At 51.7% G+C, this 55,855-nt stretch overlaps 1 protein-coding gene across 4 annotated transcripts; it reads left to right on the forward strand.

Annotated features, from left to right (window-relative positions):
* Window positions 1-5,841: 5,841 nt before the first annotated feature.
* Window positions 5,842-24,359, forward strand: CSF1 (colony stimulating factor 1). 4 transcript variants are annotated; one of them, XM_071219725.1, is made up of 10 exons: window positions 5,846-6,563; window positions 9,678-9,800; window positions 10,990-11,049; window positions 12,565-12,738; window positions 15,523-15,670; window positions 16,862-17,143; window positions 17,753-17,856; window positions 18,393-18,445; window positions 18,754-18,812; window positions 22,386-24,359. In XM_071219725.1, exons 1-9 carry the CDS (start codon window positions 6,525-6,527, stop codon window positions 18,797-18,799), a joined length of 1,029 nt encoding a protein of 342 aa, XP_071075826.1. In that variant the 5' UTR covers window positions 5,846-6,524; the 3' UTR covers window positions 18,800-18,812; window positions 22,386-24,359. The 4 variants fall into 4 exon arrangements, with proteins under 4 accessions (XP_053771558.1, XP_053771557.1, XP_053771559.1 ...); XM_053915583.2 differs by lacking the exon at window positions 22,386-24,359 and adding an exon at window positions 19,678-20,746 and having other exon boundaries at window positions 5,842-6,563; window positions 16,862-17,856; XM_053915582.2 differs by having other exon boundaries at window positions 5,844-6,563; window positions 16,862-17,856.
* Window positions 24,360-55,855: the final 31,496 nt, after the last annotated feature.

Genomic DNA, 55,855 nt, shown 5'->3' on the forward strand with positions numbered 1-55,855 from the left:
GGGGCATTCTGATTCCAAACCCAAAGTCCTTGACTAGGGATAGCCAACATTGGCAGGAGTCTTCCAGGGAACAGAGAGTTTCCCAGGAAATTTCTCATCTGATCCTGTCACTAATGTTGTGAAACCACCATAGTCCCCATATGACAGATGAGGAAACCGAGGCTCGGAGTGTTCCAGCAAGTTGCCAAAAGTCCCTGTCGGTAAATGGCATGACCAGGATTTGAGCTGACGCCAATCCCGGGTTCCTTCTGCTAGTTCTGCTCCCCCAGCTTCTAGCACGGAGCTGGGCACTGCAGTCTCATGGAAGGAACTGAATTCTGGGAACAGAATTCTCAACTAAGAGCCCCACTCCGCCCCAGACTCCTGTTCCTGGAAACAGGAGTCTCCAGGAAGGACCCTTCAGGCCTGAAGGCAGGCAGCTGCCCAACACCCCCTCCCACCCCCACCACCCCCCCGCCCTCAACCGGCAGGCCGCCCAGCATTACAGGAGCTGGAACTGGAATGTGAGTGGGCTCCCACTGGGAGGCTTTCTAACAAATGGCCTGGCCAGTTTGTTGTGGCAGTTATGTGGGCCAGTTGTGGTTGGGGGGAGGGACAGTGCATTGTGCATTCATTTCTGCCCGTCAGCATCTCCCGGGCTCTGCCCTGGTGTGAGCACAGGCCCCATCCATCCCTCCGGCTCCAGCATTAAGCCTGCCTACCCCACCCCTCCCACTCCTCTGACCCCCCACAGGATCCTGGGGAAGGCTCACAACAGGAAAACGGCTTTCTGTAGGTGGCATGAGCCTTGGCTGTGTGTCCCCCACCCTGCCCCCACTGTTCCCAGCCTGGGGCACTGTCCAGGAGGCACATTAGCACAGCCATGCCTGTCCAGAGCCTTCTTTGGGTTGAGCCTGGCAGACAGCAGGTACCACTCAGGTTCCTTAATAATGCTGGTGCCACTGCTTACAGAGCATGTGAGCCCGAGCGCCTAGAGGGTCCCAGGCACGGTTCTAAAGTATTTTACACAGAATAACTCAACTTTGTAGAAGCCCTGTGGGGAAGATGCCATTATTATCCCCATTTTACTGATGAGGAAGCTGAGGCACAGGAAGGTAAAGTAACTTCCCCAGAGTCACAGACCTAGTGGGAGGCAGAGCTGGGATGTCACCCCAGTCGTGTGGCTGAGGAGCTGACACTCTGCCTCCCCACAATCCACTATGGACTCTTCCTCTTCCCTGGGGAGATGTATCCTGCACCAGTCAACAGAAAGGAGGTTTGCCCCTTGGCTGCAGGGCTTGGGGCTGGGCCAGGCCCCTGGCTAGCGGCTTAGGGCGGCTGCAGAGGGGGCGCCCCTTGGGCCTCCGCTCCCCTCACATAGGACAACCCTGGGAAGGCTTCTCTTCCCATCCCGCCCAACCTGGCGCTCACATGAGGAAACCTTTTTTCTTGGCCTTCCCAGTTGGCAACCAAGTGAACCAACATAGAGAACGCAGGCCAGGAATAACCTTAAACCACGTGACATGGAAGAAAGGATCTGTCCCCCGCTGTATCTGGGGCCTGAACTCTTCCAACCCCGAGGCTCTTCCCTGTGCTCTGTGTGTGGCTCTCTTCAGTGACTTCCAGAAGCCGGGGCACTCCTGACGTTCCCCACCCCGTGTTGGACTGTGCCTGCCATGTCTGCCTCCCTGGTGGTCTGTGAGCAGGACGGTGTGTAATTCAACAGAGTGGGATGCACGCACTCAGTGCTTATTGCGTGTGTGACGAATGCCAACGGCACCGGCCCGTACTTCCTGTTTCCAGGTAATTCTCGGGTTCACATGCTCTGAAGTCACACCAGGCCGAAGATAGGAAGTAGGCCTGCTGAGATACCAGCAGACACAACATCCTGTTTGTGATTCTCTTTTTCCAATGAGGGTTGGAACAAACTTTCATTCTAGAAGGATCCTCAGCCGAGGGGTCGTGACTCTAGCGGTTGGGAAGGGCACTCGGGGAGCCAAGTTCACTGCGGATAAAGTACGTCTTAGTTTTTTGGTTCATTGATCAGTTCTGAGGGTTCATGGGAGCCACCTGAGAGAGCCTAGCCTGCCCCAGTCCCGGGACGGTGCCCAGCCTGAGAGTGGCAGAAAACTCTGGGCAGAGGACAGAGCTGGGCCTCGGAGACAGACAGCCACCCAGGCTCCCGGTGACATGGCTCTGAAGCCGGCACAGGTGTTTCTGCAGCTGTAGGGACAAGGGGGACAGCTGACTGGCTCACCTCCAGCTAGGGGAAGGGTGGTCTCCCCATCTACACTGGTGGTTTTTCCAAACACAAGGTCTTCACCACAGCCCTGGGAAGCCAGCTGGCTGGGAGCTACCGTTCCCATTTAATTAGTAAGAAAGCCAGTCCCAGGGTCCCTCCCTTACAGCCCCATCCCGCCCCTCCAGCCCTTACAAAGGGGAAAGACATGACTAAAAAGTGCAGCCAGCAGTGCCAAAGGCGGAGGTGGGCAGGTCGGGGGTGCGTGAGTCAGGGGTCCCGGCGCCCCTGGCCCTCTCTGCAGCCCCTGCACAGGAGCACTGGGACAGGAACGCTGCAGAGTGTCCTCTGCAGCCCCAGGCTTCTGCGGCTGCTGCCGCCCAAGGAGACATGGGCTGATTTTGTGGAAGAGAGAGAGAGACCAAGGGAAGGAGGGAGAGAGAGAGAAAAAGGGGGAAAAAATTAAAGAGAAAGAGGGAAGGGGGCGGGAGAGGGGGTGGGATTCGAGAGGACAAGAAAAGGAACAAGCCCTCTGTGACAGAACTCCCCTGGAGAAGATGTCAAGGGGAAATGGGCCGTCAAGTAATTTCAAGGAAATGACATCTCGACAACCAGCGGATGAGGCTTTCCTCCCACTTCCTGCTGTCCATCTCCATTTTCTCTCTTTTCAGTCCCTCTCTCCTCCCACCCCACCCCCTTTCATTCCTCCAAACCGGCAGGGCCCACTGGTACTCCCTTCTGTCCCGTTCCCCCCCCCCCCCCGCCCACCCCCGCCCCAGGTCAGCTGAGCGCTGCCTTCTGGATGTTGCTACATTAGGAATTCACCGAAACCCCAAATCTCAGATCGTTCCAAATCCCGCCATGCCTCCCCTGGGACCCAGATCCGGACATGACTCCACCGGTAGTCAGCAGAGAGAATGGCTGCTAATCTGACCAGGGAGAACCAGACTCGGTTCACGCCAGGCCTGACCCCGGCCTGTGCCAAGTCATGCATAACTCCGGGGCGGGGGGTGGGGTGGGGGAGGCTTCACCTGTCTGGGCCTCCATTCACCCACCCGAGGCGATGTGGGGAGGAAAAGCCTCTAGTTCCAACACTCCCTGCCCATGGACGGGCACACGCAGGCTTGCTCGGGTGTGAACAGCTACCGAGCCAAGTGCAGACGACACCGTCCTGCTGGCTTGGCCCTGAGATCAGCGGAGGCCTGCCTGCCCAAGGTCTCCCAGCTAGCTGGCCAGGGGCAAGGGTTAGGATCGTCTGCTCAGCACAGAAAATTTTGCCCAGGGGAGCCCCAGGAGGCACACCATCAGCCTTTCCAGCCTCGATGTCCCCTTGCTTGGCAGTAAAGCTGGCCTGAGGTCAAACAGATTCACAACATCTCCTTTGACAGTAATGGAGATGAGACAGCTGCTAGTCCCGTCGAGCAGTCAGAGCTGCCCAGGGCCCTGTCATCTCTGCAGCTCCAGTGGTCCACAGCCTCCAGTTCCAAAGCGTTCTTCCAGGACTGAGTGCTTCTTCCGTGCTGTCCGTTGCCCTGGAGACCCTCTATGTCATCTGTTTGACCTCCACCACTCTGGGAAAAGAAAACATATTGTTGCTGTCGTACAAATGAAGAAAGAGGGGTCCAGAAAGATGAAGGACTTTTTCTAAGGTAGCACAGCCAGTGAGCAGCAGAACTGGGACTCAAATCTGGCATCGGGACTCCAAATCCATGGCACCATGTTGTGTCACTGCTTAAGACCCATGTGAGTGGGCCCTGGCTGGTGTGGCTCAGTGGACTGAGCGTGGGCTGCGAAACAAAGGGTCGCCAGTTTGATTCCCAGTCGGGGCACACGCCTGGGTTGTGGGCCAGGTCCCCAGTGGGGGATGTTGGAGACGCAACCACACGTTGATGCTTCTCTCCCTCTCTTTCTCCTTCCCTCCCCTTCTCTAAAAATAAATAAATAAATTCTTTATAAAAAAAGATTCTCTTCTTATCTTAAAAAAAAAAGACCCATGTGAGTGGGCGGATAATAATAAGAAGAAAGACACTCATTACCTTTAGGTTCTGTGCTAAACAGTTCCCAGGCATCACCCCATTGGTTCCTGAGCTTTGGTGATAAAGATAAATTAACTTCTCCATTTCATAGATGAACAAGATAGTGGGGCTGAGAGACTCTTGCCCAAAGTCTCATAGCAAATGACAGAAATGTCAAGGTCAAACAGCTTGTGGAGTCAGGGTGGGGCCAGGGTTCAAACCTGGGTATGTAAAGAATTTCAGTTGAGGTGGAATGGGGACACGAGCCTTGTCCGAACAGGGGGATGGCTGTCTTCCAGAGGCACGCTGCCTGCCCCACACTGAGTCTGGGGCAGGGTTGGGTTGGTGAAGGAGGAAATAGGTAAAATTTAACTCCCTTCCAACAAGTGAAGAGGTTTATTTCCTCACGCAACGGTAATTCCTGTAGCCGCTTATCAGTCCTAAGAACTGTGGTGTCACATGTTATTTTAAATTGTTATCATACAGGGACCACTTGACAGCCATGCCTAGGGGAAGTAAACCCTCAACCTCCTTCCTCTGGCTGAGTTCTCTCTCTCTCCCTCTCTCTCTCTCTCTCTCTCCTATCTTCCTCAAGGCTCTGAGCACGTGTCGCTGTCCCATACTTCTCAGCTCTGACTGTTCCCAAGCCTGTGGAAACAGGGACCATGTCGGCAAGCCCACTACTATCATATCCCCAGGCCCAGCACAGTGCCTGCCACACGCAGAGCCACCACATGCTGCACATTTGTCAAAGGAATGATTCGGGAAGGATTCTCTGGTGGCCTCCTTCCCAAAATCACTATTAGCTGGGTGTCAACTGGGTGCTAGGTGCCGTTGATTGGGAGATAAGTGAACATGGACCAGCCTGGAGGAGGTCTCAGTCCAGAGTGGGGCCAGAATATATGTGTCAGGACCACTTTAAATACATTGTAGAGTAATGTGGAGGATGAATCCACCAGTGAATGACAATTTATCAGAGTCCCCCGGGGAGGAAGGAGCCAAGTTCAGTGGGAATACAGGAAAAGGAGCCATTCATCTGCCTTGGAAGTTAAAGAAAGCTTTGCTGGCAGAGGATGTGGTGTGATTTCAGCCTTAGAGGATGGGGAGTTTGCCCCGAAGGCAGGTGGGTTAGGGTTAGAGGGACCAGTGATGAGCAAGGGTGTGCAGGTGCAAAGTTCCTGCTTGAGGCTGGAGCAAGTGACTAGAGATGCCTCTTTGGGACCAGGCCACATATCATATATTCCAGGCAGGTGGGTGCGGGTGGCCTCACAATGGCATTGTAATTAATAGACTCATCCTGTTGGGCTCCATTTAGAGTCATTCTGTGCAGAGACAAAGTGTGATTGATCCTCTCAGTAAATGCATTTCCAAAAGCACCAAGGGAAATCTAGGGCCCAGGTGCCAATAGCCCCAGATTTTGGCCGTCAGGAGAGAGCAGGGTACCAGCCAGCACTTACATCACCCGCGGGTCAAGTGCCTGGAGTGTCTCCTGGCACACCGCAGAGCCTCCCAGCTCTCCCTGTTCCAGGACACAGTCCCTCCCTTCCTGGCCAGGGAGCTGGCCTCCCTGCCTGGACCCTGCCCCCAGAATTGGAAACAAGAAGCTGGGCGGGCTGCTTGGGGGCTCTAAATTGCCTGCAAACCTGCTGACTCAAGCTCCACCAGGTGCTGCGTCGTGCACAGCCGGGGAGGCCCCAGTCTCCAGTGTTTGCCCAGCTCTCAGACCATTTCCTGCTCAGATTTGGGAATTTTCAGGCCTAGAGGGAAAGTCCCTTGAGAGGAATGTTAGAAAGACAACACCGGATCCACTTGGAGAGCGCAGAAGGAAAGTCCGCAGCGAGAGCGAGGAAGGGCGCGAGGCGGTGGAGGACGCATTGCTTTGCCGAGTTGAGCACAGAAGACCAGGCGACTGGAAGACAAGCGGGGAAGCCCAGACCGAGGGTGGGGGCGGGGAGGCGGCTCAGTGGGCCTCTGGAGTGTGTGTGTTTCGAGCTTGTGTGTGTGTTTGTGCGCGCGCCCCCGCGCGCGCGCGTGTGTGCTTGGCGCCTGTCCAACGTAATTTCCCATAAACCACATGCCTAAGTCGCTTAAAAAGGCTGTGCCGAGGAGCTGGCGGAGCCGGCTGGGGAAAGTGAAAGTTTGCCTGTTGCTCTCCGCGCCGTAGCCGGCTCTCCCCACTCCCGCGACAGCGGCGCGGCCCTCGGTGGGGCTCAGACTCGGCTGCCGCTAGCTAGCGAGCAAGCGAGCGAGCGAGGGCGGCCGACGCGCCCGGCCGGGACCCAGCTGCCCGCATGACCGCACGGGGCGCCGCCGGGCGCTGCCCTACCACGGTAAGAGGCGGTCGCAGCGCAGGGCAGGGTTTGGTGCTCGGCGGCCACGCGGCCCCTCGGACTCGAATGCCCGCGCGCGCCGGCTGCAGAGGCTCTCCGGCGGGCTCCGGCTGCAGAGGCTCTCCGGCGGGCTCCTGTCGCCTTCCCATCTTTGCGTACAGACTGCCCCGAGGCACTGGGGGTGCTCGGGCTGAGACCCACTGCGGCTTTGCCGCTGTTGCCCGGGCTGCAGCGCTTGCCCGGGAAAGGGAAGGCGGCTCATCCTACTGCACGGAGGGGTACACTGAGCCACCCGCTAGGCGGAGAGAGGGGTTCGCAGCCACGGGCAGGGGCTCCGTGTCAACTAGGGCCCCTGCCTCTGCCTTCTGACGGACCACTGCTGAGGAACTGGCTGAGTGGCAGTGCGTTGAGTGTGGCGCCTTCTCCAGGGGGCACCTTCCTCATCCACCCCGCACATGCGTCCAGGTTCTTCTGGGGAGTGTGTGCTTCTGGATGGAGAAAGTTCAGGGGTCATCAGCTTACAGAATTGTGCCCAGGAACTGCTGGCAGAAGGAAGGAGCTGGGCAAGCCGCTACTTGTTCCAGCTCACAGACGGAGCTGATGGGGACTTGGGGGGCTGAATCAAGTCCGTTTTGGAGGGACCAGACCCCAGAGTTGCCTGGGGATAGCTCTGAATCTTGTTTGCAAACTCAGGTGCAGTTCGTTGGGGGAGACCCTGGGCTTGGGGGGGAGTAGAAGAAGGTGGGAGGCGGGTTTGGTATTGAGGAGCGGTGGACAGGGGCTGCTCAGGACTGAATGGGGACGGTCCTGCCCTCACCGCAGGCAGCAGCTGCCATAGCTCCTAGAAAGTGCAGGGTGTCACTGTTAAGGAAGAGTAAGTGGCCTCCCAGTGGGTTTGCTTCTGAGGAGCCCTGGAGGAGAATGGGAGGAGAAACCTGGGAGAAGAGAAGCAGAAAAATGTTTGGAAGGTCAGGGAAGGGGTTGCAGGTGGGGTGAGAGGGAGGGCCGAGCAGATCTACAGGGGAGGAAGAGCCCAACCACGAGGGGAGATAGGGCTGAGGGGAACCGGGGAGGGCGAGGTGACAGGCTGCAAGACTGAGACAAGGAGCAGGAGGTGAGACCATGGGGCAAGAGGAGGAAAGTAAAGGGGGCTGGCTTTAGATAGGGCAGCCTGCGGGTACACTTATGCCAAGGTCTCTCCAGGGATGGTCCATGGGGAAGATGGAACAGGATGGGAGGCCGTGAGGATGGACAGCTGGGAGGAGATGTCCCGCATCTCTCTGAGCCCTCCACAGAGGTTCCTTCCTGGCTGCCCTAGAGGCTGAGGCTGGTGGGAGGAGGAGGGAGAAGAGGCAGCCTAGCCAGATGCAAGCTAGAGCGTTAACCCTTGGGTGCCCGTCCAGATCTCCCTCTGAGGCAAAATTGGGCTCCCAGGAGCAGGGATGACCCCCTTTGGCCATCTTCAAAGTCAGCCCCCCATGTGGTGGCTGCACTCTCCTCACCCTGATGCCTGTAAAAGCACCCAAAACCAGGCATCCCCGGAGGTTAAGCATTGCCCTCCCCTTGAAGTGCCTGCAACAGGGATGTCTTCCTGAGCATCCCCTGGGCCTGCTCCTCTGTACCACTTACACTGGGGCCTTGCAGCCTCAGTGGCAGCCGGCCTGGGGTGACACACCTGCATGGCCCAGTTTTCTGAGGGTCTGGACAGTCACTCCTTCCCAGGGCTACCTCCTCACTGTCCGGCAGAGCCTGAGGCCACCCCTCCCTGCCCCCAACACCATGACTCTCCTCCCTCTTCCACACTTTCCCTCCCCCAAGTCAGGCTGGGACCCTCACTGCATCCCTGTGCGCAGTGGGACTGGGCGTGCCGTGCCTCTTCCCTTCAGGTCATCCCTTCCCTCCCTGCCATCAATTCCTCCCCATCTTTCCAGGCCTCTCTGAGGCCCCTCCTCCCTGCAGCCTCCCTGGTAGCCCAGCCAGGACCTCTCCTCCCTGGTAAGAGCTGGCAAACATTTGAGCTTTTAGTTATATGTAAATCAGCAGCTGTTTCCTAGCCTCCTTGTGTTTTTCCAATGTGCTGTTCACTTGCTGTATTTGTCTCATCATCTGGATTACTGGGGCAGAGCCCAGAGCCCAGGAAGGTGCCAGCCCTCACCCCACCCTGACAGCATTTCCCTGAATCTCAGGGCATCCTCAGCCAGGAGGCGACCTCCAGCTGGGGACAGAAAAGCCCACGGGTTTTTCTCTATCTCTGGCTGGAGAAGGGGAGACTTAGGGCCAGAGAGAGGGCTGAGGGGTGAGGAGGAGGAAGAGAGGAAGGAAGGGGACAGACAGGGTGTCAGGAGCCAGTGCCACCGCTCTGGGGGTCAGCAGCTACTGGGCCACTTGGGTGCTGATGAGGGGTGAGATCTCAAAAACCACCCTGGCCCTTGTTAACAGCTGGCTGGCTGGATGCACGGCCGGACAGTGCTCCAACAGGCAGGTACCAGCCCGATGGCCTAGCGCTGCTGCTGCCTCTGGTTAATTTTGACACACACATGCGCACGCCAAGGGCTCCGAAGGTCTCTAGCATGGGGTAGGTGCCCAGTGAAACTGAGTGTGGGCCCCTGGCTTTTTTGGTAGCAGAGCCAGACCTGTGTAGAAGCAGGTGGAAGGAAAGACTGAGCCCAAGGGAAATGTCTCTGGCTTCAAGTCTGGAAGCCAGTGCATGAACATGAACTTGAGAGGAATGGGCAGCTCACAGGATGCCTGGCTCAGTGTTTGATGTTGCAAGAACAGAAAAATGGGTAGAAGCAAGTCCTACACTTAAGGAGTTTCCTGTGCGACTGGAATTTGGACTGGTAGACCTGCCACCCAAGCCCTCATCACAGGCCCATGTGGAGTAAGATTTGTCCTGGGTTAATCAGGGAAGGTGTCTTGCTCAAGGTGACATTTGGGTTGTCATCGAGGGAGAGCAAGTTTGTGCCGAGGCTGTTAGGCAACCTGGAGAAAGCTGGATTTGGGGAATGGCGCATCCTGGGGTGAGGGGCAGAGCCGGTCACCCTGCAGGTGTGAGGGCGAGGGGGTTCCCGGGGAGAGGAAGCGCCAGGAGAAACGAGGCTGTCTCTCTCACAGATATGGCTGGTCCGCCAGCTACTGCTGGTCTGTCTCCTGGTGAGCAGCAGTATTACCGAGGGGCAGTCCAAGCACTGTAGCCAAATGATCGGCGATGGACACCTGCAGCTCCTACAGCAGCTGGTGAGTGTGTGGCCCCGCCCACCCTGCTTTCTCCCCTCTGAGGAAACTGAGGCAGGAGCCAAGGAGCAGGGACAAAGAGAGGGGTGGCAGGCAGAGAAGTAGGGCTGTGTGGGACGTGCATACACTGATGCTCCCCCTCACCGACCTTCGCGAGGTCAAGGCCTCTGACCACCAACCCTAAGCCCCCTCTGACTCCCCTGCAGGCAGGAGACAGGGTGGGCTGCCAGCTGGTTGCCTGGGGGAATGCTTGCCAGGACTCTGAAGCCCCTCAGTGGGCCAGCCCACTCTGTCTGCTGTGCCCAAATGCTGCCTCCAGCTCCTGGATACCCAAATGTGACACCCGCCCGGCAGCAGGCCCTCAGCCAGACTTGGAGCGGGGACTCGTGCCTACCTCCCAGCCCTCCGCCCTCACAGCCCTGGCTCTTGCCCCAGCCCTAGGGCTAGGATGGCTGCTCACCCTGGCCATGAAGGGGCCTGTGCCTCATTCTGACTGGGCCAGCAAAGTCTCCATCAGTTCCGAACGTGACTCAGCCAAGCAGAATCAGGTTGCTGTCATGGCTGCTGTCTTGCTCAGAGGGGAATTAACCATCTCCCTGGCCAGCTGGGCAGGGTGGAGCGCCACTGGTGAAGGCCAGCTCCAGGGCCCTGAGCTTGGAGCCTGTCTGCTGGGCCTCCTGCCTGACTTACACCCCCACCCCACATGTTTCCTGCTGCATGCAGATGCCACAGAAAGCTAAGGGGGACCAGAGCCCCTCCCTGAGGCTGCGAATCACAGAACCACTGCCCTGGGGGCCAACCAGGGCATTTATTTAACTCTAGCCCTTACAGATCCTGAGTCCTCAGAATTTGTCTAGCCTCTGCTTGAATTCCTGCCACGACAGGGGGCTCACTCTCTCTCTAGGAGGTTATGTCCTATATTCTCTATTAGATAGTTCTTCCCTAGAACAAGGTGGCATCTGTCAGATGCCATGGAGTGGGAAGTAGGAGGAAGAGACTTCCTGTCCCTCTGCAGCCCTCCCTTGGGCATGTGGGAAGCACAAGTCTTCCCCTGTTTGTCTTTCCAGGTGTGGTTGGGGGAAGGTGGGTGAGGATCAAACCCCGATCCACCCAGAAACTCTAGTCTCCATTGTGAGGCAAGCTCAGTCAAGCTGCGGACACCCTGCCACCCCTGGCCTGCTCTCTCTTACAGATTGACAGTCAGATGGAGACCTCGTGCAAAATCTCCTTTAAGTTTGTATATCAGAACATGGTGAGTTCGGGCTCTTTTCGAGGCCCAGCTGGGATGCTTTTGTCAGGGTGGGTACGTGTGGGAGCGTGACGGTTGGAGAAATCCTAGAGCTGGGCGCGGTGAGGTGTGAGGATCCCCGGGTGCTAAGCCTGGGGTGTCAGGGTCCAGGGCTGGGCAGGGTGAGGGGCTCGAGTGCCCGGCTGCTCCCTGGTCCTGACACACGTCAAGATCTTGCTGTGTTCCAGGCACATTCCTAATCAATCTTGATGGAACCACTGAGTGGTACAGTTGTCTTGTTTATTGTCCCCAGAGAGATCAAGGGAGTGCTGCTAGCAAGTGGTGGAAGTCTGATTTGAACTCAGGCAGGCTGTCTCTAGGGCCTGAGGCAAACCCATACTTCTGGGCCACATGCTTTGCTTAAGGATGTCACCTCCATCCAGCAGACAGTCCAGCCACCAGGGGGCTGGTCCAGTCCTTTCCCTCTTCCTCCTACCCCACCTCTAAGCAGACACCAAGTGCAGCTGGGGTGGCCTCCCCATCAGCTGTTTGGGCAATTTGAAGAGCTGCCCAAACACCCTCGCTGCTGCCAGTGCACCCCTGGTTCCGCCACCAAGGGGAGCTCTCAGAACCCTAAACTGCTACTTCCTCTTCCTTCCCCTCAACCTGTTAGGGCTCCCCCTGCCCCCCACCCCACCACCCCTTCAGAAGACAGCCTAGGTTGCTTAGCCTGGGGTTGATAAGCGCCAGTCTCCACCCCATAGCCCCACCTGCTACCCCCATTCCCGGCTCCTCCCTGCCCCTGGCCTTTGCACAGTTCTTCCTGGTGCCTGCAGTGCCTTTCCAGCGCCCCCCACCCCAGCCCTTACTCCAGGTTTGTTCATCTCTGTGCCTCATACGAAATCGCCGTGGTGCCAGAGCTTGTTCCCACACACGTGACCCATACACGCTCCTGTTAGATCTGGAGATCACCTCGCAGTCCAAAGAATACTCTCTCTATTTCCTTCCTCCGGTGCTAGGAGTACAGGCTCAAAGCAGAGTCTCTGTTGAGGTGACTGCCACCCTGCAGGGAGACAAAACCCTGAGGTTATCCCTGTGACCTCTGTGGCCTGCAGGGTAAGAAGGAAGCATGTGGAAAGGACTTTGTGTGGAAGCAAGCCAAAGAGAGGCAGAGAGAGAGAGAAGTTCCCCAGAGTCTACCCTCCCTAGGCTTCTTCCAGAAATCCAAAGCTCTCTCTAATCAGAGTCCACATATCCCTCCCTCTACTGGCCTGCCCTCCCCCTCCACACACACACACACACACACACACACACACACACACACACACACGGTGCCAGATCCCAAAGAGAGAGAAAGAAGGGCTAGCCAAGGGCAATGTCCTCCTTAGCCTCTCCCCCTGGGTCGGGGCCAGGGTCAGGTTTGAGGTCAGGGCCGGGCAGGCTGCAGCCCTCCTTCTGCTGGGGTAGGGGCATTGGGCACACAGCCGGGGGTCCTGGCCTCATCAGCTAGACCATCAACTCCAGGTTCTCCTTTTCCAGGAAGACCGAGTGTGTTACATTAGGAAGGCATTTCTCTTGGTGCGAGACATACTGGAGGACACCATAAGCTTCAAAGACAACACCTCCAATGCCAATGCCCTCTCGAACCTCCAGGAACTCTCCGTGAGGCTGAATGATTGCTTCCCCAAGATCAACGACAAAGAGCAGGACGAGGTAGGAGGAGCCTGGAGCCCTGTGTCTGGGCTCCCGGGTGGCTGTGGTGGTCCCCTCCCTGCCCACACGCCCAGAGTGCATGTGCTTCCTCAACCCGCCTCACACTGCTGGCTTGCTCTCTCCTTCCTGTCTTCATTCCCCTCACCTTTGCCAAGGACGTCTGGGGCTGCACGGGCAATGCTAGGCCTTGACCAGTGTCTCCCCGAGCAAGAGCTGCCTGGTTCCCAACTTCGCAGGGCTTGTCCTGAAAAGAGATTGGTGGCCACAAAACACACCATAGCATGAGCAAACAGAATCACAAACCACGAGGACCCTTCCTTCCTTCCACAAACAGTTAGCGAGCGCCAATTCTGTACCAGGCACTGGTCCAGACACCAGGAAACAAAATAGCGGCAAAAATCTCCACGTTCATGCAGCTTACATTGGGGGCTCTGGGGGCGGCTAGACGGTTAACAAAACAGGTCAAGTAGGGGGTGCGCCGGCAGTGGCAGGCAGTAGCTGCGCTGCAGAAGAGGATACCAGGGAGGGGAAGGTGGGAAGGAGGTGAGGGTGGGAGCCCTGAAGGAGCCCCATCTGGAAGGGAAAAGCAGGACTCTGATTTAAAAGGGGTGGGGAGGAAGGGACAGGGAAGGTTTCTGAGTAAGAAAATAATCGTTCGAAGCCCCATGATGGGCAAGTTGGGAAGCAGTGAGGCTGGTCAGAGCCCTGAGGTGAGCAGGAGCCGCTGGTTCAGGACCCAGAGGCTGGGCAGCAGGCAGCGTGGACGGGAAGGGTGGAGAGGAGAGGAGGCCAGAGCTGTATCCCCTGGGTCCTAACGATGTGATATTTGATGTAAAGAGTAAGGGGCAGCCCTGCTGAAGAGGTGGGTGGGCAGACGGGTGACCTGACCTAATTTGCGAATGTTCTGGCTGCTGTGCGGAGAAGCCTGGAGGCTGGGACACCAGCAGGAGGCCCTAGTCCCAGGCAGAGCCCGGAGGCCAGTGTCGTGGTGGCTGGTGCCGTCTCCCCGAGAACAGAAAGAGAGGAGCTGGAGAGGATACTGGAGGAGCTCAGGGACAGAGGTCGCCAGAGGGAGCGTGGGATTGGGGGAGGAAGCCTGTTTTAAGGAGGTATTAAATTGTGATTTTTCCAACGTTAATGTGCTTAAGAATCACTTGAGGAGTTTATTTAAAATGCAGATTCCCAGGGTGCACCCTTAGAGGGTCAGATTCACTGGATCTGTGAGGAGGTCCAGGGATCGGCATTTCATTGAGGTGCCCGCCCTGCGGGACACGTATGAATGCCCATGGCCCAGGAGGGCTGGAGCCGTGAAGTGGGAGGAGCTAGTCCCCAGCAGGCTTGGCTGGGGAGGCGTTCGGAGCTCCTGCGGGGGGGAAGACACAGCCTCTGTGGACACCCGTGGGCCCCTGGGGCCTTCTGTCTGACTGCCCCTGTTTTCCCCGTGAAGAAAGGCCAGGGAGCCAGCGTAGCTCTTCTCACAAACAGCCAGGGGGAGGCTGGCAGGGATTGTCATTTTGACTCCACAGAGGAGGAAATGGGCCCAAACTGGGTAGTCCATTTGGGCAGTGTCACCGAGCTGGTGAGTGAGAGGACAGAGCCTGGGTCTTCTCATCCCCACCCCCTTTCGTTGTCTGCTTGGTAAACACTGATGAAGGGCCTACTATGCACAGGCCACGGGCACACAGCGATGCCCACCGCTTCACAGCCCCGTGAAATTCTTACCTGTGCAGCTCAATTTAAGGGAAAGCTTAGTGTCTGGAAGTCATGGGCAAGGAGGCCATAGATGAGGCCACGGGCATGCCTGGCACTGTCTGGCGTGTGTGACATCCCAGGGCAGGCCCAGGACGGAGCCCTGAGGAATGCCAGCATTCAGAAGTCAAGTGCAGGAGAGGAGCCTGGTCCGGAGATGGAGGAGGGGCTGCCCAAGAGTTGGGAGGGAAGGGAGTGTGTGTGAGGTTTCTCAGAGCTCCGGTGGGTGTGGGGAGCCTGTGTCCCCCGAGTAGAAGAGAAGGGGAGGGAGCACTTTGGATCTCCTTCTAAGACACCAACGCAGAAGCAGCACAAACAGCCCCAGGGCCCGCTCCAGGCCCTTCTCCACACCACAGTTCCACCCACCCACCTCCCCAGTAACCCCTCACATGTGTTCTCTTTGCTCTGTGGCTAAGGCTAACCGTTCTTGGCATGGCCAACAAGGAGCTGCAGGACTGGCCCTCGCTGACCTCTCTCAGTTGCATCTCTTCGCCCCTCTCCTCCTGGAAAGCAGTACCGTAGCCACTCTAGCCTTTTTATACTCTTGACAGTTCAGGCTCTTTTCTGCCTCAGGACCTTTGCACAGTCTGTTCCCACTGCCTGGACAGCTCTCTCCAGCTCTGCCTCCATTCCCAGTTAACTTTGCTCATCTTGTAGTCCCTTCTTAGGGACATTCCCCCTGAGCCCTTTTTCTACACTCTCAGACCATTCAGTACTCCGCAGGACTCACCGTGCTCATAATGGGTTTAGCACCTGTGCCTTGCGGGACTCAATGTCCAGCTTGGCCAGGGACCACCTCTCTCGTGCATTGCATGGTTCCCAGGTAATTACCGTGTGCCTGACACATCTCTGTGAATAGATGGCATACCTCCTGGCCTCTGGACTGATCCTGCTGCAAACCAGGGGGGAGGGGAGAGAGAAAATCAAAGAGAAAAAGGAGGCAGATGTGCCAAAAGCCCAGGGAGTGTGACAGACAAGCTAGAGACACGGGATCAGTGGTCATCCTCACCCAGGGGGAACCTGCTCTCCTTCCAGGCCTGTGTCCAAAATTTCTCTGAGTCGCCCCTCCGGTTGCTGGAGAAGATCAAGAATGTCTTTAGTGAAATGAAGAATCTCCTTAAAGACAACCAGGACCCTTTCAGCAAGGATTGCAATGACAGCTTTGCTAAATGCCCCAGCGAAGGTAGGCGCCAAAGGGCCAGCAAGTGTGAGGCTGGGGGAGGGCGTGTGGACCAGGGCAGGGATTGGGGGGTGGGATGTGGGGCTGGAGGGACCCCAGGGAGGCAGCCTGGCTGCTACTCGTGCTCCTATGTGTGTAGATGTGCTTGTTTTGTGTACATATATGGCTTTGTGTACCTCTGGGTGGTCTTAAGCACATGTCTCTTCTGACATGTGCGTGCATGTACACCTACGTATGTCTGCATGTCAAGGCATCAAGAAGGACCGTGCTGGTGGCTGTGAAATCAGGGAGTGGAAAAGGGGGTCCTCTCGGAGAGCCCCGCAGGCATGGCAGCTTTCCCCACCGGCTCTGCAGGCTGGCCGAACGTGCGGGGGCTTCCGCGGAGAGCGCAGAGGCTCCGTGTGGAGTCAGGGCCCTGCTCCGGGACCCCTGCTGCGAACCACCAGGATACCCTGGCTCCAGAAGTCCTCAGGATATATTGAGTGTCCCCTCAAGGGACAGGCTGGATTTGAAGTCTGAACATCATCCAAACCCTCCTAGTCCTGGCGCCAGCTGCACACATATTCCCCACGTGTCCTCGTCTCTGCGTCCTGTGTCACGTGTGCCCTCCTCCACGCAACCTTGCTCCCCGAGGCAGGCACTGCGGTTCGGCCCTGCCACCTGCCAATGGCCAAGTCCAGTCTCCTTGTTTCCATCCCGAGGCCTCAAGCATTGCCACATTCCAGCCCCAGCCTGTCCCTGCCCATGGCCTTGCCGTGCATGCAACCACCTTGCTGCTTCTAGCCGGCGCAGTGTCTTTGGGGCTTGCGGGTGTCTTGTGTTAGTCCTTGAGGCTACTGCTCAACCTCCTGGCCAGCCGCGGCTCACCCTTGGCTTGGCGTCTGGCCGCTGGAACTCCAGGAAGGGCTGTGCTCTGGTCTTCGCTGACCCGAACCCTGTCTGTCCCTCTAAACCCTGCTCCTTCCTGTCTGCCTGAATGTCCTGCAGTTTGCACCCTCCCTGCCTGCTGCCAGTGACATGAGCATCGGCTCCTGTGCTCCGGTGCTGTCCTGTCCTAAGCCCCAGGGCTGAGTTGGGGGACGCGGGGCTTCCCAGACCCTCACCCCTCTCCAGTGCCTCTGGGAAAGCTGTGCTAGAAGCTGGTGACTCTATCTTCTCCCCGTCTTTCTCTCTCCCTCTCTGTGGTTCTTTCAGATATGGCGACCCAGCCTGATTGCAACTGCCTGTACCCCAAAGCCACCCCTAGCAGTGACCCGGCCTCTGTCTCCCCTCGGCAGCCCCTTGCCCCCTCCAGTGCCCCTTTGGATGGCTTCACCCGGGCTGAGGCTGAGGGGACAGAGGACAGTTCCCTCTTGCCCAGTGAGCAGCCCCCTCGCACAGTGGACCTGGGCAGTGCCAAGCAGCGACCACCCAGGAGCACCTGCCAGAGCTTTGAGTCACCAGAGACCTCAGGCATCGAGGGAGGCCCCACAGGAGGTTCACCTCAGCCCCACCCCACTGCCGGGGCCCCCATCCCTGGGTCGGAGGATGTTCTTGATTTTGTGCTGAGTACTGACTGGGCCCTAGAAGAGGCCTCTGGAGAAGCTAGTGAGGGTCTTGGACGCCAAGGGCCAGAGCCTTCCTCCTCCGGGCTGGGAGGAGGCCATGTCCAGGCAGAGAGCACCAGACCCAGTGACGTCGTTTTGGCATCTGCGTCCTCCGGGTCAGCCAAGGGCCGGCTGCCAGCGGATGGAACTGGCACCTCCCTGCCCAAGTCAGGCCCGGTGAGACCCACTGGCCAGGCCCGGAGTCACATACCTGAGAAGACAGACCGTCCCACTCTGCCACCCAGAGACCACCAGGAGCCAGGCTCTGCCAGGACCCCGTCACTGCTCCCAAAAGGCCTCAGCCGCCCCTCTACCCTCTCTGCTCAGCCAAGGCTTCCCAGCAGCCACACCTGGGGCAGTGTGCTGCCCCTCGGGGAGCTGCAGGGCAAGCGGAGCACCAGGGCACGGAGGAGCCCTGCAGGGCAGGAAGGAGGAGGAGCTCATGAGGGGGCTGCCCTGCCGCATGCCCATTTTAACTCCGTTACTTTGACTGACACAGGCCATGAGCAGCCCTCTTTCCACCCGCCCTATGAGGTGTCCGGTGGCGTCATCCTGGTCCTGCTGGCCGTGGGCGGCTTGCTGTTCTACAGGTGGAGGCGACGGGTAAGAAGAGCCGGATGACAGATAGGCATCTTGTGGGGACAGTGGCACAGCCAGGGGAGAAGCAGGTCCAGCTGGTGGCAGGCTGGCTGGGGCTCGGCCTGGGTTCTCCAGATGCATAGACACAGGAGGCTGCTTGAGCAAAGGGTGGGGGGCCAGGGGGTCAAAATGGAGGGAAGACGGGGAGGGCTCAGGCTGTTAGGCCAACCGGAAGGGCCGAGGCAGAAGAATCTTCCTGGGAGTGGGAAAGAATCTTCCTGGGCCAGAAGCAAGCTGAGAACCCAGGTGGGAGGAAAGTGATGCTGTATGGGCCTGGGCCAGGTGTTCCCTGGGGCTAGGGGACCGCAGGATAGGGGATGTCCTGCAGAGGCTCACCAGGGAGCTCCCCTGACCCTGTGGCTGATCCCCACTTCTGGGCAGCTGGGGGAGACTTTGGTAACTCTCTCATGGACTCCCGAGATAGCCCTGCCAGGGGATGGGGCCATGCTCCCCCTAGCCTCCTCCAGCTCCTCAGTGCGCCTGCTCTCTTCTGTCCCCAGAGCCATCGAGAGCCTCAGCTAGCGGACTATCCCATGGAGCGACCGGAGGACAGGTGAGGCTCTGTAGGCACCAGGGCCTGTCTTGGCGTCTCTTTCCCCTCTAGATTTGGGGGAGACTTTCCTCCACTCGCTTGGAGACTGTGGAGCTCTGAACAGGATTGGAGGGCGGAGAGGGGGAAGGGTGTCTCTTCTTTCCTATTTATCTGGGATCTTTCCTGATTTCTTCTTAGGGTTAGGTCTTGGGTCTTCTAAACCTGAACGGGTTAGAGCCCACATGCGGAAGTTGGGGGGCAAACTTTCAGGTTTCCTCTTGGCCCGGCCTCTGCTGGAGTCTGACGCCAGCCCTATGCTCTGCCCGCAGCCCCCTGACCCAGGATGAGGACAGACAGGTGGAAATTCCGGTGTAGAAGGAGTTCTAAGGTAAGACTCTCACTCTGGATCTCTCCTTACCCCTGAAAATGAGCTACATCCTTTTTCAGTCACCCTAGCTTGGTGACACCACCAGCTCCCTGGAGGCCCACACACTCGACTCGTGCCCCCGCCCCCCCTGCTCTGTCTTCCATTCATCACCAGGGCTGGCCGACGCTTCCTTTCTGGGTCCTCAGGACCCCTCCATTCCCTCCGCCCATCTGAGGCCAGGCACTGTTCTTTCTGCATTGGGTCATTATTTCTGCCTCGGGCTTCCAGTCTTCCTGCCACCGTCCACACGCCACAGCCACCCAAATCCTCTAGTGTACGGTCTTTACCCTCCTGGAGAATTTCAGTAGCTGTGCATTGCCAGCCACTTCCAGCCACCTTTCTCAGCTTGGCTGCCAAGCTCCATCAGCAGCTGCTGCCCACGTGCCTCTTGCCACTTTCTTCTCTGCTTGCCCCCTAGTTTGGCCCGTCTCTCTAGCCAAGATCATCCCTGCCTCCCTGTGTTCAGATTCATGGAGCTGTAGAACCTCAGTCTTGAAAGGGCTCTCAGAGGTCATGTGGCCGAGTGTCCCACCCCAAAGGGGCCTCCCCTCTGCCTCCCTGACCGGGATTCACCCAGCTTCTGATCACACACTCCCAGCGCCAGGCCAGCTCCCGGGGATCGGCCAATAGCACCATGAGGAAGTCCTTCCTCACGTGATACTTAACCGGCTTCCCGGCCCCCCCCACCCCCCTTCGCTGGTCCTCCCTCCTGTTCTCATGAGAGCCCTCCAATATCTAAAGTCAGTTATCCATGTCCCCTTTAGGGATTCTCTAAGCTAAGTGTGGCCGAGTCCCTCAAACATTCCTTATATGATGTGGTTTTCAGACCCCTCACCATCTCGGTCGCCCTCCTTTGGACACACTCGTTTGTCAATGTCCCTCTGAAAGTGTGGCGCCCAGCCCTGGACACAGTGCTCCCGATGTTGTCTGACCAGCTCAGAGTACAGTGGGACTGTCACCTTCCTTGATCTGGACAGTAGTCTGCTATTCCTACATATTAAGATTGCATTAGTTTTTGTTTTTTTCCTTTTTTAAACAACTGCATCATATTGTTGTCATATACTGAGCATGTGATCTTTGAAACCCCCAGTTACCCCCTCCCCCATAAGCCTGTCGAGCCAGACCTCTGTCCGTTCTTGGACAACTTGATTGTTTTAACCAAAGTGCAGGGGTTTATATTCATCCTTGTCAAAACCACCCCAGTGGGGTCTGCCCACCCTCTGTATCTACGGAAGTTGTTTCCATCCTAATTCTCTCTTCCGGGCCCTTCCAAGTGTGTCTGCTGCACGCTGATGGCCGCCTTCTGTTGTCCTCCCCCACGCTGTGGATAAAGAGGTGACCCAGGTTTCCCCTGCTCCTGGGCCAGGTGGCCCCACCCTCCTTCCCGCCCTCCCCTCCGCCCACAATTAGCCCCAGGAAGTCTTCCTGATATCTCCACCACCTTCCGGTAGCTCCTCTCGTCCACACCCCTCTGCTCTCTTGTATTTGGTTAATACTGTATCAATTTGCACAGACTTGGATGTTGTTTGTATACATTTCGATTCCTGTGTCACGCGTATGTGTGCATTCTGCACTCCTGAGAAGGCTGTAAGCCCCTTGAGGGCAGGGACTGTGTCTCCCGCTGTTTTTGCATTTCTTTTCCCGTCCCGGGTTCTAAAACAAAGAGGGCTTCTCTGCACTTGCCAAGAACTCAATAAATGTTGACCAACTGGCTGCAGGGCTGACTGACCCATGACTCTGGCCAGCTGTCTCTAACTGACCAGCCTTCTGGCTGACCGGTTAGCCGGCTAACTAATTGATGCTGACTGGTTGACCAGAAGGCTGGGTGGCTCTGATTAACCAATGGACTAGCTAGTAACCGTCTCACTGGTTAGTTGTTGGCTGGGGAGTTGATCGGCTCACTGACTAGCAGGCTGAGTGCCTGACTTGCTGACTGGCTGGCTGGCTGACGAGTTGGGGCGCCCCATTCAACTTTTCAGTCACACCCCGTGCCAAACGCAAGCCAGTGCCTTAGGGCCTTCCCAGGTGTAGGGTGACAGGTCTGGGCCACTCCTAGCAGATAGGGTATCTGACAAATGTTCCAAGCCAGGGGAGCCCATTCAGAAGAGAGCAAACCTACTGCAGCTGGAATCCTGGGGTCAACCTTGTGGGTAGGGAGAGTGGGTCAGGTGGGACACAGGCAGGGCTGTGGGGACGACCCAGGCCCGTTGGGACTGCCAGGCAGAGGATGGACTGGGGCCCCTGGGGACTCTGTGGCTCACAGCTGCACCGCCCTCTGATGGTGGTAGCCCACCCCCCGGGTCTTGGCCGTCTGCCCTGTGCAGTCTCACGCTTCTTTCCCTGCCTGCCTATTCTCAGGCCTCCCTCCCCTCCAGGTTTCACCCACAGAGGGAAACCAGGGTAGGGGCCACATTCAGACCCCCGCCTTGGATCGGTGGGTACAGCCGTACGGTGGGCTCCAGCCAGGCACTAGGAGACTCAGGGAGGCTCAGGGCGGGCCCCACACTGACGGGAGAGGGACTCTCGGAAAGAAGACATGATGCCAGCCCCTCCAATCCAGGGAATCAGGAGACGGGCAGCAGGCTGGAGCTCGCCCACTCAGCCCTCGTTCCCTGCTGGCCCCAGCAGTGCCTGTGGCCCAGCTGTACCCAGTGTGGCTCATGTCCAGTTTATGGCTCCTCCATCCTCTCCCTCCAGAGCATGGGAATGGGCTGGGAGCCAGAGGCTGTGGTCCCATCTTTCCCCTTGCCCATCACAGGCTTGGCCAGGGGGGCCTGTGGACGGTCAGGGAGGGCAGCTCCACACAGGGGCCAAAGTCAAACTGTTGGGTGGAGTCCAGGGGATTTCTGGTCTGGGAACAAAGCGTTCTGAGGATGCTGGGCAAGGGGACAAGGGTGGGGGTGGGGTGGGGAGAGAGCAGGGCCCTGACTCCCATCCTGAAGGAGCATGCCAAGTGATAGGGAGGGAGTTTCCTTGTTGGGGGACTACTTCTAGCTCTTCCTCTTTAGTTACCTCTGCTCCACCGTCCTGACCTTCATGTGTGATGACCCGCTATGATGACTGACGTGGAGGTGGGACTGTGAACTCTCTTCTTTGCTGGAGTTAGCAGGGTTCACCCTGGGCTCATTGGACCATGGCCAGGGAGCTGGTCTTGCCTGAGGAGGGGTCTCAGGACACTCAAGTGCCCCCTGCCCTCCCTGTCAGACCCGTTTGCTTGAGCAATGCCCCCCTCACCCCTGCTCAGACCTCCACCAGGCCTCGTTGCTTCCCTCTGTGGTCCCTTTTCCCCAGGAGGAGGTAGGAGGTGAGGGCAGTCTGGCCCGTGGCTGGGACTCCTGCCAGAGAAAGCTGCCTGGTCCCTTGCGGTGGCTGGGGTGGCTGGGAAGACGAGGGAGAGGACGGAAGGAAGTCCTGCCTGCAGCGCTGCCGACAGCCCACAGGAACGCCGACGCCTTGACTCCCCCACCAGTGTCCTCAGTGACCCCTCCCTCCATTCCCACTCAGCTGATGAGCCTTTCTTTCTCTCCCTTACAGCTGGGCGCACAGGATAGTCTCTCCATGGCAGGAGACCGTAGCAGGGCGCCACCGCCCTCCTCCTCAGCCATTCTCCCAGGAACACAGCCTGCCTACCATGAGAACTCTCGCCTGCCCGATGAGACCAGAGCAGCCAGGCCGGGGTCCCTACGCCCTCAACTCACAGACTCACAGACCCTGGACTGACTCAGAGAGGGCTGGAGGACGCCCCCCGCGCTGCTGATATTTATCGTGGGCCCTGGAGGCTCCCACCCACTTGAGGGAGGCTGGCAAGCCCGGCCTAGCACCCTCTGCCCCTCAGGGGCTGCTCTCTTCTCCCACCCCCTGCCAAGCCAGCCCCTGGGCCAGGGACCCAGAGGCCCATGGATGTGGACAATGAGGTGGGCACTGAGGAATGGAAGAGCCCTCGTGCCCAGAGGACCTGTTTGGTGCCAAGGGCTGGATCCCTACCCCAACAAGCAGGGACTCGTCTCAGAGAGAGAGGCATGTGATTCGTAGGACGGGCCAGTGCCGGCTGTGTTTCCTGGAATGGCATGCAACCCAGAAGATGGCAAGAGAAGGCCTGCTGGGCTCCGCTCGCCCAAGTGTTCTCTGCTGGTGCCCTCAGTACCTGCCTGGCTTGAGATGCCAAGGCAAAGACCAGGTCCGGCCCCTGCCCTGCTGCCCTTCTGGCACCTGCCAGGGCTCCTCCGGGGGGCCGCACAGAGGCCCCCCTCTTGAAGGAAGCCATTGCACTGTGAAGACTGAACCTGCCTGCTGTACGGCCCACCCGTCCATCCCGTAAACGAACAGCCATCCGTCCTCCCGTCCCTCCAGCTGTTCCCCAGCTTCTGCACTGAGTGCCCGAGCCGGCCTCGCCCGTTGACCGTGGGAGCCCTGGAGCCCTGACCTTCTGCTGATCCGGCCTGTGACTCCCTGGGGTGGATCAGGGCGGGAGAGCTGCCTGGGCCACCAGCCAGAGCAGGTCTCCAGGCTGTATTGTTGGCCCAGGTTTCTGCATTTTGCACTTTGATGTTCCCCAAAGGGAAGTGACTAGTGGGAGGGAGGCAAGGGTGGGGAGGGCAGACAGGCACAGGGGGTCTTTGAAATTATGGGTATGCCCCTGAGGTTGGGGGGAGTCGTCCGCACCCGTGGCCTCTGCCACAGCCACGGCTGCAAGGCCACTGCCCGCAGGCACCTGGGCCCCGGGCGGGTGGTCCCTGTTAGGAGCCTGATAGGCAGTGATACCTCCAGCTCTCACCCCAGCCACCCACCCACGACCACCATCTCTCTGACCAGGCAAGCCTGGGTGGGGGAGGGCTGGTGCACCTGCTTCAAGTCTGCCTTGAGGGCCTTGGCTTCCTAAGCCAGCCCACGGCTGTGGCTCTAGGGGTGAGCAGAAGGTGACAGGGTTATCCATGGCCCTTGGTCCCTTTGTGCTACTGTGTCCCTCCTCTTCTGCTGCCCTGGGTCCTCCACTTAGAGACCCCGCCTTGCCTGGCCCCTGGGCTGGGGCCCACGACCTGCCTCCCCTGCCTGCTGCTGCCAGCTGAGGGAAGGAGGCAGAGAACTTCCCCATGGGGCTTCTCCTTCTAGTCATAGACTATATTTGATGCTAGAACATATGTATTTAAAAGTGGAAGGGAAAAAAAAAAACCCAGAAAAAAGGCATTCTTCCTCCATTCCCACCCCTTAAACCTATAGTATTTTATAAGTCAAGAAAGCAAAGAGCTTCAGCAATGGGTTGGATTTGCTTTCTTGACCCAGGAACGGGAGGGCCCCCGGCCACCTCTGGGTGGCCTCCCCGGCCACCCGCACAGGAAACCCTTCTTTTTCTCTGAGGAAGCCGAGAGAGAACATTGGCTCACACACTGTGAGATTTTGTTTTTATACTTGGAAGTGGTGAATTATTTTATATAAAGTCATTTAAATATCTATTTAAAAAATAGGAAGCTGCTTATATATTTAATAATAAAAGGAGCGCACAAGCTGCCACGCGTGAGTCACGGGACACGTTGTTTTGGGGGGATGGGTGACAAATACAGGGGTGGGGGGACATCAGCTCAGACGGCTTTTCCCGAGGCACTTGGGGAAGAAAGCTTCTCCCCAGGTTCCAGCCTTTTACTGAAACCTCTGGCACCGGAGCCTCCCAAGCACCCTGGTCCATGTATCAGCTTAATAGGAAAACGACAGAAACCAGCGACTTCAGCCGGGCCACCAGCTGCTGCGGCAGCCCAGCCTAGCCCAGCCTGGGAAAATGGCCGGTTGGGCTCTGTCCAAGGGCCAGGGGCTGCAAGGACCAAGCTCCCGACCTCTGACCCCTGCTGTCCAGGGGACAGGGAGCTGGCCAGGTCCTGGCATGGCCCAGGTGAATGGGCAGTGTGTCTGGGCTGGGAAGTGGGTAAGGATGGGACGGGGAGCGAGCCAGCAGGCTGTGAGATCCTGCTGGCAGTGGAGAGGAGAGGGAGGATAGCTGGGTGGGGGGTTGGCAGAGGGAGGTTGGTGGGGAGCAGAGCCTCTGAAGCCCAAACATGCCCCCTGGGCCAAGCTGTGACAAGAGGGGCCTTCCCACCCCTGAGAGTGTGGTGGGCCAGGTCTTGGATTGCTGGTTCTCCAGGCTGGCTCATGTAAGAAGCACTTGGGTTGTTTCAGAAGACACTGATACCCACGCCCACCCCAATGAACAAAGCCAGGACCTAGGGTGAGGCTCTGACACCAGGCATCGGGAGTTTTTAAAGACATCCGAGTGATTCAAATGTGATCTGGGGTGCGAAGCACGTAAAGCAATGTGGTGGCTGGTTACGTTTACTTAAAATGAAACAGGTAAACATTCACTTTGTCAGCCACACTAGCCACGTTTCGCAGGTTCAACAGCACAGAAATAGAACATTTGCATCGTGCAGGCACCCCTGTGGGACAGTGCTGCCCAGGCCATTGGGTCCCTGCACTTAGGAGACCCAGCTGATAGGACAGGGCCTGGCAACGAGCCAACTTCGCTGGGATCTAAGTCCCAGATGTCTCCGTCACCCCTCCTTGTACCCATGACCCCTGCTACCACCCTGTCCTCATTATTTCCCCTTAGCTAGCTCTTCCCTTCTTATCAAAGTCCCCTCAGAAAAGAAACTTACTCATTTTTTCCTCAAAGGCCCATCTTAAAAGTCACCTCCTCTAAGAAGCCTTCCTAGCTGGACCCAGGCCTCTGAGGGCTACCACAGAGCCTGTCTGTCTGTCCATCCGTCCCACCAGGCTGAGCTGTGGCAGGAACTGGCTGCATTCCTCCTTGCATCCCAGTATCTAAGAGGATCTGATCTGGCACAGGGCCAGTGCTCAATAAATGTGTCAAAAGATTGATACAGGTCTGAATGGCCAAACAGGGGCGTGGTCATGCAAATTATGACCAGATTTAATTGGTGACCTTTTCTAGGGCCTTACTCGTATTAGCAGATGGCATGTATATTGAATAAGTACATTTCATTAGCCAAGCAGAGAAAGTATTTTCAGCAGAAGGGGTTCCCAGCTTATGATGGAGATGGGGCTGGGGTAGAACCCTGACGGATCACTGGGCTGTGGATGGAATGGGTAGTTCAAGGCCTCTGAGCAAGGATTGGCAAAAACACAACCACCCCTATACCAAATACACCCTCCCCCTCCCCTTCCTTTCCTGAGCCCCAGGATCGGTACACCTCTCCTGGGCTTCCCACCTGCTTGAGAAGCATCCTATCTTAGAACAATAGCCACTATGGATCCAGAGCAAGAGGACTCTGGTAGCTGGCATGGATCTCTGACTGCTTAGCTGTGGGAACTTGGGCAAGCATTTCACCTCTCTGACCCGCAGGCTTCTCGTGTGTAGAACAGCTTTAAGAACACAAGCCAGGTCCACCTGGTCTGAGGTGTAAATGAAGGGAGACACCTGTGGACTCCAAAGGTCTGCCCCCAAATCAAGTGTGTTCTGGCTCCACCAGAGGGTCTCACGGTGCCCAGACCAAGCAAAGCCCCACTCTGGGCAGGTACCAGGGACCCAGGATGGTGCCAGGGCCTGGCTGTTCTCAGAGGCAGGTGGCCTCACTGAGCACTTCCTGCAGGGGTAAGGATTCAGATACCTCAGTGATTTCTGGCTGGAGGGAAGGGACAGGTAGGAGACTGGAGGGGAAGTTAGCCGTGGAGTGTGTCTGGCGGTGCCGTTAGCAGGCAGGGTCAGGAGCTCCGGTTTCGAGGATGCAAGCAGAAGGCGCAGCCAAACCCCAAACCATTATCCGGCCAGAGAAAGAGCAGTGAATCAGAGGCAGCCAGGAAGAAGCCTGAGGTTAACCTCGTGCAGACAACCGGCCAGGGTAAGGAATGGGTTGCTGGGTGTCTGGGCTCGGGATGGGTGTCTGACGACCCCTCGAACAAGGTGCGGAGGTCACCGGAGTGTGGGCCAGGCAGCCCCGAGGAGAGAGCCCACATTTCCCCACTCTGGTGAAGTGCCCTCTGCCAGGGCAGCACTTTTTCCCCCTGGCTTTCCACTCCAGTTTCTGGGAAGAGAGAGATGACCAGGCCCTGCTGCTCTGGATGCTGGGACTGCTGAGGGAGCAAGATGGGCCACACCAGCCTGGAAATCCCCGGGGCAAAGGGACCAAACCACAGAGAGGCTCGCCCCTGGGGTTGGGGCTCGGGGTCTGCAGGGGTGGAGCCACAGGAAAGCCCACGATGATGGGTCGCTGCTGCCAGCAGGCACCTGGGGCTGAGCAGGTTGCCCCTGTTAGGACAGAGCCCAAGGAAGAGTTCCTATACCATCAAAATTAAATTGATGTTAATCTAAACTGATTGTTATAACTTAAGATGCTAATGGTAATCCCCAGGGCATCCATTTAGAATACATATAATAAACAAAATGGCAAGATCATTAAAATGGCATGCTTGAGTAGCTTTCTTCGAAAGCCTCACTCCCCAGCTGTCAGGGAAACACTCTGGGGAGCCCCAGACTCCCTGAGGAGGGGAGAGGGGCCCCTGTCCTTGCCCCCTGCCCTCCTGTACCACCCATCCATCCCTTAGGATAAAATACCAACATTCCTTAGTTTTCCACGTGCTTTCGCAAATGTTTCCTCCTCCCAACCCTGTGAGGCAGCAAGGGCTCTGAGGCTCTCAGATGTTAGGTAAATAGCCCCAGGACCTGAGCAAGTTAAAGTGAGGTCTTACTCATCGAGCACAGGGCTGCTTCCTCCACAGTTCAGCTCTGCACTTGGCCACCAAATGCTGGCTTCCTTGTCATTTTTGTAAATTTTCTTTTTCTAAATTTTAAAATATCTTTAAAATCTACAATAAAATAAAATAAAATAAAATAAAATATCAAACCTACTCGTTTATCAAAGTAAAGAGATAGTGGAAGGAGCCTCCCCATGTACCCATCACTCAGCTCCAAGAGTTAGGGCCAATCTCGACCCGTCTACATGCACACTATCCCCTGCCCCCCTCCCATGATTTTGAAGCAAATCCCAAATATATCCTTTCAAATGGGACATTTTCAATACATGTATTTAAAAGGTAAGGATTTGTTTTTTTAAACGTAACCACAAATGCTATTACCACTTCTGAAAAATTAATACTTCCTTAATATTATCAAATATCTAAGTTAGTGTTTCAGTTTCTCTGTCTCTTAAATGTCTTTTTGAGTTTGTCTGAATACGATCCAAGTATTATGCGTACCTTACAATTGGTAGGCGCTCTCCTTAAGCCTCTTTTCATCTAGAGGTCCCCCTCCTCTCTCATCTCTCCCTCTAAGCAGTTTATCTGCTGGGGGAAAAAAAGTTTCATTTGTGCTGCACAGTTTCCCAGAATCTGGGTTTTTCTGACTGCAATGTCACAGTGTCACCAATGTGCCCTCTGTTCTTATAAATGGGAAGTTAAATCTGAAGGCTTGATCAGATTCAGGTTCAATTTTTTGACATGCGCACTCCATAGGTGCTGCCGTATACTTGGATCAGGAAGTGTATAAGACTGACCATCTCCTTTGGCCTCATCACATTTTTATCTGTAAAACTTGGAAACAGCCCTGGCCAGTGTAGCTCAGTGGACTGAGCATGGGCCTGTGAACCAAAGGGTCACCAGTTCGATTCCCAGTGCAGGCACGTTCCTGGGTTATGGGACAGGTTCCCGGTGGGGGGCATGGGAGAGGCAACCACACATTAATGTTTCTCTACTTCCCTTCCCCTCCCTAAAAATAAATAAATAAAATCTTTTTAAAAATTTAGAAACAGTTTAAAAGTCTGATACTAGGTGAAAAGTTACATAATGATAGTTCATTGTTACCATGGAATTTTATATAGTCATCAATAATCATAGTTTTCAAAACATATTGAGTGATAAGGGGAATGCTTATCAAATAATGTTAAGGAAAAAATCAGGAATAAAAAATACATACAGAATGCCGTATATCTATACAGTGGAAAAAGATGAGAAGATACCACTAATTGCAAGGAAAAAATTATGCTCATAGAGGCTTTTGCTAAGGGTTAGAGTGGAAGATTTATTTGCTTTCTTTATTCTTTCTGTATTTTTCAAGTTTTAGTAATATACTCATATTGCTTTTATAATCAGAAAAAATAATTTAAAACACTCTGTGAAACCTCTGTTAGTCACGCTGTGATATCCCTGAAGTCGCCCACAGGCCACAAAATGTTACCTTCTGAGGCGGGATCTAAATACACATGCAGTTTGACCAGTTGGACAAATTACTGGTCAGTGGCCGGCTGGTCACTGGCTGGCTGATGTCTCTGAATGCTGATTCTGGTTCCAAAGATCAGTCTGCTGGTCCCATGGGCCCACGTAGCAGGAGCAGAGAATGGTTTATCAGAAAGGCCAGAAGAGAAGGCCCTTTGGCTTAGCTGGCCTGGTCAGTGGGCTTGGGTCTTCAGAAGGCCCAGGGCCGCTGTCCTGTGCCCTCCTCCAAATCCCTCATCCCAAGACCTCATGCAGACAGCCACGGAGACACAATCTGCCCAGCAGCGAGGCAGCGCGGACCACTGGGGACAACTGCAAGTACGAGCAGGGCTAGACCAGCACAGCAGCCCACGATCTGAGGCACGCTGCCTCGCCCAGGACAGCAGGACCAGACTGCAGGTTTGAGCCAAACGAAGCAAAAAGTGAGAACTCCCTTAATGATTTCAACCTTCTGCTTCCCTGGGTCTAGGGTGCCCAGATCAATGCCCTGCACAAAGCAGGCATCAGATACTGGTCTACACGACAAGATTAGATTTCAGGGTCTCCGAGGCCCTTGTCCAGCTCTGTCACTAATCCTCCCTGGGACTGGTTTCAAGTCTCTGGGCCATTTCAGCTCTGCTAAAAAGAGAGAGAATGAGGTCTTTTGTTTCCTCATTCACAAGGGATTATTTAAACTCTGTCCTCACATGTATACCATCAGATTGTGGTGCAGATGTCTCTCTTTCTCTCTCTCTCTCTCTCTCTCTCTCTCTCTCTCTCTCACACACACACACACACACACACACACACAGAGTTTGCGAGCCACAATCACACCACAGCCCAAATTCCACTCATGCAGCTCAACTCCCAGGGAGACCACAAATTACTAGGACAACCCTCCAATCAACCAGTCTCTTCCATGTCGATCTGGCGCCCTTGGAGTGGATGATATATTTTTAAACTTTTATTCTTCTGTTTATCAAGTTAGCACAAGCTGATGACAGGTAAATGGGAAAATACAAAAGAAGTATAAATAAAAAAATTAAAATCACTATCTTACCCACACCCTTTTGTGATAACCATGGTCAACAGTCTGTCGTGTTTCCTTCCAGTATTTGAATAGCATATTTATACTTCCCCATAGTTACATCATACTGTATATACAGTTTTATATCAATTTATACTTAATATCATAATCAGGAACCCTTTCCCAGATCCTTACAATTCTGCATAGATAGCCTTTTATTCTTTTATCTGCTCTGTTTTTCTGAGCTAAGGAATCCACAGTTATTCACTGAGCTTCCAGTATGTACGCGGCAGGTGTGGCGAAGCACTCAAAGGCAAGTGACTATAATGTTTCTGTCTGTGGGGAAGGAAACGTGGATGTACAAAGCTTTCCGACCAGAGCCAGGGAGGAGTGGAGAGACAGGACGGGGGACTACATGGGCTAAATTTTCTGAGCTGAAAATTAGTCCACAAGATCTGACCAACATGACCTTGCGTGAGTCTTTTCATTTCTCTGTGTCTGTGTCCTCATCTGTCAATCGGGGAGGACAGCAGTACTTGTGTCTGAACTCTCCCAGAAAAGAGTACTACGCGAGCGTTGGCTGTTTTAGCATTTGGGGGCGGGGGCTACCAAAGTATTTCAGAAGCTGTTGCTTGGTTGTCAAAATATTTGCATTTCTAGCACATTCTAATGTAGGAACTGTGGTGCAAAATAGTTGAAATCTGAACCGTCCTGGGAGACACAGAATAAAGGCCACCCTTGGAGTAAGGGGGGTGGGAAAGGGAGACAGAGAGAGAGAAAAAGAGGCAGAGAGAGAGAGAGACACAGAGTGACAGAAACACAGAGTGACAGAGACAGATGTTCTAGCTAAAGGTCAGAGGAGAGATTCAAAATGGGCCTGAGAACCTTCCTTAAAAAAATCACAACCCTTTGATTTAAAATACTGAGGGAGAGGAACCACCTCTGACTGACACCCCCATCCTGGACTTGAACTCCATCCACAGTGCCTGCCCACTGCGCAGCTCAGGGATGGTCAGAGAAGCCACTCAGCTCCCCTCTGTGGAGCCGCAGGGAACAAAAGAGAAAGAGACGACGACTATCAGTACTCAGCCAGTGATTGCCCCTTCCTTTTATCCGGGAGCCAGAGCCTGAGCTGGGACTTTGGTTCCAGTGCAAACATTCTTCACTATTTTTTCAGCACAATGTAACTGGATACAGGGGTATCAGCAGCGGTCCAAACAGAACATACTTGAACGGCATCGACTTTTTGGCTCACCACGATACGGCCTCTCGCCCAGAAACTATTCTCTTCATTTTTCACATGATTTGACAAGAGTGACTTTCCATTAAAATTTTTTTTTTTACTTGAGCAGAATTTTTTTAAAGAAGAAAATAAAAAGACTAATAAAGACACGACTGTTGCCGAAACAGTCCCGACGGTGAGGTGAGCCCTGATAGGTGCCCCTTCATTTCGGACCTACACAGTCAGGGTTCGCACTGGGCACCTTCACGAAGAGCTGGGAGTCTGGAGAAGGTGCTGGGGGTGGACATGGGACAGCCCAGCGACAGCCGCAGGTTAAGAACAAAGACTGGGATTCAACCAGTCTTTCAATTATGCGTATGTTTTACCACTTCATCTGTGAAGTGACTCTTTTTATGATTTACACAAAGGGAGCTAAACCCAAAGAGGTTAAGTCACCGAGCTGATGTAATGAAACCCCAGGGCTTCTATGCCCAGTTCTTTTCCCTGCCGGACCTATGCTCCTTGAGGAGAAGAACACCGCCAACTTCATCTTCAGATCCCCGTCACGCTCAGCACAGGACCCAGCTCCGAGCAGACACTCCATAAGTGTTGGCTTAGTGAGTGAATGGGCAGGTCCTTGGACGGTGCTTTCACTCTCCACACTTCGGAGTGCTAGGTAAGAAGGCTTTAACAGTCCTCCCAGTGTGGAAGAGCCGATGGCAACCCCTCTGGGAACTTCCTTCTGACGCCTGCCCTCACTGCGCCAACAGGAAATGGTCAGGGTGTCCATCCCATTCTGTAACCCTCCTTCCACTGAACAGAGCACATTTATTTCCCATCGCAGCTGTGCCAAGTGAGCACAAACATAGCAGCTTAAAACAATATGAACTGATTCTCTTACAGTTCTGGAGGTCAGAAGTCAAAAATCAGTCCCACTGGGCTTAAGTTCAAGTGTCAACAGAGCTGCTTCCTTCTGGAAGCTCCAGGGGAGAATCCCTGTCTTTGCCCTTTTCAACTTGTAGAGGCCACCTCCATGCCTTGGCTTGTGGCCCCTCCTCTGACTCCACAGTGTGTCCCTCTAAGCTCTGCTTCCATTCTCACGTCACCTTCTTTTCTTCTGCAGTCAGACCCCCCTCTGCCACTTTTCTAAGGACGCCTGTGATTCCAGGTCCACCTGGATAAGGTAACATTCACAGGGAGTAGGAGCTGGGCATCTTCAGGAGGCATTCTTCAGCCTACCGCAGTTATCATAACACTTAAGATTTACATTTTTTACAAAGATTTTGTAAATTTATTTTTGTAGAGAGGGGAAAGGAAGGAGAGAGAGAGGGAGAGAAACATCTATGTGAGAAACATTGATCGGTTTCTACTGTAGGTGCCCCGACCCAGGACCAAACCCTCAGCCCAGGAGTGTGCCCTGACTAGGAATCGAACCGGCAACCTTTTGCTTTGTGGAATGATGCCCAACCCACTAAGCCACACTGGTCAGGACAAAATTTACATTTTTTAAGAACATATTTTTAGATTTATTTTTAGAGATAGGGGAAGGGAAGGAAAGAGGGAGAGAAACATCAGTGTGTGGTTGCCTCTCATGCACCCCCTACTGGGGACCTGGCCCACAGCCCAGGCATGTACCCTGACTGGGAATTGAACCAGAAACCTTTGGTTCACAGGCCAGTGCTCAATCCACTGAGCCACACAAACCAGGGCAAAATTTACATTTTAATTGTGGATTTTCCTGTCTCTCTAGCCCACTGTCAGCAACACGAGAGCAAGGACTATACCTGAGTTGCCTCTATATATCAGCTCCTAACGTGGTGTCTCACACACAGTAACTGCTTAATGAATAATTATATGAATAAATAATCTCATGTCTATGGATTGCTTCTGCCTAAAAGACCATCACAGGACAACATTCTAAAGAAATCTAAATTGAACTTCAAGAAAGTCTTGAAAGATGAGTCAGTCTTTAGCAAAATTCTCTTGGAGACCTAGAGAAGGAAGTCACATAGCGCATTAAATAGCAAAGCTTCCTAAAAGTACCCTGGAGACATCTCTCCCTCCCCCCCACCACTTCACTCAGTCTCTCCACTTGCCTGCCCAACCACTGTAATTGTTCCCAGGGAAAACGCAAGAACGAGCATCAGGATTTAATTTTGACACTATCCCCTCTCAACCAATCAGCAGGCTATCAGGAATGAGAAAAAAAAAAGAAAGCACAATCCACTTCCTCAATTCTTGGGTGTGTTCTTGGATCTGTCTGCCACAGCGGGGTCTGGGAGGCATCCGTGACTAGTCCCCAGTGGTCCCTTTTGGAGCATATTTAGGACCAGCTCTCTGTTGCAAGAAGTCATTGAAGGGGAGCAGCTCGAAGCTGACTCTGAGGAGGCCTCTGGCAGCCTACCTGGCCCGAGGCTCAGGAACGTCCTACCTCTGCAAGCCAGCCAGCATCTCCCTGAAAGCTTGCCTTCCTCCTCCTCCCAAATGAACATCATCAACCCCCCAAAATGAGTCCGGGCGAAATCTCACTTGGTTCAGTAACTCTCGGCTATAAATTCCTGATGCTCGGAAGTGACCCAGCCCTTTCTGATTCTCTAAGCTGTGCTTGCAGGCACTTGGCTCTGCATGTAAGTCACCCCGAGTGCAAAATAATGGCAAGAGTTCCTACGGCAAGAGTTCCAAGGTAGGGGTTTTATCTGCTTTGTCGCACCTAATCCTCACGCCAACCCTCTGAAGTAGGTATCCTTGTCATCCTACATCTTTCCAGGGGAAAGCTACTCACTCTGAGTTTCAGTGACTTGCCCAAGGTCACTCAGCTAATAAGTGATGGGGTGAGAACTCATATCTAGGCACCCCGTCAGGCCAAACACCTCATCTTCCTCATTGCCTGGACTGCGAGGTAAACTCCACCTTGCCCTGCGCTCTACTGGGGCTTTCAGGCATCCTGCCTCCTAGGCAGAGGGCTTGGGTCAGGGCTCAGCCTCTGAACCTTCTGGTCCTCCCTGTCCAGCCACGCTCCTGCTTTCCACTTTATTGTGTCCATGAGGCCAAGTTCATAGCGCCCGAGAGTGAAGTTAAATCCTAACTTCCAGCTGCAAGCCTCTCTAGGAAGCTTCCTAGACCTTTCAGTCTGAAGAGTTGGCATAACCCCATGGAAGGTGGTTCTTCACCTGGTACAAACAGCCTACTCGGTGCACTGTCCCAAAGATTAGGGTACCCTTGGCCAGATTACAGAGAGATCACACTTTGCATTGAGTGTCTCAGATGGTAGCTCTGCTCTGCTGACATTCACGTTTAACATTCACACATTAAAAACTCCCCACATTGTCCATTTTAATTGTCCAATGTGTTGTTATAAGAAAGTTTGTTTGGAAATTCTATCATTCAGTGTTTCGGTTGTTTCCAATTTTTCACTTCACTGCACAATATAAAACAGATTCCTTTTTGTTTGCTTAATTTTGGGTTTATTCACTTTCTTAAAGATAAGTTTCCTAAAGTGCAATAAATAGACCAGAAGATACAAACATTTTTATAGCTTTTGATACCTATAATTGTTTGTCTAAGGAATTACACAGACGCGTATTATCACCAGCAATGTATTTCTGCCACCCACAGTTCCGTTAACATGGAGTTTATCATTTTTATTCACTTTTCCTAGTTTAACAGTTCTGGAATGACATCTTAATGTTGTTTAGATATATTTTTCTTTATTGCTTTGAAGGTTGTATATTTTTCCATGTGATGTTTGTTCTTTCTTTTTATTTGGAAATAAACTATTCATCTCCTTTGAAATCTAGACCCAAACTATATATTTGTATCAATTCTTTCCTATTTTAAAATAAACTCCTAGCGGTTCTATTTTTCACATGGGTTTTATTTTTATAACCTTGTTTTATATGTATTTACCATACCTTTTAGAGTAATCTTCATATATTCATGTCCTTAACATCCTTTACATCTTGTCCTTAACCATATTTTTCATTGCTTCAATAGTCAGACATCAAGCAAGAACAAAACCAAACCTCACAGACACAGACAATGGTGTGGTGATTAGCAGAAGGAAAAGGGGGTGAGGGGGTGAAAGAAAGTGAAGGGGGATAAATGGTGATGGAAGGAAACGTGACTTGGGGTGGTGAACACACAATACAATATGCAGATGATGTGTTACAGAATTGTACACCTGAAACCTAGACAATTTTATTAACCAATGTCACCCCAATAGGTTCAATAAAAAAGAAAATAAAAAAGTAGTCAAACATCCATCATACTTTCAAACATGAGAAAGCCATGCAATTTTCTCCCATTCTTAAAAATACTGGTGTATGTTTTTACTCTAATCCATCTGCAATCTATCATTCCGTAGGATGTGATATATTACTCTAGAGTAATTAACTTCCTTCTGTGATCCCATTGCCCAGTCAGCACTGACATCTCTCTGCATTGTATTGTTTCTCCTTTGTTGTTAATTACAGGTGTAAAGTAGGACATTATGTGCTACAAGAATTTCTCTTTTGTTTCATGCATGCAACAAATATTTATCCAGCATCTACTATGTGCCAGGCACTGTTCTAGGTGCTAAGGATACAGCTGTGAGTAAAACAAACATCCTGTTGGAGAGGAGGAAGAGAGACAAATTTTAAGAACAGATGATAGATGGATAAATAAATAACAAGTAACATAACACAGAATGATTGGGAACCTGATGTGGGGGTGAAAAGTTGAAATTTTCAACTTTGGAACTTAAGGAGATGATGACATTTGAGTAAAGACCTGAAGGAAGGGAGGAAGGAAGCATGCAAATACCTGGGGGGAAGAAGGTTCCTGCTGACAGAACAACAATCCTAAAGGAATGTCAAGGTCGTTGGGAGGAAAGGGCCTGTTGCGTCCTGGCTGTGGTGCTGAGAATGCAGGAGGAATGCAGTAGAACCCCTGATTTGTGAGCCGTCCCCCCCCCCCCACCGCCCCAACAACAGTACAGCTGAGAGGCTAAGGTGGTTTTGGTCGGGGCCAGCGGAGGTGAGGTGGTGAGAAGCGGTCCATTCTGGATCTATTTTTGACCTTGGGATGACTCCACATACTTTGGCCAGACCACTGGAAGGGTGGATTTGCCATTTACTGAGATGCATCAGACTGTAGGAGGAACAGTTTGCAGTTGGGAATTGGTCCTGTTTTAAGCTTAAGATGTTAAACCAAATAAAGATGTCCCACCAAGTACTTTTTTGTGGACCTACAGTTTTGATAAATGTGCTTTCTTTAAGGCATTTGAAATCTTGTGAGAGAATCCTTATCTTTCCTATTGTTCTATAACATTGATATCCATTTTTCAGCTTCTGTACTTATTCTGTAAGGCCTTAAACTCGTCTTGCCTCACAGCTACGCACTTTGAAAGCCCTGTCACATTTATTAAGCTTTGTTTTTTCAGTAATGATCTGGTGTATCTCTCCATTTGTTCAAATTCCCCTTTACTTGTCCTGTTATGGTTTTGTACTAGCCTTGGAATAAATCTAGTGGCTCAAAGAAAATCCTCAAGCAAATTTACTTTTGGTTTGTGGTTATAAATGGAATCTTTCTCTATTTTTATTTTATGTTTTTATTAATACGCAGCTCCATTTCACTGACAGATAGAAACGCAATTGTTCTATGTGGGTTTCTTTTGGCTGCATCTTGGCTGAATTCATTTATTATTTCTAGTAATTTAGGGGCTGCTTTTCTTGGAACTTTCAGGTATATAATCATGTCAACTACAACAATTTTTATCTCTCTATATTTTTTAAATTTGGTATTTTCTTTTTTTAAAAGACTTTATTTATTTATTTTTAGAGAGAGGGGAAGGGAGGGAGAAAGAGAGGGAGAGAAACATCAATGTGTGGTTGCCTCTCACGCGCCCCCTACTGGGGACCTGGCCAGCAACCTAGGCCTGTGCCCTGACTGGGAATCGAACTGGTGACCTTTTGGTTCACAACCCGTGCTCAATCCACTGAGCTATACCAGCCAAGGCTATCTCTATATTTTAATGTTCTTCCCCAATAGCTATTACCAGCATTCTCAATACTGTGCGGGAAAAACCAGCCCTGGGTGGACGTTCTGGCCCTGCTTTCAAGGCAAGGAGCTCGGACATCTCCAGCAAGTGTGACATTGGCTCTTCAGAGGGAGCACACGGCTCTTTTCATCAAAAAATGAAAATTTCTTGCCCTGGCTGGGTGGCTCTGTTGGTTTGAGGGTTGTCTAGTACACCAGAAGGTTGTGGGTTCGGTCCCTGATCAGGGCACATCCCTGGGTTGCCGGTTCAATCCCCGGTTGGAAATGTGTATGGGAGGCAACAGATTAATGTTTCTCTCTCTCTTTCCCTTTCCTTCTTTCTAAAAATCAGTAAACACATCATCAGGTGAGGATTAAAACTATATATACATAAACTTCCACATCTTATTTCAAAGTTTTAAGAAGAAATAAATATTAAACTTAATTGACTATCATTTCCATAACTATTAAAAATATAATTGTATGCTTTACAATTGCTTTTGTTGTTCATTCAGGATTTTATTTTTTCCTTGTTTTCTTTTTAAAATGAAAATGCACTAGTTAATGACATGCTCAAGAATCCAATTGCAATTATGTTCTTGTTTTCATCTTTCATTTGTACCAGCTTTTGGCATGTTTTGATGGTTACATTATTTAGAACCTCACACTTGAGAATGGTAGGCCTTCACTGTTCAATGTTTGTTTTCATCCTTAACATCTGTAACCGTAAAATCTACTTAATTGGCATCGTGTTTTCACCACATTCATGAGAGAACTCAGAATAATCCCAGATTTTTATTTATTCATTTTTAGAGAGAGGGGTAGAGAAGGAGAAAGAGAGAGAGAGAGAAACATCAATGTGTGGTTGCCTCTTACTCGACCCCTACTGGGGATCGGGCCCATAACCCGGGCATGTGCCCTGACTGGGAATCGAACTGGTGACCCTTTGGTTCACAGCCTGTGCTCAATCCACTGAGCTACACCAGCCAGGGCTCTCTGTGGACTTTTTAAGGTCTTGAATTTCATTGTTTTTCTTACAGGCAATAACTAGTTATATCTATTTTATAATCCAATCTTTACATTTATTTTCTTCACATAGGGAAGTTTACCTCCTTGGTGTAATATAAATGATAAACTTATATGCTCTTTCATTGTCCCTTATTTTTATCTTTATTGAATCATTTTTTTTTAAAACTTACCTATTTTCTTTAACTTGTTGCTGTGAAGAAGCAGAAGCACCAACATTTGTGGTAATATTTTGACAGTCTAGAATCTTGTTTGAGAGTCGCGTTTTTTAGGTAGGATTTAGCAAATATCTGAATGCAGGCTTTTTTTTTTTCTGTGTGTGTGTATGTGGAGGTTTGTTTTGTTTTGTTGTTTGCCTTTAGGGTCTCACTGATACGTAATATCAGTGAGAATGGGAAATGGGTCTTATTATCTTCATTTTGAAGATTTGAGGCCCAGGGAGTTTAAGAGGTTTGTCAATGTTTTACATCTAGTAAATGGTAGAACCATAATTTAAACTTTATTAAACATGGTGTTACTGTGGTTTTATTGTGACTTATTAGCTCTGCCTAATAAGTCACAGGGTCCTAGTGAGTTATTTTGTCCTAAGGTATTTTTCTGCTTCATAGACTTTTTTTTAAAATCCTGACCCGAGGACATTTTTTTTTTTCCATTGCTTTTTAGAAAGAGAGGAAGGAGGGGCAGGGAGAGAGAGAGAGAGAGAGAGAAAGAGAGAAGCATTGATGTGAGGGAGAAACATTGATTGCCTGTCTCCCGCACGCGCCCTGACTGGGAATCGAACCGAAAAACTTTTGGTGTTCAGGACAACGCTCCAACCAACCAAGCCACACCCGCCAGCGCTGCCTTGTAGAAGTCTTTGTCCCTGGCTGTGGTTGGTCTTTGTCTCTGTAGGGTTCTGCTGATAGGCAGTATCCAGCCTCCCCTTTGGTTTTCAAGACAAGAAGATGGAATTGGTCAGTCTCACTTGCTTACTGGCAAGGGCTCGTACCCAAGTGCGCCCCTCTCCAAGCCACGCTGTTACCCCACAACAGTGTTTCTGTGGATGTGACCTAGGGACCACCTGCCTCAGACATAGCTGAGAAATTGCTCACTAACAAAACAGTCTCCTGGGCCCCATCCAGACTCACTGAGTCAGACTCCCGGGAGAGGTCCCAGGAATCGTTTTAGGCACACTCAGGTTTGAGAACCACTGCCCAGGTTTGACACAGCATACCCCCAGGGCCAAACACACGGTAGGATGTCCACGAGTCATGTCCTCGTGTGACCTCCCTGGACTGGGGGCAGAGCCTGTGACCTGCACCCAGCCAACGGAAAATGGCAAAGGTGATGGGACAGACACTCCTGGGACTACGGTATGTTACTCAGGGCAGTCTTGGAGGACCGGAGAGAGAGAGACACACCTGCTAGCCTTGAAGAAGGAAGCAGCTGTGGGGTGAGCGAGAGCCTGTAAAAGGGCTGCGTGCCAGAAAACTTGGGTGACCTCTAGCTGCTGAGAGCAGGCCCTGGATGGCAGCCAGAGAGGAAACAGGGACTTCGGTCCTACAGTCACAGGACCGGAATTCTGCCAACAGCCAGGTGAGTGGGAAGAGGAGTCAGCGCTCCTTGAACAAGCACAGTCCCAGCTGACGCCTGGAGAGCAGTCTCGTGAGACCCTGAGCAGAAGGCCCAGCAGAGCAGAGCCTGGACTCCTGACCCACAGACTCCGCGAGATGGTAAATGCCTGTTGTTTTAAGCTGTTAAAGTTTGTGAGAATTGGTTACATAGCACTAGAAAATGAATACACCTCCTTTCTCAAAATTCCAACACCCACCTCTCTTATTATCACATTATTTAGAGCATTGGTGGATGGTGGGGCAGAGGCTGTAAGTATTTATTTATTTATTTATTTATTTATTTAAATCGGAAATGTCTCTTTTAAAGTAAGGAATACACCATTGTACACTCGTTATACAATTGAAAAGACCAACAACACCAAGCATCGACAAGGACGCAAACAAAACAACTGGAGCTCTCCCCCACCACCCCCACTGGTGGAGACGGGACACAGCTGACCGCCTCGGGAAACTGGCATTTCTTAAGTAAACGTGCTCTTTCCATACAATCTAGCCTTTCACTTCTTTACTCAAAAGAAATGAAAACATATTTCCATTGAAAAACGTGTACACAAAGGTTAACAGCGGCATTATACGCCTAGCCCAAGTGGTAAACAACCCAAGTGTTCATCAGCCATTGGCTAGATAGCCCCGGCCAGCTAGTCCAGTTGGTTGGAACATCGTCCCATATATCAAAAGGCCGTGGGTTTGCGGGTTTGTTTCTCCATCAGGGCGCATACGTAAGGCAACTTGATCGATGTTTCTCTCTCACATCAGTGTTTCTCTCTCTCTCTTTTTCTCATGCTCTCTCTCCCTGTCTCTCCCTTCCTCTCTCTCTCAAATCAGTAAACATATCCTTGGGTGAGGATTAAAAAAAAAAACAGTTGGCTGGATAAACAAAACATGGTATAACCATACAATAGAACACTATTCAGGAAGGAGCAATTGACGATGACAACATGAACGAATCTCAAAATCATTACATGGCATGCAGAAGCCAGCCGTAAGGACGCATACTGTAAGGCTCCATTTACAGAAAGCCCTCCCCCACCTCCAACAACAGAAGGTGGTTCAGTGGCTGTGGGGGGCCAGATGGAGAGATCGGTAGCAAAGTGGATGAGGAATTGGACATTAGATTAGTTCTAACTTTTCCCCAAAGAAAACAATGAGCTTAAATCGCTGCACTGAAGAGTTTGTGCAATTGTTTTAAAAGATTTTATTTATTTATTTAATTTTAGGGACAGGGGGACGGAGGGAGAAAGAGAGGGAGAGAAACATCAATGTGTGGTTGCCTTTCATGCACCCCCTACTGGGGATCCGGCCCACAACCCAGGCCTGTGCCAAGACCGGGAATCGAACTGGCGACCCTTTGGTTCACAGGCTGGTGCTCAATCTACTGAGCCACACCAGCCAGGGCACAATTTTTAATTTTTAAAGGTATTGCTAAATGACCTCCCATAGAGGTTATATCAACACACATTCCTGCCAGCAGGGCAGTGCCTATTTTTCCACGGTCTACCGCTGACTTGCTGACACAGCCTATTACCACATTCTTCAATCTGATGGGTGAAAAAGTATGTATCATTGTAGTTTCATTTTGTATTTCTCTTATTAAGAGTGTGATCGATCATCTTTTCATATTTGTAAAGGGTTATCGATAGCTGCGTGTAGAGCTGCCTTTTTGTGAACTATTTATTCACATCTGCCTGCACCTCTAGATGGTTGTTGGTCTGGGCTCAGATTCCCCGGGACTCGGAGCTTGAGGCAAAGCTCCCGTGCTTGTGCTCAGGCCCGCATGCGTGAAGGGGGATGTGGACGGGAGGCCAGCCAGAAGGGAAAGCGAATATAAGGTGGTACATGCTGGAGCGGGCTGCAGGCTCATCAGGGTGGCAGGGATGAGGAGGAGAGGGTTTTATCTGTCGATTTCCTCCCATCTGCCATCTCTCATAGGTCAGCCCAGCCCAGCCCAGCTTCTGGGGAAGCGGGAGCCCGTGTCCTGTGTCACGGTGCTCCACCTGGGCCCTGAAGAGGGGAGAGTCACACCTTCCAGATCAGGCATGAAGGCGGCCGTGGGCCTTGCACAGTCTTCATCCTAGTGGAGGACAAGCTAGGCAGGGTTGCTGGGGACAAAGCAACTTGGGCAGGGGCCAGGGAAAGCCATTGAGCAAGCCACTGAGGTCCTGGAGGGCAGGGAGGTGAGAGCAGCTCTAGAGAAAATTGTATATATATAAAGTTTGGAAAGGCCCACCACAGGGCATGACATGTAGGTAGGCCCTCTACAATGACAGTCCAGTTGCTATTAGTATTATTATTAATTATTACTATTATTGTTATTAGGAGGTATGGGGGAAATACAGAGGAAGCTGCTAAACTTAGCGTTCAGGTAGCTTTGGAAGAGATAGTTCGGGCATGGAACAGAGTATTGTGGGGAAAGGGGCCTCCGGGAACTGCACGGGTGATAATAACCACCAAATATTGAGCACCTACTCTGCTAGGAACTCCGCAGACATCCTTTCATGAAATCCTTACCATAAACCTTAGCCTAGTGGTATCACCCCAATTGTCAAAATAAACAAACGGAACCTCAGAGCACTTCTCTGAGATTCACAGTCAGAAAGCTAGTGAGTGGCTGAGCTGGGTTCAACCCAAAGCCCTCTGATTTCAAAGCATGTTAAATTCCAGACTTAACTCGTAACCCATCTGGATCGGCCAGGATCTGAGGCTCTTCTAGGAATAAAGCCTAGTTTCCAAGCTGGTCAAGGACCTTGACAGCGAGTTAAGCCGGGCTAGGTTCTTGAGTAAAGTGGCAAGGCTACACGTGCCCGTCTTCCTATCGACTTGTGCTTATCGCTCCGGCTGTCGTTAAAAATGTCTTAGCATTTTAAACAACTGAACTTGGGCTGGACCACATGGACCACACTGGGTGTGGGGAGCTGGTTCTTGGGGAATACAGGCTTCACCTGCACCCCTCCCATGCGCAGCGGCATGCTACCCGTGGTTTTCAGAAAGCTGCCCGGTGTAGATCACCACTATAGAATTTCTTTGGTTTGCATTTCCGCAGCAGATATTTGCCTTAGCATACCGCGTGCTCGGAGCAGGCAAGACGTGGAGACTGCCCCAGGCACGGCTGCCACAGCTTCATCTGGCTGCCTCCTCTTCGGCTCCCTCTCCAGTGCTCAGGCTCCTCCTGGCCAAAGACTTCTCTTCGGCATCGCGGAACTTGCCACCGGATTCTGAATTCCCACGCACTCACTGTTGGCCATTGTCGCACAAGCCTCCTCTCAGCCAGCCACATGGTCTTACACGTGCTCAGACCCCCACAGTCCCCAGGAAGTTGCAGGGTACTTGGCAAGTGCTTGGTAAATATCCCCCAATCAGAGAGGTTCATGGAACAGGAGTTGAGCTATATCACTTACTGGCTTTAGTATTCCAGAGAGACTGAACGGCTTGTGGAGCTGGGGTGGCTTTTTAAAAACCTCTTCCTTTGTATGTATGTCTCCCCCACCGAGAGTCCTGCTGAACAGAAACCTGCCCTGCCCTGCGCGTCCCCACCACAGGGTGGTATATGGCAGGGACAGGAGCTGGCTCCTCCGGGGGAGCTTTTCCAACGGACGCCATCTGTTTACTCAGCAAATATTTACTGAGCAAAAGGGGAAGAGGAAGAGCATTCCAGGGAGAGAGAACAGTTTAAACAAAGCTGAAGAGGAAGGAAAACCAGAGGTATGTATGGGCTCCAGTCAGATGAGTAGTGGAATTCAGTAGATAAAATCTGGAAGATAACAGGAGACTGATCAAGAAGTCATTGAATTCTTGGCAAACGGGTTTAGGCTTGTTTCTATAAGCAACAGGGAGTCAAGAAAGATTTTGAGCAAGAGACAGACATAATCAAAGCTGCTCATTAGGAAAATTAATTTGACAGTAGTGCCTAGACTGGACTGAGAAGAATAATTGTATAAAGCAGACAGCCATGACTGAGTACTTACTGTGCACCAGGACTGTGCCAAGCCCAATATGTATCAATGCACCATCTCATTCAATAAAAGTAACAGATAGTGCACCTAAGACTCAGGGCCTGGCGCATGGTGTTTTCCAATCCTCGCAATCGCCTCGTGAGTTGAGTATTGTTATTACCTCAATTTTACAAATGATGCTTGAGGTTCAAAGGGATTAAATATTAAATGCTTAAGGTTAAATGGCAATAAGTGGCAGAGCCAGGATTTCAATTCAGGCTGGTCTGACTCCAAAGCTGATTCTTAAGAGAGGGAGCCGTTAGGAAGCAATTGCAAAAGTCTTGACAATCGGCAATGAATGGAGGAGGAACAGGAAGGAAGGACAAGAGAAAATGATGTACAACTGAATTATGGGCACCTAATAGACATGCCGTGGCAACGGAGAGACAGGCTGAGAGACAGCGTGGTCTAGGACGGTGCAAGGTTAGCCCGTGGGAGAGCAACAGAGAGGTGGCATTGTCGTGAAAAGCGAGAACGTAGAACCGGGAGAGAAAAGAAAGAACATAGGAGGCAAAGTAAGTTAAAGGGATTCAAAATATGTTGAATTTGATGTGTTGTTGTTGATAGAGATATCTTGTAGACATTTGGAAAAATCATCTTACTCCTTACACCCTGTTCCCCACTTAGAACTTTTCATTCTTTAAAAAAATGTACTTAAAAATGTTTATTGTGGTAAAATATGCATAACATCAAATTTACCTTTAACCATTTTTAAGAGTCCTTTAATTTTTTAAACTAGCATAAAGTTGACTTCTGATTTCTGGTTCAATATACTATGTAGGGAGTTTGGAAATCATCGCTCTATTTTAACAAGTAAAAAAGCTGAACAAAGTGAAAAATCAACAACTCTTCTCAGACTCAGCAGAGCGGTGAGGTCACAGGGCAAACTCCTGCCCTCAGCGTTGCAGAAGCAGACAGGCAAACAGAGTGGTGACTTTCCAAAGCAGAGACTCATGAGCAGAAAGCTCTGTGGGAACCAGCGCCAGAGCAGGAAAACTTCGACTCTCATGGACAGATGGCTGGGGGCTCAGTGTGAACAAATCCGAGTTAAAAACTACTGGGGCTGGGGGAAGGTCAGTATTAGGAGGATCCCCAAGCTTTGTGAATTTTAACCCCAAGAGCTCTAACTGGTTCTCACAGAGAAAATGCCCTCACGCTTCCAGCAGTGGGAGGGGGAAAGGGACCATGTTAAAATATGCCAGAGACAGGAACAGAATCACAGAAGTGGAGATCACGTGGAGGGTTATCAGCAGGGAGGGGGAGGAGTGAGAATGGGGGAAAAGAAGCATAAATGGTAGGTACAAAATAGACAGGGGGAGGTTAAGAATAGTATAAGAAATGGAGAAGCCAAAGAAGTTATATGTACAACCCATGGACTTGAACTAAGTGGGGTGTGGGGGATGCTGGTGGGAGGGGAGTTGCAGGGCAGAAGGGGATAAAGGGGAGAGAGAAAAGTGGGCCAACTGTAATAGCATAATCAATAAAATAAAATAAAATAAAATAAAATATGCCAAACTAATCTGTTCTTCTTAACAAGGCCTGCTTTTAGGACAATCTATTACTATTTTAGCAGTAGCAGAGCCTGACCTGTTGAGGTTTTAGCAGAGCTTGATCAACCTGGGGAAGGGAAACACCCACGCCAGCCCACTCTAGCCATCTTGTCCCACCCAAGGGGAGAGAAAACTGAGAAGCGCTTGTGAAGTTCCAGCCCAGACTCACTAAAAAACGGGAGACCTGGTCATAGGACTATAGAACACTCCCCTTCCCCCACACCTCACCAGTACGCCGGTGAAGGCCTATTTGCCGAGCTCCTTCTCCCAATATACCATGTCTGACGTTCAATAACAGCAAAAAAGTACAAGGCATACCAATGGCAACAGTTATATTGTCAAGAGACAGAGCAAACCTAAGAACCAGACTCATCCAGGGCAGAGAATGTGGGAATTAACAGACAAGGAATTTAAAACAACCGTGATTAATACGCTTGCTAAGCACGCTAATGGGAAAAATAGACAACATGCAAGAACAGATGGATAACATAAACAAAAAAGATGGAAGGTCTAAGAAAGAATTTTTTAAATGCTATAGGTCAAATACACAGTAACAGACATAAAGAATTCACTCCATGGGCTCCTAAGTAGATGAACATTGCTGAGGAAAAATCTCTGCCCTTGAGACTATGTCAATAGAAACTTCCGAAACTGAAAATCAAAGAGAAAAAAATACCGAAAAACAAATGAACAGAATATCCAAGAACTGTGGGACAACTATAAAAAGGGTTACATTTACATCATGTATGGAATACCAGAAGAAGAAAAAGAAAAGAACAGAAGGAATATTTGAAGCAGTCCTGACTGAGAACTTCCTCCAAATCAATGTCAGATGCCTAACCACAGACCCAGGAAGCTCAGAGAATGCCAAGGGGGTAAACGCCCCAAATCGACACCTAAGCATGTCATATTCAGACTACGTGAAAATCGAAGATGCAAAAAATCTTGTAAGAAGACAGAGAAAAGAACACCCTGCCCATAGAGGATTAAAGATAGGTATTATTAGCCCTGGCTGAAGTAGCTCAGTGGATTGAGCGTGGGCCTGCAAATCAGAGGGTCACTGGTTTATTCCCAGTTCAATTCCCAGTCTAGCGCATGTGCCTGGGTTGCAGGCCGGGTCCCCAGTAGGGGGTCACATGAGAGGCAACCACACATAGATGTTTCTATCCCTCTCTTTGTCCTTCCCTTCCCCTTCTCTCTAAAAATAAATTTTAAAAATCTTAAAAAAAAAAGATAGGTATTAATTTGACTTCTCAGGAACCATGAAAGCAAGAAGACAATAGAGCGAAGTATTTGAAGTGTTGAGAGAGAGAATAAAAAAGTCCACCTAGAATTCTGTACCTCGGGGAATTATCCTTCAAAAATAAAAGAGAAATAAAGACTTTATCAGACAAACAAAAATTGAGGGTATTTGTTGCCGGTAGATCTGACTTTCCAGAAATGTTAAAAGGAGTTCTTCAGAGAGAAGGAAAATGATATAGATAAAACAGTTGAATCTACATTTTAAAATAGGGAGAACATTCAAGAAGGAATAAGTAAAGGTAAAATTAAAGTTGTTTTAGCTATTCTGGTTCCTTTGTCTTTCTGTATACATTTTAGAATCAGTTTATGTATATGTACCAAAAATCTGCTAAAGTTGTGAGTTGACTTGAGTTCTGTTTATCAATTTGGAAAGAATCAAATCTGCATTCTATCGAGTCATTTAATCCACGAACATGGTATGTTTCTCCTTTTATTTTATTTAGGAGATTTCATTCATCAATGTTTTGTACTTTTCAGAATACAGAGCCTGCATATGTTTTAAGGGATTTATATCTAAATATTTCATTTTAAGCCATTGTAAATGACATCACTTTTTAATTTGAATTTTGGTTTCCAATTTTTATTGCTAGTATATATAAATATGATTGATTTTTAAGAGTTGACCTTACATTCTGCCATTTTGCTAAACTCACTTATTGGTTCTAGGTGGGGTATTTTTGGGTGTGTAAGTGAATGGTTTGGGCTTCTCTGTAAATAGGGACAGTTTTCTTTCTTTCTTTCCAATTCATATGCCTTTTATTTCTTTTTAAAATTCTAAACAGATGTTGAATTTTGTCAAATGCTTTTTACATATCAATTGCTATAATCATGTTGCTTTTCTTTCAATGATGTAGGTGGAAATTACATTGATGGGTTTTCAAATAACGAACAAGCCCTACACTCCCTGGATAAACCCATGGGCATGGTATATTAGTCTTATTTTACTTTTTTTAAAAGATTTTATTTATTTATTTAGTTTTAGAGAGAGAGGAAGGGAGGGAGGAAAAGAGGAAGAGAAATATCAGTGTGTGGTTGCCACTCATGTGCCCCCTACTAGGGACCTGGCCTGCAACCCAGGCCTGTGCCCTGACTGGGAATCGAACCAGCGACCCTTTGGTTCACGGGCCGGCACTCAATCCACTTAGCTGCACCAGCCAGATTCCAATCCTTTCTTTTAAAAAAGATAGAACCTAAGAAATGATAAGAATCCTGCAAACATCCCAGTCAAGACACTTTCTGGATTCTGAGCCAGTGGCATTTGCTGGGCTATGAATTGTATATAATTTGATTTATGTTTTGCTCCTGAGTCCAAAATCCAGATGGTAGTAATGTTGACTTCGGTGATCATCAACTTTTGTAATCTCACTATCTTGTTGCCAGTTAATAAAACCGGTCTTCCCTGCTGGCCCATTTTCAGCAATCGATGCAACAAATATTGACGTTTTTCTATAGCTGCGATCTCAACTTGATCTCCTTTCTTCTTCTTCCGTTTTGCAGCCGCGCCTAGAACGGGACACAACCTGCCGACCAGGTGAGTTAAGGCTTCTGCACAATCCAGAACTATGGAGATTTCTAGGGGACTTCGGGCATTTCTGCTTCCTTCCCTTCCGGAAGGGCGTAAATACAGTCGTCTCCCCTAATCCATGGTTTGACTTTCTGTGGTTTCCATTACCTGCGGTCAGTTGTGGTCCAAAAGTATTAAACGGAAAATTCCAGAAATAAACAATTTGTAAGTTTTAAATTGAGTGCGGTTGTGAGTAGGGTGACAAAACCTCACGCCCTCCAGCTCCATCCTGCCTGGTGTGGGGTTCGGTACTTGGCCCAGCACGGCTGTGCTGTGTGTGCCACCGGCCTCGCTGGGTAGTGCTCTCAGTTGTCACTGTCACTGTGTCTCTGTGCTTGGTTTACCTAAGAAGGGCCCCGAAGTGGGAGCGTTGTGATGCCAACTCAGAAGATGCCCAATTAACATTAAAATTCAAATACGCCTTGAAGAGAGGCTGTAAAGGGCTTCTGCTAAGTGAAAAAGTGTGCATGTATACATACATACACAGTGTAAAAACATAGTGCAAATAGGGTTTGGTACTACCCATGGTTTCAAGCATCCCCTGGGGGTCTTGGAACATATTCCCCGTGGATAAGGGGGGGCAACTGTAGTTCAGATATTAGGTGAATATGTTGCCCATCTGAGGCCCCCGGAAAAGGCCAGCCCAGGTCATTAGTGTGAAAGCAAACGAAGGAGGAATTTCCCACCAGGCAGCCCCTCTCCAACTGAGGGGAGATATAGACGAAAAGTCAGCTATTCATGTATTTTGTCTCATTTTTAAAAAATGATTTAAATTTTTTTCTAAGTATTCCATTGACATAGTCCTAATGCAGAGATGTCTACGAAGTAGCACAGGGGATTAAACAATAACTGCATTCAAAGAGTTAAAACTCGCGTGTGCTTGTTCCGGGCCCGGCATGGCGCTCCGAGCTTTCATGCATTAACTCTCCTCATCGTGACAAGACCCCCGATGAGGCAGGTACCTTATCCGGACCTCGCCAGGAAAATGTCACAAGAGGGGTTGTTAAGTCACGAAGGAGCGTTTTCACTTTTATGGCGCGTACATCTGTTGCTTAGACCTTTTATGCATATGCATTATTTTCATCATCGAAAATTAATTTTTCTTCACTTACCACAAAAAGGTATATGCACTCACTGTAGAGTTTTTAGAATGTGAAAACAAGCTCAAATGAGTAAAGAAAAATGACCAGTAACCAAACCCTCAAATGATAGTACCGAATCCTCTGGGATGGCCCCCCCCAGAGGATGTAGAGCATTTTGGTGTTTACCATCTCAGCTCTTTTTTCTTTGACTAAATATATAATTTGATGTTTGTGACCAAACCGGTTCACTCTGTAGCGCTGTGTTCAAAGCTGCCTTTTCAGCGGGCAGGTCCATCCTGGCTTCCACGTCACTGTCCAGTCGCCCGCCTGGTTGCCCAGGATCGCCTTTACCATATTTTCGGTTGCCTCCTGCCGAACTTTCCTTTTGCTATAGGAAGTGGAATGGGGTGGTTAATCGAACATTGAATGTGGCAGAATAGCCTGATTGATAAATCAGCCATATCTGGTTTTCTTAGCTATGAATTCTTTAGAAAAGAATGTGAAGTATTTTTCCCACATCCTCCCAAGAGGGCAGCCACTGCTTCCAGCCCTGGAGGTCAAAGCGGATGGAGCTGGTTTTCCAATGGGGAGTGCAGTAGCCTCACCTGTGGGGCAGCGGCTTCCCTCTGCAGAAGAGGGCAGGGCATCGCCAGCGTCCACATGTGGCAGCGGTTGAGATCCCACTGGAATACAAATATCCACCCACCTCTCAGGATGCCAAAACCTGTTATGGAGATGGCTGTGAGGAGGAGTCTGGAAAAAAAAAACCCACTAGGTGGTCAGCTGCTGGGAGAGGCCAGTGTGAGTGGGCAGCTCAGCAGCCTGCCTGGGGAAGCAGCTCCCGCAGACAGGAAGGACCAGCCTTCACCCCAAAGCACGAGGAACAGCCACACTCTGGCCATCTGCACTGATTAAGGACCAGCTGCCCCAGTTCCACAAGATCCAGCCCTTTGTTTACCAATCTGGGGATTTCTGGATTTTGTTTTGTTTTGTTTTAATTCAATAAGCCAAGGGAGAAAGCCCTAATAATGATATGTATTAAACTCACCAGCTTGGAAAAATAAAGAATATCGGTTGGCATTTCTTTCCCATCCAGGGTCATGGAGCTGTTCATTCCTTATGGGCAACCCCGTGAGGAGTATTCAGGTTCCTTCTTGACCACTGGCTGTTCATTCCAATGTCCTCTCTGCCTTTTAGGGGGGACAAGTTCTGCTGGATCAGTCAGCTCTGTGGATTAAGGGACCTGACCTGGGCCGAGACAGATAAGGGTAGGGACCCTGGTTCTGGTCCTTAGTCACTGATCACTAATCACTCGCTTGAATCACTAATGTGCTTTATACTCCCAGCAAGCTCTTCACCTCTCTGTGCCTCCCTGCTCTGGTCTGGACAGATCTATGAACCAGCAGGTCTTTGCCCTTGGGAGCCCTCGGACTATGGGAAGTCTAGACAAATCCCCTGGCACATTGAATGACATATCCATGGAAACCATAAGCAGGTCAATATCTTCCCGGGTGCTCCAGTCAAATCAGACTGCAGGCAATGTTCCAGAACATACATGCACCCCCATAGTTTTTGCTTTGGTTGTTCCCCTAGAATGAATGCCCCTCTTTTCTGCTTGTTGACACCCTAATCATCCTTTAAGATTCAACAAAAACCTCTCTCCTCAGGGCGTATGCCTTTGATAGTGAACGGGATGTACTTTGCAAGCTCCCTGCAGGCAGAGGCTGGGCCTCATTCATCTCTGAGTCCCCCATAGGACCCAGGCCAGGATTCTGAAAGTGAAGGTGCAGCCAAATGTTTATGGAACTAAAAGTGGGCCCTGGGCCTCGGCTTGGACGGAGTCTCAGGCTATTTCAGGCCCTGGAGTGGGAGGGTGGTGGAGGCAGCGTGAGATGAAAGGACTAGCAAGAATGAGGCTTCAGTAGCTGGAGGCCTCTCTGTGCCCCTCTCCTCCTCGCCTGCCCCACCCCCTCCTCGCCCAGTCCCTACGGGAGCAGGAAAACACTTGGGACACTCTTCCATCAGACTTGGGCCCTTTGGGACCCTTGCCCCACCCATTCCATCCCTCGGTCCCTGCACAGAGGGTGGGGGTCCAAGTGGGTCTGTAGGAAACAGTCAGAGGGGCTGTGGGGAGAGGCCAACGTCCAAGCTTCCAGGTCCTGACTTGGGCCCCGGGCTCGCCCTTGGTCTAAGGGTTGTGTTGACCCTTTGTCTGGGCTCTGTCTGGAGTGTGGAAGGGCCATGAGATCATGCTAGAGGCTGAGGAGTCTTCCCTCACTGCTGCAGAATGGGACACACGCTGAGGGTGGGGATGCAGGAGGTTAACTCTTTTTCTGGGGAGGAGGCCAGGCTGGCACTGGGTCAGGTGGGGCCTTCAGCACCCCTAAGGCTGCCCGGGCGGGAGCCCTGAGCACCATTGTGGAGCAGAAGGGAAGTTTCTGAGATCGGGACAGATGGACGTGAGGGACAGGCTTGGGAACCCAGGTTGGCCATAGGAAAGACTAAGAGGGTGAAATGGTTAATGGCTTGTTGAAAAACAAGGAGAGTCCCTCCTCCAGGGGCTCAGCTGGCTGGAAAGCCAGGAATAGAGGCTCCAAGGGTGATGCAATGGGACCCGCCCTGCACACCAGAGAGGGTGAGGAAGACGGGCTCCCACCCAGTGGCAGCCTCCGCACAACCAACAGCTCCAGCAAACGAGATGCGGGGCAGGGCCTCTGGGCCAAAGCGGGCAAGACCCTGGCCACCCAAGATCCGAGAAGGTGCTGTGTCCGCCTGTCCTAATCCATCCATCCCACTCCACCCATCCCGTGTCTTCCTGGTGAAGGCAAACCCTTCTGCTAGCCCTCAACAGGGTGTCTCATCAGCCCGGCCAACCTCTCGTCTCTGCCAATTCCAGGACCAGTCCCAGCCTTAGGGACAGGTGGCAGGTGCGGGGTGGGGGCCCGCGCCTGTGAAGAGCACAGACAGGCAAGGCCGTGCCTGATCCCGGCACACTGGCACCTCCACCTCACCAGCCCACTCTCTATTGTCTAGGGACAGGGTATCTGCCAGGATCACAGTATTCCAGAAACTTCTAAATGACTCAGGGCAGTTCCAAGGGTGGATGTGTTGATCTGCACTCAAGATGGTCTGGTGTCCCCACCTTAGGGTCTGGCATGGTCTCAGGGGCAGGGACAGTATGCCATTTATTTCTGAGAAGGACTTTGCAGGGTGGGATACAGGAGAGAGTGAGGAGAGAACCCCTCTGTGAGAAGGTATTAGAGGTGCCCAAATTTTGCGACAAAGTCCTGCTATTGACTCTATGCCCCGTGAGGACAGGGACTGTGTCTCTCTTGCTGCCTGCCACCTCCCTGGCATCTGCCCGGCTCCTGACACAAAGCTGGCACTCAGGAAATAACTGGACGACAGAGACTAGGCAGAGGCTGAAGGCCAAGGTAAGCTTCACAGTTTCTGCAGTCAGTCAGCTTTTGTGGTAAACTCCTCACCACACACACACGTACCCACAGACACAGAAAAACACGCAAAGTAACACAAAGAATCATCAGGAGCAGATTTCCCTGAACATTGTTTGTAATTCCTGGATGCCTTCTCAGCCTTCATTTTTTCCGGCTGCAGCTTCAAGAACTGAGGAAAGACGCATCAGGATTTCTGGTACAAGCCAGAATAAAGCATTTGAGGATGCTTTGAGGGGCTGCTGGACACACAAGGGTCAGCCCTGGTGCTGGGCTGGGCCGGGCAGTGGCCGGCGCTCAGGGCTGGGGCAGTCCCAGCCCACCTTTGCAAGGGAGTGCAGTCCTGGCCTAGACGGGCTCCACACCAGCAACGACAGCCGTCTCCTGCAGCCAGAGGGGTCCTCGCTTCTTCTTGTCCTTCTGGGAAGTAGGGCACAGAGGGAATTCCAAATGCACAACAAGAACTCCTTTTCCCTCCAGATTTTTAGCACGATTCACGTCTTAGGAACTTACATTTGCACAATACTTGTAACTTGTTCAAAGCTCTTTTATAGTCATTACATTGTGGGATGGGATCATCTCCAGCCCCAGAAGAAAGGCTGTCACCCCGCTTTGCACGAGGAAACAGAGGCCCAGACAGGTCCAGGCTTCCAGGGGCCAAGCTGGTGGCAGAGTCAAGACTTGAGGCCACATCTCCGTCAGGCCAGAGGCCTGGCTTCCTTCCACGGCATGCAGCCTCCCCATGAGTCAGCTGTCATGAGTTCTGGGGGCTGCACCTCGTGTCCCCTTAGCAAGGGGTGTCCAGCTTGCAGCCCACGGGCCACATGCGGCCCAGGATGGCTATAAATGTGGCCCAACACAAAATCGTAAATCTATTTAAAACATGAGATTTTTTTTTGGTGTGTGTGTGTGTGTGTGTTCACATATTGCAATGTATTTAATGTGTGGCCCAAGACAACTCTTCTTCCATTGTGGCCCAGAGATGCCGAAAGGCTGGACACCCTTGCTGCAGCCACAGAGTGCCTCCCCCCAGGCCACGGGCAGCCTGGACGACTGGCCCCACTATTGACATCTTTGCTGCTTCTCTCTGACAGGACCTGGGGCTGTAACTCAGCCTTGTCTCCTTTGCCTGAAAGCCTTTCCTCCTCTGGTTCCTGCCCAACACACTATTTATATTGCTCTGAGTTGGAAACGGCTCCAATAGGAAAACAATAGGAAAACCATTAAGCAAACTCCTATGGCAATAGGAGGGAGCACCTGGGACACGCTGACGAGTATGTAAACGGTCTCGGTGTGGGGTAATATGTTTTGAAATATTGTGATTTGATCAAAGCAGAACGCAAAATGACTTGCTGACGGCGGGCGTAGCAAAGTAAGCATCTGCACCTTGGTAAGAACTGGAGTTGACTTAGAGATGGAAAGATTTTTTATCTTCATGGGTTTTTTTTTTTTTTGCCTATAAAGATTATGCTCGAAACAATAATACATAGCAAAATAAATAATAAATATCATAACAAGCAGAGAAGGAGGAGTCTTTCTCCGTCCCCAGGGGGCTGCCCAATGTCTGGAAAGGGCTGGGACTGCAGAGGGTGGGGGCCGGGAGCTGTGGGAAGGGAGAGGCAGGCATGCCTGGGGAGCCAGCGCCCAGAGAGCTGCAGAAATGCTGCTGGGAGCCCCTTGGGGCCAGTGGGGTGGATTAGCAATGTCAATGGTGCCTCCCAGAGTTGTGCACCATGGTGGTTCTGGGGCAGAAAGAACATGGGATGTCACGCAAGATCTCCTGTAATTTTTCTGCACCTTTCATTTCAGAGGACTGACATGGGACCAGGCCTCCAGGAGGTGGAAGGTGTACAGAGAGAGCACAGTCTTGTTCTGGGTGGGGGCGGGCAGCCTGCAGGGAGTAGGAGGGCGTGAAAGGCACCAACCTCAACTCCCCGGGGACCCAGGGACAGTGCACTCCACAGACAGATCAAACTCAACGAGTCTTACCTGGGCCCCTTATCTCAGCAGCTGCTCTCCCCTAACCTGCTCCTCCTCGTCTGTCCCCTGTCCTGGTGGCTGGCACCACCACCCATCATGGCTTACCAGACTCTGCAGAACTGGGCCTGGCTTCAGCTCTCACTCCGCCCTACTTCACACCCTATGCCCAACCCGTACTGAAATATTTATAGTTCCCGTAAGATGCCATCTGTTTTGCTGCCCTGCCCTTTCTCAAGTTCTATTCCTTCAGCCTAAAATCCCTTCCCTACCTGGCCCAGCTGCTTATCTGTCAAGGTCAGCTTTCTGCTCATCCCTTCATCCCCACCGTACCTGCACCCCCCTCCCCCCCCCCCCCCCGCCCCAGGTGGACAGCACGGCTTCATTTGTCTCTGCAGTCCCATATCTAGCACTGTTCCTGCCATATCTTCAGTATTTGATGCATATTTTATGAATCAAAAAAAAGGATGACTGTGAAGGGTAATTTTGGGGGTAGACAAAAGAGTGAATTTGATTAACCAGACCAAGCCCACCACATTCTGGTGACATTTCCCAAGTCATCTCTGCCCTCCAGCTACTCCTTTCTCAAGGATCTCAGGGCCCTTTGAGGCCTCCCGTGCCTCCACCCCCCGCCCCCCGACACTGTCCCACCACCACCACACCCAACAGGTGCACTGGTCCTTGGGTCCCTGCTCTTCTCACACCAGGCCCCCATCTCTCATCTGCGGGTGGACTGTGCTCTTCAGGGGAGTGGGCCCTGACACACCCCCTGAATCAGTGCAGAAGTGCCGAGTCAGGCGGGTGGTGCGGTGGCCTAAAGACAGGTCAGGCTTGTTATCCTTGGGAGGCAGCCCCCTGCTCTGGGCCGTATGGGGTCATCTAGGAGTGGTGGGGAAAGTGTGAAATGGTTCTCACCCTCGTCACGCTCTCTGGCTGGGTGAGCTCTTTGATCTCCAGCCCACACAGGGTAGGAGGAATAACAGCCACCTAT

The sequence above is a fragment of the Desmodus rotundus genome, chromosome 12 (genome assembly GCF_022682495.2).
Source record: "Desmodus rotundus isolate HL8 chromosome 12, HLdesRot8A.1, whole genome shotgun sequence".
NCBI classification, from domain to species: domain Eukaryota; kingdom Metazoa; phylum Chordata; class Mammalia; order Chiroptera; family Phyllostomidae; genus Desmodus; species Desmodus rotundus.

Coding starts and splice junctions, on each gene's coding strand:
- CSF1 (XM_053915583.2), top strand. CDS start 6,525: ATGACCGCACGGGGCGCCGCCGGGCGCTGCCCTACCACG. Junction 11,050..12,564: donor AGTTTGTATATCAGAACATG/GTGAGTTCGGGC, acceptor CTCCTTTTCCAG/GAAGACCGAGTGTGTTACAT. Junction 12,739..15,522: donor ACGACAAAGAGCAGGACGAG/GTAGGAGGAGCC, acceptor CTCTCCTTCCAG/GCCTGTGTCCAAAATTTCTC.